General features: G+C 38.9%; 3 protein-coding genes across 4 annotated transcripts in view; 2 read left to right on the top strand and 1 right to left on the bottom strand.

Moving 5' to 3' along the window:
- Positions 1–15494, bottom strand: part of LOC141520992 (beta-hexosaminidase subunit alpha-like) — an 18316-nt gene extending 2822 nt beyond the window's left edge. The window contains exons 1-10 of the mRNA XM_074233026.1: positions 15414–15494; positions 8758–8847; positions 7781–7846; positions 6134–6180; positions 5311–5421; positions 4467–4568; positions 3880–4012; positions 3107–3287; positions 1747–1830; positions 1185–1257 (exon numbers count right to left, since the gene is read on the bottom strand). Coding sequence (XP_074089127.1) covers positions 1185–1257; positions 1747–1830; positions 3107–3287; positions 3880–4012; positions 4467–4568; positions 5311–5421; positions 6134–6180; positions 7781–7846; positions 8758–8833 — 873 coding nt within the window. The 5' untranslated portion in view covers positions 8834–8847; positions 15414–15494. The remainder of the gene's footprint in view (positions 1–1184; positions 1258–1746; positions 1831–3106; positions 3288–3879; positions 4013–4466; positions 4569–5310; positions 5422–6133; positions 6181–7780; positions 7847–8757; positions 8848–15413) is intronic.
- Positions 15495–27525: 12031 nt separating this feature from the next.
- Positions 27526–58743, top strand: LRIT1 (leucine rich repeat, Ig-like and transmembrane domains 1). 2 transcript variants are annotated; one of them, XM_074233024.1, is made up of 6 exons: positions 27526–27670; positions 28168–28423; positions 34769–34915; positions 35991–36122; positions 56427–56732; positions 57530–58743. In XM_074233024.1, exons 1-6 carry the CDS (start codon positions 27566–27568, stop codon positions 58540–58542), a joined length of 1959 nt encoding a protein of 652 aa, XP_074089125.1. In that variant the 5' UTR covers positions 27526–27565; the 3' UTR covers positions 58543–58743. The 2 variants fall into 2 exon arrangements, with proteins under 2 accessions (XP_074089125.1, XP_074089126.1); XM_074233025.1 differs by lacking the exons at positions 27526–27670; positions 28168–28423; positions 34769–34915; positions 35991–36122 and adding an exon at positions 53319–53779.
- A 12769-nt stretch (positions 58744–71512) lies between these two features.
- LRIT2 (leucine rich repeat, Ig-like and transmembrane domains 2) overlaps positions 71513–71882 on the top strand; it is a 6035-nt gene continuing 5665 nt past the window's right edge. The window contains exon 1 of the mRNA XM_074236185.1: positions 71513–71622. Coding sequence (XP_074092286.1) covers positions 71513–71622 — 110 coding nt within the window. The remainder of the gene's footprint in view (positions 71623–71882) is intronic.

Genomic DNA, 71882 nt, shown 5'->3' with positions numbered 1-71882 from the left:
TTTTCAAAGCTCAGACCTTGGATCACTGGATACCCCTTCCTCCTCCCAGGGCTGAGGGTGGGGTTAGAGCATGAAGGTAAGAGAACACAAGACATTGGACTTGGAACCACATTTTTTCATTCCCTCCTCCTGTCTATAGAGGGGCTGATTTTTCTAACCCCACATCAAACATGGGCAGGGAGTGGGGGGGGTGTCACAGACCTGGGTCAAATGCACCTAGAGTTTGTGTTGTGGGGAGACCCCTCATGGGGCAGCTCAGATTTCAGGAGACTCCAAATGTGCTGAAGACAGGTGATAAAGGGAGTAAAGGAAGCAGCCCTCTCTGCTGAAGTGATAATGATAATGATGATCATGACAGCTCATATTTATATTGTGGTTTAAGTAAGTTATCTCATTGGATGCTCACAGCAACTCTGTGATGTAGGTACTATTATTTTCACTGATGAGAAAACTGAAGTTGAAGGGCTAAATGACTTGCCCAAAGTCACACAGTTCTAAGTGTGTGAGGTTGAGTTCAAGTCTGGGGCTCTATTCACCGTCTCACTCAGTTGTCTCTGAGGTCATCATGGGAACCTTAGTTCCAGTTATCGCAGACAAAGCCCAGCAACTCTGAGAGGCTCTATAAGAACAGAAAGTCCTTGGGGCGGCTAGAAAGTGCAGTGGATAAAACACCGGCCCTGGAGTCAGCAGTACCTGAGTTCAAATCCGACCTCAGACACTTAATACACCTAACTGTGTGGTCTTGGGCAAGCCACTTAACCCCATTTACCTTGCAAAAACCTAAAAAACAAAAACAAAACAAAAAAAAAAAACCCAGTCCTTCAAGATGGGAGGGAGTAGGTGGAAAGGGAGACAAAGACATTGTTCCCATCTCTGTGAAGTTCAAGGTTTAGGTCAAATGAGATCTCATCTCTTGAAATATGGAAGAAGAAAGCTGGGAGGATTCCTTTATGGGAAGGGCCTCCAGGTCTTCTCTTTAACTCATTAAAAATGAAACCCAGGATAGCCAGGGGAAATGATCACTGGGGAGCACAGTCCTCTCCTGAGACCCTGGGGTCTTGAGTGATATAGGGAACAATAAGGGCATGAAGCACTGGAAAGATAGGTCCATAAGCAGTGGCCCAAGGTCCTACAGGATCAAGACAGCAAACCCTTCTCTTCCTTCTTTCTCCTCAACCTCTCACCTTCACATTATTGTCAAACACCTCCTGCCACACTATGTAGCCCTTTCCATAGGAAGACACAATGTTCAGTAGCCTGAGGAAGACAGAAATAAAACAAAGTCAGCTTGATGCTGCAGGCTTCTTTTGGGGAATGGCTGGAGTGCCCTGTTACCCAACAAAGAATGTCTGTGACTTTGTTTTTGGACATGGAGGAAGAGGATGCCCTACGAAATTCCTACAATGCAATTTTCTCTCCCAGTTCCAGGTTAGGTCATAACAAATTCAGTCAATAACAAGCTGGGAAGTGGAACAAAGAGGAGAACTTTTGGGAAGATGGTGAGAGACAGAGCTTTTTGTGGATGGGGTATATGGTTAGGGTGGTGGTTAGGGTGGTAAGGCTTTTCACTTTCAATAGGCTAAAGATCAGAGGTAGAGGGAGCCTGGAAGACACAATTTATAGTGGAAAATAGGAGATTTGAAATAAAGAATGGTACTTCACTGGGGTATAGAAGGGCCTTTGGTTATTCACTCCTGCACCCATATTCCACCTTCAGAGAAGAGGTAAATACATCCCAATTCTTACTTTTGAATGTAGAAAGATTCCAATTTCTCATAATTGTCAAAACCCTTTTCCTTCATGAAGGCCTGGATATCTGGATTGGATTGCCTGCAAGAAAGAAGACTAATTTCTCCCATGTCTAGCATCTTTAGGATCCTAGAACCCTGGAGAAATGGGGAATAGTCACCTACTTTCCTTCTACTTCTCTCCCCAACTTGAAAGAGAACCAAAAAGCAGTCCCTGATTTTGGAATGAAGAGTGTATAGGAGAGCTATGCCACGGTCTTGCCCAATGGCTTTTAGTCAACTTTTTCCAGTATGGCATTCTGCAATTGTCTTCTACCATTTGGCTTCAGTCAAGCTTCCCAGCTTTCCTTGGCTTCCCCCAAGGAAGGATCAGATTATGTTAGAGCCTAAAGGGATTTCAGAGCTTGTCTAATCCCACTCCTTCTTTTAAATATGAAGCAATACTTTTAAGCTCAGAGAGATGGCAACTTGCCCAAAGCGACATGAGTATTATGTAGCTGAGCTGAGATTCAAACCCAGGGTTTCAGACTCCAAATCCAATGGTGCTTCTCCATAAACCATATGTTGTTTTTAGCATACCCTATGTTCATACTTTCCTGTACTCTTTTTTCAGGATTCCTAGTTCCTGGAATACCTACCTCCCCCCAGTATACAAATTCTACTTCCCTGGCAAGACCCATATGAACCCTCTTCCACAGAAATCTTTCCTGTTTCTCTCCTTTCTTTGCTCTCTTAAAGCCAACAATTTATATCCTCCAACAGTGTTCTTAAATATACAATAATACAATGACTTGTATTATTTGGTGGTGCTGTTAGATCTTTTATCTCAACTAGACTAATATCAGATCTTTCCTCCCCCTTTTTGGTCAGCAGAGTTAGGAACAGAGGAAAAGCTCAATTAATATGTTTGATTTCTCTGACCTCTAAGATTTGTAATGGGGAAAGGAGGCCTGAGACAAAGGAAAACTAGAACAAAATAAGACTACTGAGTTGCAGAGGGGTATAAGGCTAAGTGGATAGTCAGGGAGGGAGAATCAGGTGCCCAAAGGGGTGGGAAGAAAAGCAAAGCTGTGAAGTTATTAATCTTCTTTCCTTTTGTATAGTCTTCGTCAGGACTGGAAACCTTGGTTCTTAGTGGTCAAGGAATTCCAACATCTCAACTCTCTTATTTCTTCCTTTTCTACCCCCAATCTCCAAGTAGCATATGAGAGGAACCCCAAACCCTCTCTAAACACAAACATACACACACACACACACACACACACACTTACAAATGCTCATAAGCTCAAGATACGGTTCCTTGACTGACTTTTTAAATCAAGAGGGGATAGGGTTGGGGATGACCTGAGGGCTCCTACCAACAGGTGAAATCAACCTCATCTCCTCCAAGGTGAAGGTAAAAGTCTGGGAAAACTGAGCTGATCTCCTGGAAGAATGAAGCCATGAACTCATAGGTCTTGTTGAGGATGGGATTTATTGGGCCGTAAGTGCCAGAAGGAGTGGCCCCTGCATAGCAGGGAGTCAGCAATCCAGGAACACCTAGGCCAGGAGAGATGCAGACACAGTCATAGAGAACCCAGAGACCCCAGCTCTACTGACCAACTATTTGAGGCTGAACTGCAATAGCTTCTTTCTACCTGAAGTAGGAAATCAAATGTTCCATATGTATAGGACTTACACTGCCAGGGTCCTGAGCTCACTGGCTGCTGCCTTCCAAGTAAGATGTTGGTAAAGCACCTTAAAGGAGCTTCATCAAGGCTTATTCCTTTCCCCTCTTCCTTCCCAAGAGGTTCAAATCTACTGGCCTCTTAGAAAAGTTTCAGGATAGTCTCCTCTCCTCTTCTGAGAACAAATAGAACTTGGCTTCTTTAATTCTGCAGGGCACCAAAGCTTGAGCTAAGTGAGGAAACTCAAGTAGGCCTTACTGGCAAGGTCAGGAGACTATTGACCCAAAATTCGAAATTTTCAAATTTCTTCCTTATCCCACATCCTTTTACACTTCCAATTTCCCAAAAATCTAATATTCTTAAGAAGAAAAACTGGAGTATGGCATGTTTTTGCCTATGGCAAGACCTGAAAAAAAAAAAAAGACTATCCTTGACTTCCCCTTGATATTCTGCCCTACTCTTACCTTTTCCCCAAGACAAAGTGTGCCCAGGTGTGTCAAACTCTGCTATGACTCTGATGCCCCGCAATCGAGCATATTCAATGACCGTCTTTACATCTCCAATTGTATAGATGTGGGAGATGGGGTTGTAGGAACCCTGAAAGACATAAGTGGCCTCTTATCATGCACTCACTAGAGGAGATGAACTGCTGGCACTCAGCTGGCACTGTAACTGCCTGAATATCAGTAGTTGGATGTGCTGAGTAAATCTTCCCCAGACTTTGAAGTCAGACAAGAGAGCCAGAAGGAACATGAAGGGAGAGGGACTGGTCAGTGACAAAAATAAATTAAAATCCTATCAAACACATCCCTTTTTCCCTTGGTGTTTTTCACATCAATATTTCAACTGGTCCTCACATTTCTGTGAGTATTATTATTACCATTTAATAAACAAGGTGAAATGTCACCCAAAGACAAAGTGAGGACTTGAAGGTTCAGTCCAGGCCTCTTCCCACTATCCAACACTACATTTGGCTAAGATGTAGTCCCTGTTCCCACTAGCAGGGTCTTGCAAAAGAGCCCCAAATCTGGAAGACCAGGATGAAACTTACCTTTCTGTTAAGCTCAGGAAAAGTCATACTCTCATATGGAAAAGAAGGGTCATCAACTATGTGCCAGTGGAAGACATTGAATTTGTTATATGCCATGACATCCTGGGGGGTAGAACATATATAAAACTTACCCTCCCCATCCATGGTGAGACTCAGATGCACAAATACCCCGTAATAACTTCCCTCTATTCACTGAGGATGTGGGGCAGTATTAGAAAACAGCTTCCTGTTGCTCTGTCCCAGTGCTTTCAATGCCCCTCCTGAGGCCTTTTTACTTTTTCACAACTCCTCCCTGCCCCTCTTGCTAGGGTTCTCTCTCATGACCAAAACATGTGACTTTGTGGTTTTATAAAACTGAAGCATAACCACACAAAGGAGATGTGTAAAGAGCCAGCTTGGCCCAATTGGGGCAAAGAGAACAATTTCCTCCAGAATCATGGAAACCCAACCAAAGTCCAACTTTTATCTTGCCAGGTGAGGTGTGACAGGACCTCAGATAGCTCAGTAGGCAAAGAATACAGGAAGAACTCCCAGAATCCCATCTAAGCCCAGATCTGAAGGGGGCAGAAGTATTGGCCTGGAGGGATCAAGTAGGGCTTCCAGTTAGGCCAAAGTCACTCAAGCAAATGCTTCTAATTACTAGGACCAGAGATTGATTCTGACTGATCCAGGGAATATCAACATCTCAACCTTGACTCCTCCTCACTGATGTGGATATACAGCCTAATGGAGTTTTCTAAGTAGGTTACCTCTAGTGAAGAATCATAAGATCATATGTTTCAGGAAAGGGTTTTAAAACCTGTCACATCAATTCCTTGGGGAGATGGGGAGCCATAATTCATACCAATGTCTCCAGGATGACTTCCAGTGGCAGGTAATGACGAGATGTGTCCAGCAGTAAGCCTCGGTGAGGAAATCGAGGAAAGTCTACTATTTCTGTCCAGTTGACAGAGAACTGAGCAGAAGAAACATGGAAGGTTTCAATGACATTCATTTGCACAGTTGCAAACCCAGGGGACTAAGGACTTCACTGGAGATTGCCAAATACAAATCCCATTTTGGACAGGAGCACATCTCAGATCTTCCTGGCCTTCCTATGGCCCTTCTAATAGACTAGTTTTCTGTGGTGCTATCTATCCCCAGTTCCTGGATGACTATCTCACAATCACTAATCTGTGCAATTATACTTGAATGTATCCTAGAGGTCCCACTGTCTCCAGAATCACTATAAAGCCATACTTTACACCTCAAGGCCAACAAAAACAAGTTGACAACTAAGTTTTAGCTTTTTCCTATAGTTTTTTAAAAATTTACTTTTTCAAATATCTGTAAACAAAATTTAACTTTTTTTTAAATTTTGAGTTCCAAGTTCTTTCCTTCCTTCTCCCCCCTCCCTCCTTGATAAGGGAATCAATTTGATATAGGTTATACATATACATATACTAGTTTGTTATTTCTATTTGAATGATTCCATTTCTATTTTCTTTTTAGTTGGTAAACTATAGTTATCTCAGGTAATCTCATTCTATCAACTTTCAGTTACCATCCAACCATGCCCCCAAGCTTTGTACTTCCTCCCAAATCTTATCTATCTGGGAATGCCTTATATCACCTTTGGCCTCCATTACATAGTAAACTTCCTTCAGGCACTCAGGATACACACTCACCATGCCCTCATCGGATCTCCAAATGAGCTGGCTAAAAGTCTCTAGGCCTGTGGAGAACCAGAGGGGCAGGGTGAGGTTTGGGAGAAATGAGGAAGAATCTGCCCCATTCTAGAATGGGGCCCAGTGTGGCAGGATGTGATGCTTGAATCAAGAAAGAGAGATAGGTACGATCAAAGCTCAAGTTTTCTTGAAAATTCAGAGAGATAGATAATTCAACAAGCATTTCTAATTAATTTTAGAGCTATTTGGTTGATCCACAGTGAAATAATTGAGAGAAGTTAACTGAAAAGAGATAACCATCCATTCATTTGATCCACTTTTTCTTTGTTAAGACTGAATGTTAGGGGTAGCTAGGTGGCACAGTGGATAAAGCACCGGCCCTGGAGTCAGGAGTACCTGGATTCAAATTTGGTCTCAGACATTTAATAACTACCTAGCTGTGTGGCCTTGGGCAAGCCACTTAACCCCATTTGCCTTACAAAAACCTTAAAAAAAAAAAAAAGACTGAATGTTGGTGAGGTCTCTTTCAAATATTTGGCAGCTGGCTAAGGAGATGAGGCCTGGTAGGTCATTTCCTTAGCCCGCAAGGCTGGCCACCTTTGAAAGCTTTGCATAACAATACAAATTTCTTAAATTTTGTAAATTTGAAATCTTAGTAAAGAAAGAAGGCAGTTAAAGGGAAGAAGACAGACAGAAAATGCCTCTTCAGGGAACTAAAAATAGAATTTTTAGAGCTAAAAGGAACCTTGTGAGATTCTACAGCAACTTAAGAACCTTCTAGTGCCTAGGGACCTTAGAGTTTAATTTCTAACTACACTGTAATGACTAGGGATGTGTTATAAGTTCTTCACTTCTCTATTTCCCCTAGTGTTTAGTGTAGGACCTTGGATCTAAATAGGGACGTGATAAGTATATGGTGAATGCATCTGAATTCAGAGCAATGATTTTCTCTGGAATACCACTGATTCAGAAGTTTTCTTTTTCATTGCATTTATTTTTCTTTTCAAAATAATTTTTAAAAAGTTTCTAAATCAGATGTCAGGGGCAGGGAATCTAGCACCTCTTTCCACATTATTCTCCCTCTGCATCTATTCTGATGTTGAACAAGATTCAACTTCTCCAGACCCATGTGTGGCAAGGCCTCAGGAGATTTCCGGACTCTGTCACCAGACTTGCTCTGTGCTTCTGGACAAGTGTGGTCACAGCTGAGTCACTTCACTCTCCTAGCTTAAAAAGAGGTAACATGACTGGCACTTCTGGACAGTAAGTGCTATGGAAGCTTTGTAGCATACCAGCCCATATAAATGGGAACTGCTAGATTTTATTATTTCACCATTACTAAGGCTCCCTCCATCCAAAAAATCTTTAATTGTTTCCACAAGAAACTTTTCTAGAAGAGAAACAGCTTCTGTGGCATCTGAATTTTGTATACAGAGGACACATCTTAAAGAGAAAAACCTGTGAATCTCATTTGGTTCCCTTGGGAAAGCTGGCTCATTTGTTTTACTCCTAGGAGGCCTTAATTTCAAATCTTCCCAACCACCAGACTTAAGTCAGGTCTAGAGAATTCCCATTAGAACAAATCAATGAAAAATCAAGATCACCCAAGTCCTCATCCTCCCACTCTTAGGAGCTCTGTAATATTACCTCTGAGAGCTCCCCAGACAGTATGAGCTTTCAAGATGAAGTCGTGATCATTTAGAATCAGGGTGTCTGAAATGACAACAAAAGGAGCCTATGGGTTAGGGCTAAGAAAACCTGAACTTTACACCCCAGTCCCAAATGAAAATAAACCCAAACCACTTTTGTTTTTCACAGGTGAAACTTCTAGCTCTGGTGGTTATGGACTTGTAGTTTGGCTCCTGAAGGCTTACTGGGAAAGGCAAGATTGGGAAACTGAATCAATTTGGTCTCATTTGAATGAACCAGCTAAATATTTAGCCACAGCTTGTTAAGTATCTGCCACAACAGTTGCAGAGAATCTCAGTTGAGCAGGTGGCAGAGAGAATGTCTGTGTGTGTGTGTGTGTGTGTGTGTGTATGTGTTTGTGTGTGAAATCGTGGCTTCTACTAGAATCTTCACCATTGTCTTTGACAAGTTCTGATAATTAATAATACCTTAGTTTCCTTTTTGGAGACAGGAATTCCTGCTAAACCTCATTGTGGAATATAAAAAGGCTTGGTTATCATGTCACCTTTCCACCCAAACCTCTCCAATTTATTACTCCCCCATTCACTGGGTGTTATCTATCAGGGCTTTTTGTTTAATTTAGGGACTGAAAACACTCCTAAGGCTCAGAGGCATTCTGTGGATTTTGCTATTATTTACAAGAAGACATTCCATCTGGTGACTCTGAAACTCTCTGCTAAATTTCTTCTAAATGGGAAGATTCCAAGACTAAACCTCATGTAGCATCTAAGTCCACCTACCCTTTGGTTCCTTGGTATTTAAGGCAATAAGAATGTGGCATGAGACGTTAAAGATTGTAAGGACATATTCTGATCACTGGATGCCTCTTGCTAGGGCAACTTGAGTACTTCAACAGTCTCCTGAGGACTGGTTTATTAGTTGGGAACTCTTTTCACTTTCATGAAAAAGATAAACAATCCAAGAACTGTGCTTACAGTTCTCCACAGAGTTCATTTCAGGAAATGGGCCACACTCAGGGACAGCCACCAAGACTTGCAATGAATTCTTCATGGTTTGCTTCAGTCCTGTAAAGAGAGAAAAAATTCAGGAAACTCATCCATACCACCTTAGTATATGAAACTGGAAGGATCCTCAGAGGTCATCTAATTCAATCCCTTCATATTTTATAGAAGAATAAAGTGAGACTCAGTAAGAGACTTGCCTAGAGACGCATGGGTTCCTCCAGTAAAAGGGCAGTGTCTGTTTTTGAACCAGGCATATTTTTATACATATACTTTCCTCTACATATACTCAGATTATTCATTAAGTGTTTTGTGGACTTTATACTCTTTAGACAAATGCCAGTTATTAGGATAATGTCAATCCCTGGATGGAAACTTCTTTATAGAAAGTGTCATACCTATATGGTTTTGCCATGTCTAGTGACCATTTCAGGACACCAGGCTTCCAAATAACCTATTGGTCAGCATCTGAGAAGATCAAACCTTGTGGACCTAGAATAGGAAGGGACCTCAAAGCCCATCTAGTCCAATCTCATTCATTAGATGAGGAAAACTCCCACCTGGGGAAGATATAAGATGGGATTCTAATCTAGGTCCTCTAATGCAAGAGGCTAGGATTCTTCCTACTGTGTGACACTGCCTCAAAAAAGTGCTTTTCATGGCTCCATCTTAGGCCACAGCTGAGGAAGTCCTTTACTGCCCCTGGGGTTGGCTAATGAGAAAGTCTGCAATGGTACTTCTTCATTGTCCAGTCAACAATTCTCTCTCTCTCTCCCACTTCATTTCCCCCTTCTCTCTTTCTTCTCCCTTGGATCATAGATGATGGTTTGGCAATCCCAGCTCCCAGCTCTTTCCCAGAATCCAATATTGCAGACCATCTGAATAAGTGACTTTAAATCAAAGTGTCTAAGTATTCTTTATTATTTCCCTATTTATCTAATGTTTCAATTCCCTTTTGATTCTTTTTGTTCTGTCCTAAACTCAGTTTCTCCTCTATCTTCCTATTTCATTTTCTTATTCACTCACCTCTCCCAAGAGGGATTCCTTCTTGGGACTTTCTTTTTTTTCCTCAAGATAGATTTTTAAAAGTATTTTTTGTTGTCTTTAGCTTTCCTTATAAATTTTTGTTGGGTTCTAAGCTTCTGAACTATTGTTTCAGGAATAAGCCATGATTTTGTATTCATTCTTTTGCTTTTGCATGTCTTTGGAAAAATCTAGATCCTTCAATGAGTTCCTTGTGTAGTCAGATGGTTTGATTTTGACAATTTCTTTTCCTACAAATTGGAGTAGTTCCTCTTTGAATTTTTGGAATTTCATTTGAGACAGCACACACATAGCTCAGTACATATCACCTGGGATTAATTCCTCTGCCAAATTTAAATTAATGGGAATCCTACTTATCTTTCCTTTGAAAACTGCTTCTTCCAAATGTAAGATGTCTGTTAAGATTCTGCCCAGATTCTTTCTTATTTATCACAAGTGCTAAAATTGAATGATCATTTCCCCACAATGTTTCCATCATTCCTATTCCAACAACCAGTTTTGCCTTGGTTAGGTCAGATCTCCAGTAGAAGTGCTATGTGGAACTTTCATTACCTTTTTTTTTAATTCTTAATTTTTTTTTATTTTTAGGCTTTTTTGCAAGGCAAATGGGGTTAAGTGGCTTGCCCAAGGCCACACAGCTAGGTAAGTGTCTGAGGCCGTATTTGAACTCAGGTACTCCTGACTCCAGGGCCACTCCTCTATCCACTGCATCACCTAGCTGCCCCCTTTCACTACCTTTTGAAGGATGAAATTATTAAGGAAAGTTGTGAAATATTAGTTTTTCTGCTTTTTTTTTGTCAGAGGGGACTCCAGAGGATGTTAGGATAACAGAAAGTTTCTTATCACACATCACCACATCACACTTTGATTACAGGCTTATGATTTGCTTTTCTAAACCTTTCTTGAAGGAATGTTAGGGTGGTAGATACTATCACTTCTTTTTCTCTTTTTGCTGAGCTTACATTGCTCTAAGAAGCTTCCTTTTTCCAGTTCTTGTATTTCTCCATATAAGGCTCAAAGATTTTGAGCAGCATGGGAGACTTATAAGAAAAATAATTGTACCTGTCCTCAGGAAGTTTACAATGGCAGGGGTGGGATTGAAGAGATGTGAAAAAAAATAGCATATCTGATGCAAAGGATTTTATTCAGAAGATGGTAGGAAAAGGATTTTGTCTGTATTTGTATTTTCATAAAGTATAAACAGACCTGCTTAATATTACTAATTTGAAGGAAAAATGGATCTGAAGCAGACGGTCTATGTTTCAATTCTATCTCTAAGGTTAACAGTGGACAAGTCTCAAGTTTCTTTTGGGTTTTAGTTTCCTTAGCTGTAAAATGGAGTTATTTGTATTATCCATTATAGAAGTTGTTGTGAGGATCAAAAAGGGAATAAAATAAAGTGTTCTGCAAATGATAAAGTGCAAAATGAATGTTAGCTATTATTATTGTTATTAAAATATTATTTATGCTTTTGGGGAACCAATTAAATAAAATAATGTTGTAGAAGATAATTAGACCCATATCAATTATTATAATGGGAGATTAGACAAATACAGAGAAACACACTCCACTATGCAGGGCAAGACTGCTTGGGTTTGCTAAGTGTTACAGAGAGTAAAGACCTGACACATGAAGTCATACATGGTCCCTTGAGGTCTTCAGCTGATAGATGGCTAGTGAAGAAGGATGTAATGGAGTTTCATTTGGATGGTGGAGCACCAGAATATAGAATGGAATAAATTAAGCACAGGTAAGCATATATGAGGTCAGGCAGTACAAAGACAAGAGGAATGGGAAGGTGAGTCATTCTTCCTCACGAAATACTTAATTTTTAATTTAAGATCTAGCTAGAGATAATAGCTCAGAGGAATTTGGACATTGTTTTTCCAATAAAATAAAATAATTTACCCCACTTCTCCCAATTACTATCTATTCTAATTGAACAATTCACCTCCCCAGGGGAACAGACCAATGGAAACATGCTAAACTCAAGCATAGCATATGGAAAATAGAAGATAAATGAAAGGAGAAGAAGCCTGGAGGTTCAGTTTCTAAATCACTCTACTATACCTCTACTCTATATTGGAGAATATAGATAATAAGAGCACAGTACCTTCCAGAATCTGGATGAAATCTAAAAGCAGAATAGTCACTGGCCTATGGAACCTCTTTTTCCCTTGTGATCTACTAACAGCTGGGTGGAACATTAACATGATTGTTCCACTGATAAGGGAATATGATTGAATACTAGACTCTTAGTGAACTATTTATATAACTGTTAAATATTACTTTCTATTTTTAACATTCCTACCACAGTAGCTTTCTTTGGTTATATAGAAAACTTTACAATGTCTTTCTGGGGAAAGTGTGTTTGTATTTGTTTGCAAGAAACTGCATTTCATGAAAGAAACTTTCATCTAGTATAGACAAGAGAGGAAAACTTGTAAGGCTAAAGAATAGGGTGGGCTGGCTGGTTTATACCTGGTTAAAATGTGCTATTTTTATTATAACTTAATGATTTGACAGTACAAATCAAGATAATTGTACAATTACTTTAACTACCTGCATTTTTACTTGGAAATTGCTGATAATGTTTTTTCCCTGGCTGATCCAGTTGAATTTTTGCAGAAATAGTTGCACCCTGAGACCAAAAGAAAACAACATATGAATTATATTTAAAAGGAAAATTGGTGGAAACAATTATAGCAATATAGTATCCTGGGAAAAGTTATGACTCAGGAATCCAAACAGCTGCATGTGAATATCTGATCCTGTTACTTACTATCTTGTGATCTTGGAAAGATTTTAATCTCTTTGGGCTATAGTATCCACATATGTAAAATTAGAGGTTTAGATGAAACAATTTTCAAGGTCCCTTTGAATTTTAAAATATTCTGATTTTATGATTTTTTTCAAGATGCAACTTGCTTCAATGTCTTAGTCACTAAAATTGTTTTCACGATTTCCTGATGAACAAATAACTCAATTTAACAAAAGAGATGGATAGCACTAGAAGTTAAGGGAAGCTGGATTCTAACTTCACATGTGACTAAGAAGCATTCAATGTAGCACTTTTTTTTTAAAGAAAATGCTTATAGACTAAGCTGTTCCATAAAAGACCCTAATTTCTTTAAAGTTGATCCAGTTGGCTCTTAATGTTTGAATTTTTCTTATCTCAAAAAGTGACTTTTTTAAATCCCTAATTCCTTTTATTTGTATCAGACAAATTAAGTGTGTTTAATTTCAGTGATGCCACCTTTAATCTTTGTTTCATATTTAACCTATAGTTAATTAATAGGAGTTGTAAAATAGCAATTTTTTCTCTGCCTTCATAAATATCACCTCTTAACTAAGTTCCTGGATAGGGTCCTAACATTAGAAATTTACAAAAAAAAAAAAGAAATTTACCTATTCAGCATAATCACTGTTAAGGTACAGGAACTTAATTAGCAGGAATTAATTAAGAAAGTTCTGGAATTTAATTAAAAGATCAGTCTTCCATTCCCCTTATACTGCTAACTTCTCCATCAAACTGACATCTTAAAGTAATGCTGTGTATGGTTGCTGGACTAAACTTTCATAAACAATAGTGGAATCTGAAATGAGTTCAAATCCTACCCCAGACACAAACTACAAGATAAACTCTCCAACCTTCACTTTCCACATCTGCAAAATAGGGACAGAACCTACCAAAAGGGATGTTATGAGCATCAAAAGAAAAAAAAGTATATGTAAAGCTCTTTGCAAACCTTAATGCAATATGTAAATACTGGCTATTATCATTATTACTAATTTCTCCATAGCACTTATGGCCAACTTTCATGTCACCTCTCTCACACAGTTCCCTCATCCTTTCCCTCTTTATTTCTCCATTATCCTACACCAGTAGCCCATACTACCTGAACTAATTTGATGTCATTGCTCAAGCTCCTTTCTACCTTTTCAGTTCCATTAGTTCCTCAAGAAGCAGATCAAAATTCTCTTTCTCCAAGCAGTCTTTACTTAATAATTCATCCAGATTTTGAAACCTCATTTGTTTTTTTTGAGTAATAGAATTCAATTCACATCAGTCTGCATTTTCATTGAAAATGCTTTGTATTCATTTGGATCTATTGTTTTGTAATCATTTTAATACCATTTCCTGTTTTTTCTTCCCAATAAGACTGTAAGTTTCTAAAAACAGAGGGGCATATATTCAATTCCAAAATCCCTAGCATGAGGCTGGAACAACAGTGAACGTTCAGCAAGTACACTGATGTCCTGGCCACAACACTGTTCTCAGGTTTCATGCTGTGGGGTCACATACTGTGGGTAATACCATGCCAGAGGAGAATTTCGGTTTGGAAAGTACTTCAGCACTCCAGTACTACAGCTCTGTCTTATGGGTCAATTCTTTTCTACAGCAAGTTCTCCCATAGTGGTTCCATTACTATAGGAACTTGAAGTAACAGAAGTAACAGTGTGGAAATGATCTGTGTTTAATGTCAGCTGAATACAAATTAGCAATAGACTCAGCAGTGTAAAGTTCTCCACCAAGGTATGTCTCATATATTAAGATCATGAGAGGAGATTATGTTTGTTCTTTATTTTCTTTTTTTTAGTTTTTCTTTTGAAAGGCAAATGGGGTTAAGTGGCTTGCCCAAGGCCACACAGCTAGGTGATTATTAAGCGTCTGAGGTCAAATTTGAACTCAGGTCCTCCTGACTCCAGGGCCGGTGCTCTGTCCACTGTGTCACCTAGCCACCCCTCTACTAGTTATTTTAATTGGCGTTTCTCCTTCCCTCTCCTCCTGCTAGTTTTTGTTGGTAATATACAGAAGTGCTTACATTTTATGCCAATCTATTTCTTTCTTGTTTTTTGTTTTTTAGCTTTTTGCAAGGCAAAGAGGTTAAGTGGCTTGCCCAAGGCCACACAGCTAGGTCATTATTAAGTGTCTGCGACCGGATTTGAACTCAGGTACTCCATCCACCGCACCACCTAGCCGTCCTGTTCTTTATTTTCAAAGGAGACCATGACATCAGGAAAGGGATGCCGTTGACAAGCACATGAATTGCATCAGAGTGAGGGAGGGCTGTGCCAAGTCACCAGCCTGGCTTTCTGCTCCTGAGCCATCTGGGTCCAATGGCCAGATAGGAATCAGGATGCCTGGAGATGTGATGTGAGACAATCAGGGTGAAGTGCAATTACAGAGATAACTTTTTTCTCATTCTCTTATGACTGACATTAAGCTATGCGGCACCTGACCAATAACGAAAGGGCTTCCTCAACGTCACTGCTCCCCAAGAACTGTTTTCGTTGAAGGACTCGGCTCCTAGTTGGGACAAAATAGCCTGAAAAGTGTGCTTCCGGAGCTTTGCCTTTCGGGTCCATTTTGCCAGGCAGGGGGCAGAGGGCAGGAGAGGATGATAGGATCGGAAGGGGGCAAAGTGAGCCGGCGACGGGCTGGACAACTCCCAGGGGCGGCGTGTTTGGGGAAGGGGGGGGCAGGGCTGTCTCCCGCCTCGTTTCGGATGCCCGGCGCCTCGCCCCCGGCCTGCACCGGGCATCTGAAGTTGGCACGAGCCGGGGGCGGGGCCGCGGCTCACCTGGTCGGTCGGGGGAGAGCCAGGGCCCCGGCCCGAAGATGATGCCCGGGTAGCGGACGAAGGCCTGGTCCAGCACGGCGCAGCCCGGCTGCACGGCCGAGGCGGCGGAGTACTCGAAGTGGAAGAGGCCGGGGTGCAGCGCGCAGCTCCGGTTGGGCGACACGGAGATCTTCTGCGGCCACGGCCACACGTAGGCCCCCGGCGCCCCGCTCGCCGCGGCCGCCGGCGGGAGAAGCAGCAGCAGCAGCGGCAGCGGCAGGGCCATGGCCGATTTCGAAGCCGGAGAGTCACGTGAGCCCGAGGTCAGCTGACAGCCCGTCGAGCCTCGTCTCGGGATTGGACGACGCCTGGCCCCCCGCGCCTGCGCGCCTCGCAGGCCACGCCCCGAAGTGGGTGGGTTCGCTCGTGATCAGGTGACTTTGCTGATGGCCCCCAGGGGGAGACGCTTGATTTCTACACCTCCTTCCGGCGCTGAAAAGCCGCTGCCATCGTGCTGCTTTCGGAGCTCCTAATCGCGTGTTGCCCATTATGTCGGGGAAGTTCGGCCTTAAACTGGCTAAAGTTTGTTTTTTAAAAGGATTCTAAAAACAATGATTTGTATTTTGCAAAAAATGTTACACTCTAACAGATTTTGATTGGGCAGAGAGGTGGTGCTTAGGGACTGTCCCCCCACCCCACCCCCACTTCATGGGTGACCCCGGACAGGTCACTTTACCCCTGCTTGCCTCAGTTTCTTCATCTGTAAAATGAGCTGGAGAAAGAAATGGCAAACCACCCCTGTATCTTTGCCAACAAAACTTCAATGGATACACTGATTGCTTAATTTAATTAGTAATATATGGCCCCACAGGACAATTACTTTAACGTTAACTGGGTCATTTTTATCAGTTTCCTATCTCAAGAAGAGAGTTGCGTTATAGGTCTGGTTCAGATTAAAAATCGCTCCGACTGAACAACAAATATTTTGATGTTTAACTTCATTGGTAATATATGGTCTCACAGGGCAGTCACTTTAGCTTTAACTGGACTACTTTATCTGCTTCCTATCACAGGAAGAAAGTTGCATTATAGGTCTGGTTCAGAGTAAAAATTGCTCCATGCCAGTACTTAGGTTTTTGAATCCTAGACATGAGGCCATGCCTGAGGGTACAATAATCATAATACTTCAGAAGATCCATGTTACTCTTTCTACTACTTATCTTCTCTTGTTGCTATAATTAAAAAAAAATTCATTATCTGGTTGTAAAAATTCTGGTAGTAAATGTAAGCTCCTTGAGGACTTGCTTTATCTCACATTTGTTTTTGTGCCCCTAGCTCCCACACAGAATCTGACCCATGGTAAAGAAATACATTAAAAAAATTATTAAATGCATTTTGTTGTTGTTGCTCAGTCATTTTAATTTTGTCCTACTCTTTGGTTTTCTTAGCAAAGATACTGCCTTTTCCTTTTCCAGATCAGGAAATTAAGGCAAGCAGAGGTATGTAATTTATCCTGGATCACACAGCTAATAAGAATATGAGGCTGGACTTGAACTCCTCTTCCTGACTCCAAGCCTAGTATATTATTCACTGTTTCTTCTAGTTGCATTAAATGTATGCTATGGTTAGGTATCAATTTAGTTGGCAAAGATACTGGAGTGATTTGCCATTCTTTCTCTAGTTCATTTTAAGATGAGCAAATTGAGGCAAGATGGGGTAAGTGATTTGTCCAGGTAAGCACCTTTACAACACAGATAAATACAATTAAATACAATACAATTAAAAGCAAAAAAGACAGTCTCTACCTTCAAGAATTTTAAATCCTTGTGGAAGGCAACACATAAAAAGGTAATTGGAAGAGGGGAGGAGGTGAAAAGTCCACGGAGAGATGGATGGCTGGGACACCTCATGAGATCCTGCCACAGATTTAGCAATCAGGAAAAATCCTCAGGGGCAGAGGCATGCCCAGGCTGCTAGAGAGAGGAGAAAATTCTGCAAAGTAGGAATGGAGCGAAGAAATGACACATAATTCACAAATGACACATAATTCATGCTTTTTGATTGATTGATGATGCTGAATCTCCCTAAATTGGTGGAATGAGCTTCACCCTATGGGTATATGATTCATCACTGGGTTTGTACCCATAACCTTTCCAACTTGGTTGTATCTGCCAGAGGGCATAACCTCCAAGAGCCCAGGGTCATTCTTCTGCCATAGTAGTAGTATTAAGGAGTCCCCTGAACTTGTCTTTTTGAATTCACATTTTCCAGAAACACTGGACCCAGAGTATGCAAGAGACCCTGTATAAAACAAGAATGAAGTTCCCATTGAACTGACTCTTGTAGATTAACAGATGATTATATCTTCATAGTTAAGTAATTCCCAAGGAAAAAGAATTTTGCTTCTGCCATTTTACTTATTCATAATTTCTCCTCCCCTTTTCCCATCTCTACTGCTCTTTTCCTCCGGCCATGCCACTCCCATTAATTAGGAAATTGCTGCTTCTCCTCTTTTTTTTTTTAGGTTTTTGCAAGTTAAATGATGTTAAGTGGCTTGCCCAAGGCCACCCAGCTAAGTAATTAAGCGTCTGAGGTCGAATTTGAACTCAAGTCCTCCTGACTCCAAGGTCAGTGCTCTATCCACTGCACTACCTAGCTACCCCCATTTCTTTCTTTTTATAAAAAAAATATTTTAAATATCTTTCCAACAACATACAAAGGTTGTTCTTACCCACTACCCTTCTTTGTTGCAATCTCATAAATATGCAGGCTTCTGTTTGGTTTGTAAACTCCACACTTGAATAGAGTTATGCACGTTTCTCTTTTAATAAACCCAGGTTTTCACTTTTGTTTCATAAAGTTGTGATTTTCTGTTCATGATGAGACACTAGTATAAGACTTTAGAAGAATATGACTGCTACTGCTAATATTTTACACTTTATATCAATGAATGATTTTGCCTCTATCTTGTGAGGAAGTCTGGGTCACTATTATCCTCAATTACAGAGGATGAAACAGGCTAAGTTAGATGATTTGTCCAAGGTTACAAAATTAATGAGCCACAGAAGTGGCATTTGAAACAGCTCTTAATGATAAAGTCAGTATAAATATTCAAAGTTAGCCTGTCTCAGACAAACCCAGAATGATGCTGAGAATCTTTGCCAATGTTCCACATTTGCATCATTGTTTAAATCTATTTTAGTCACTGGCTAGCAAATGTAAAATTTAACACTAAAGGAATGCATTTCCCAATTATTGATTTTGAGGATGGCTGATAAATCACAAGAAAAGATTTTAAATGGAGTTTATGTAGGAGGGAACAGTCATGACTGGAATCAACTGAGTAGGCAAACAAGGCCAAATGGGGGATATCCAGAACCTAGAGAAAAGACACACAGGAGTAGAACAAATAATTGGCAGTGATATGCTCAAGTAGTCAGGCATTGGTCTCATGTCCTCTGACTATGGATGTTCATCAGGTCTCTCTCCTGAACATTTTTTCTTTTTTAAAGTTTTCATCCATTTGTATACGCATATTTCCCAGTCACAAAATTTCCCTCCACCCTTCTTTCTCACCCCACCTCCCCTCAGTAGGAAATAGGTTAGCATTTTACAAACATATTTTGTTAAACATATTTACAAGTGAGTAATTTTTTGGCATGAGGAATTAGGATTAAGGGAAATACATATGAGATAATTTTTATAAAGTGTTCATCAGATTCAGTAGGGGTGTTTTTTTTTCCTTTTGTTTTGTTTTGTTTTGTTTTTCTTCCTCTGGTTGGGGATAATATAGATCATTACCAGTCTAATACAGTTGTCTAAGCTCTCTGGACTATTGAGGGGAGTTGTTTCCATTAAGGTTGTTCATCTCATAATGTAGTTGATATGTACATTGTTCTCTTGGCTCTACTCCCTTTATTCAGCATCAGATCCCATAAGTCATTTCATGCTTCTCTAGAGTCTGACCATTTTTGGTTTCTTTTTTTCTTTTTTTTAGGTTTTTGCGAGGCAAATGGGGTTAAGTGGCTTGCCCCCAAGGCCACACAGCTAGGTAATTATTAAATGTCTAAGGTCAGATTTGAACTCAGGTACTCCTGATTCCAGGGCTGGTACTCTATCTTTTGTGCATTTTTGGTTTTTCTTATAAACAATAATATTCCATAGCATTCATGTGCCATAACTTGTTTAGCCAGTCTCCAATTGATGGGTATCCCCTCAATTTCCAATTTTTTTTGCCACTACAAAAGAGCTGCTATGAATATTTTGGAACATGTAGGACTTTTCCCACTTTTTACAATTTCTTCTGGATATAGTCCTAGAATTGGAATTGCTGGGTCAAATGGTATGAACAGTTTTATTGCTCTTTGGGCATAGTTCCATATTGCTCTCCAGAAAGGTTGGATCCTTTTACAACTCCACCAGCAATGCATCAATGTCCCAATTCTCCCACTTCCTCTCCAACATTGATTATCTTCCCTTTTTCTCATCTGGGCTAATCTAATAGGTGTGAGGTGACACCTCATTGCTGTTTTAATTTGTATTTTTCAAATCAACAGTGATTTGAAGAATTTTTTCCATATGATTTTATATAGCTTTAATTTCTTCATTTGAAAACTGTCTGTACATATCCTCTGACCGTTTATCAATTGGGGAATGACTTGTGACCTTATAAATTTGATGCAATTCTCTATATATTTTTAGAAATGAGACCTTTATCAGAACTCCTGGTTTTGAAGATTGTTTCCCACCTTTCTGCTTTCCTTCTAATTCTGTTTTTTTGATTTAATATAGTCAAAATCATTCATTTTGCAGTCTGTAATGTGCTCTAATTATTGTTTGGTCATAAATATATCTCTTTTCCATAGATCATATAGATAGAGTATTTTTTTGGTCTATTAATTTATCTATGGTATCACTCTTTATGTCTAAATCCTTACCTATTTTGACTTTATTTTGGTATAGGATGTGAGATGTAGATCTATGCCTAATTTTTGCCATACTATTTTCCAGTTTTCCCAACAATTTTTGTCAAATAGTGAGTTCTTATCCCAGAGGCTGATGTCTTTGGGCTTGTCAAATAGTAGATTGCTGTAGTCATTTATTGCAGTTTCTTTTTCTTTTTAGGTTTTTGCAAGGCAATGGGGTTAAGTGGCTTGCCCAAGGCCACAAAGCTAGGTAATTATTAAATGTCTAAGGTCACATTTGAACTCAGGTCCTCCTGATTCCAGGGCTGGTGCTCTATCCACTGCGCCACCTAGCCGCCCCTATTGCAGTTTCTTTTGAACCTATCTTAATCCACTGATACATTACTCTACTCCTTAACTAGTACCAGACAGTTTTGACGACTGCTGCTTTATAGTATAGTTTTAGATCTGGTAGAGCTAGGCCACCTTCCTTTGCATTTTTTGTTTCCATCAGTTCCCTTGCTATTCTTGCCTTTTTGATGCTCCAGATGAATTTTGTTGCTATTTTTTCTAGCTTGGTAAAGTAGTTATTTGGTAGTTTGATTGCTATGGCAATGAATAAGTAATTTAATTTGGGTAGAAGTGTCATTTTTATTAAAAAAGCTTGATCTAACCATGAACATTTGACATTTTTACAATTATTTAGATCTGACTTTATAATTCTGTTCATACAGTTTCTGGGTTCTTAGAGATAGATTCCCAAGTATTTAATGTTGTCTATAGTTATTTTAAATGGATTTTCTCTTTCTATCTCTTGTTCTTGAGCTTTATTACTCATATATATATATATACATATATATATATATATATATATATATATATAAATGCTGATGATTTATGTGGGTTTATTTTATATCCTGCTAATTTACTGAATTTGTTAATTGTTTCAAAGAGTTTTTTAGATGATTTTCTCAGGTTCTCTAGGTATACCATCATATCATCTGCAAGGAGTGAATGTTTTGCTTCCTCAATACCAATTCTGATTCCTTCAATTTCTTTTTCTGCTCTTATTGCTACAGCTAACATTTCCAATACTATATTGAATAGTAGTGGTGATAATGGGCATCCTTGTTTCACCCCTGAATTTATTGGAAATGCTCTGAGTTTATTCCCATTAAATATATTTGTTGATGTTTTAGATAGATATTATTTATTATTTTAAGGAAAACTCCATTTATCCCTAAACTTTCTAGTGTTTTTAATAGGAATGGATGTTGTATTTTATCAAAGGCTTTTTCAGCATCTATTGAGATGATCATATGATTTCTGTTGGTTTCACTATTGATATGTTTAATTATGTTGAATGTTTTCCTAATGTTGAACCCTCCCTGCCTGCTTGGTATAAATTCAACTTGATCATGGTGTATTTTCCTGGCAATAATTTCCTGTAGTCTTATTGCTAAAATTTTATTTAAGATTTTTACATCAATATTCATTAGGGAGATTGGTCTATAATTTTCTTTATTTTGGTTCTTTATGGTTTAGGTATCAGCACCATGTTGGTTTCATAAAAGGAGTTTGGCAGGACTCCATCCTCTCCTATTTTTAAAAAATAGTTTATGTAGAATAGGAATTAATTGTTCCTTAAATGTTTGGTAGAATTCACTTGTAAATCCATCTGGACCTGCAGCTGTTTTCTTAGGGAGTTTATTGATGGTTTCTTCAATTTCTTTTTCTGAAATGAGGTTGTTTAAGTAATTTATTTCCTCTTCTGTTAATCTGTACAGTTTGTATTTTTGAATATTCATCCATTTCACACAAGTTGTCTAATTTATTGGCATATAGTTTGGCAAAGTAGCTCCAAATTATCTCTTTAATTTCCTCCTCATTGGTGATTAGTTCAACCTTTTCATTTTTGATACTGGTAATTTGATTATCTTCTTACTTTTTTTAAATCAGATTAACCAAAGGTTTGTCTATTTTATTGGCTTTTTCATAAAACCAACTCTGAGTTTTATTTATAAGATCAATGGTTTTTTTGCTTTCCATTTTACTAATCTCTCCCTTGATTTGCAGAATTTCTAATTTGGTATTTAATTGGGGTTGTTTAATTTGTTTTTTTTCTAGCTTTTTTAGTTGCATACCAATTCATTGATTTCCTCTTTCTTTATTTTATTCACATTTAGAGATATAAAGTTACCCCTCAAAACTCCTTTGCTGCATCCCATAAATTTTGGTATGATATCTAATTATTATCATTTTCTTGTATATAATTATTGATTATTTCTATTATTAGCTGTTTAATTCACCCATTATTTAAGATAAAGTTATTTGATTTCAAATTAGGTCTTGGTTTATCTTTCCCTGACCCTTTATTATATGTAATTTTTATTGCATCATGGTCCGAGAATCATGTATTTATTATTTCTGCCTTTCTGCATTTGATTTTTAAGGATTTTTTTTTTTTGCCCTAGTACATGGTCAATTTTGGTGAAGGTGCCATTTATTGCTGAGAAAAAGGTATTTTTTTTTAGGTTTTTGTGAGGCAAACGGGGTTAAGTGGCTTGCCCAAGGCCACACAGCTAGGTAATTATTAAGTGTCTGAGACCAGATTTGAACCCAGGTACTCCTGACTCCAGGGCTTTATCCACTATGCCACCTAGCTGCCCTGGTATATTCTTTTCTATCCCCATTAAGTTTTCTCCAGGGGTCTATCAAAGCTAAGTTTCCTAAGATTTCATTCACCTTCTTAACTTCCTTCTTGTTTATTTTGTTGTTAGATTTATCTAGTTCTGAGAGAGGGATATTGAGGTCTTCCTTTAGTAAAGTTTTGCTGTCTATTCTCCTTGTAATTCACTCAGCTTTTCCTGTAGGAATATGGATGCTATACCACTAGGTGCATACATGGTTAGTAACAATATACCTTCATTACCAATGGTGCCTTTTTAGAAGATGTCGTTTCTTTCCTTATCCCTTTTAATGAGATTGATTTTTGCTTTTACTTTATCTGAGATTAGAATAGCTACCCCAGATTTTTTTACTTCTCCTGAGGCATAATATATTTTGCTCCAACCTTTTACTTTTACCTTCTGTGTGTCTCTCTGCTTCAAATGTGTTTCTTGTAAATAACATATTGAAGGATTCTGGTTTTTAATCCATTTTGCTATCTGCTTCTGTTTTATGGGAAAGTTCATCCCATTCACATTTACAGTTAAGATTACTAATTCTGTATTTCCCTCCATGCTATCTTTTTCCATTTATATTTGTCTCAAAATTTTATTACCTTTCCCCTTTGACTTTTCTTTTAGAAATTTAACTTTCAGTTTATTTTCACTTACACCTTCCCTTCTCTTTTATTAGTCCCTTTTTCCCTTATTTTTCCCATTCCCTGTCCCCCTTTGCCCTGTAGATTAAGTTAGATTTTTCAACCCAAGTGGGAATGTATCTTATTCCTTCACTGGGCTAAAGCTATTGAACAGAATTTACTTAGCATTCACGTTTTTCCCTCTTTCCCTCTAAAATTATTAATGTTTGTGCCTTTTCCCTTGTTGCTCTAATATTATTAATCAGGTATCATTAATCACAGTTTATTATTTGATTGCTTGATAAGCTCCTATTGTTATCAAGATATCACAGATTATTTACTTGATTGCTTGAAGCAGCATTGACTCAAATTGCATCAAATTATAATTATAATCATTTTTTTACCTTGCCCCTTTTCAAGTATCTTTCAAATACAATCCTCCTCACAAGCCAAAGTATCATCCAAAGCCATATCATTTCTTGAACTATTTGTGCCCCTCTCCCCAGGCCTATTTCCTTTTACTCTTTACCCTCCTCCCCCCTACCCCCAGGGTACTTAACCCCTAGTTAAGTAAACCAAGGCCTATTGTCTCTCCTTCTTACACCCCCCTCCCCAGGATACTTAACCCCTTGTTAAGTGAAGCATTAATCTAATTAACTGTAAGAATCTTGAAGATCTCTAAGTACTAAGAGGCTCTGGGGGTGGGGGGGGTCTCACTGAGAACTTTAGAAAAGATTGTAAGTAACAGAGACATTGTCTCAGATCCTGCAGTTTATGATGCCCTCATTAGACAAGGTGCTTAGCACCTTGTGTTTAAAGTGAATGAAAGTATAATAAGACACTTAAAGTTAACACGCCTACTTTTTTTTTCAGGGCTTTTTGTCTCAAACAAATGTGATCTTGGACCTCTTCAATTGAGAGACAAGACCTAATTATACCCATATCCTTTAGTTTCATTCTTTCAGTTTTATTCTACCCTCTAATTTTCCTTAGAGAAGTACAGTTCTAAAGAATTAGAATTGTTATATCTTCCCTTTTAGGGACCAACATTTGTTTAATACAATTTTGTTTTTTCAGTCCCCTTTTTCGTTTACCTTTTTTTATTAATATAACTCTTCAGTCGTGTATTTGGCAATTGAATTCTCTGTTCAGTTCTGGTCTTTGTGTCAGAAAATTCTGGAAGTACTGTATTTCATTGAATAGCCATCTTTTTCCTTGACACTATATGCTGAATTTTGCAGGATAGTATATTCTGGGTTGTAATCCCAGGCCCTTAAGCAATCCGAACTATGTTATTGCAGTTCTCCTGATCCTTCAGTGTTGAAGCTGCTAGGTCCTGTGTTAGTCTGATTGTGTTCTCTTTGTATTTGAATTGTTTTCTTCTTGCTCCTTGCAATATTCTCTCTTTTATTTGAGGACTCTGGAATTTGGCTATTACGGCCCTTGGAGTTTTTATCCTGGGGTCTCTCTTTCTAGAGGGGTTCTGTGGATTCTTCCAATTGTTATACTGTTATCTATTCTAGTAGAGTGGGGCAGTTTTCCCTTATAATTTCCTGCATAATGTTTTCCAGGTTCTTTTGTTGGTCCAGGCTTCCTAGTAGTCCAGTGATTCATAGATTGTCTCTTCAGGATTTGTTTTCCAGGTCATTCATTTTCCCTAGAACGGACTTCACAGTTTTTCATTTCTTTTCAGCCTTTTAATTTTGTTTGATGGAATCTTGTAGTCTTGTAGATTCATTAGTTTCTAACTGTTCAATTCTAATTTTTAGGATTTTATTTTCTTTATTTAGTTAATGTGTTTCCTTTTCCAGTTGGTTATTTTTACATTTGATAGAGTTGATTTCTTTGGTTAACTTGTCACAATTTTCCTGCTTGACTTTTATGTCTTTTTTTTCAGTTTTCTTCTTCCTCTCTTCTTTGGTTTTCAAATTCTTTAAGTTCTTCAATGAACTTTTGTATTTGAGTCCAACTTATAGACTTTTGGTATTTCTCCTGGGAGTGATTTTTTTGCTGCTTTCTTCTTCAGACATTGCATTGCTATCATCTTTATCTGTGAAGTAGTTTTCTATAGTGAGTGCTCTTTTAGCTTTTTTGTTCCTTTTTGTTGTTGTAATTCTGTTCCTGGGAGTATGGAGTATAGATCCAAGATTTTATTTTGCTCAGGCTGGGATCTGATCCCTAGCTTGTTGTTGGCCAAGATGTTGCCTAGGCAGTCCAGGCCTTGCCTTTGCAGAGGTTTGTTTCCTCCTTTATATCCAGGTTTTGACTTAACAGAGGATTGTTCCCAACCCAGCCCTGTCTTTTACCTTAGTGTTCGTGGTTCAGACTTTGTTTAGGGATGGGATGCTCCCTACTGTCTTGCTATCTAACTGAGGGGACGGCATTTATTATTAAGCTGTCGGCACCTGGATTGCCTGTGACTAAAAGCCTTGTGCTGGCTTTCTCTGTTCTCCCATCTCTTGGACTTTTCTTTCCCTTTTCCCCCAAAGAGAGAGACCTTCATCAAATATCCTCCACGATGTCTGCAGTTGAAAACTTTGAATCTTCTCTTTTTCTTGATGAGATCTGTAGTGTGAGTGTCAGAGTAGAGGTTTCATTTATCTTTGGTAGGGAAAGGCTCTGGGAGCAAGTTAGCTTTGCACCACCATCTTGGCTCCACCTCTGAAGGTCCTGTCCTGAACTTTCTACTTTTCTTTCTCAGCATGAGTTTAATTATCATCTCTCTGCTGATGATACACCCATCTACCTATACAACCCTGTTATCTCATCTGAGCTTCAACCCTTCATTACCAACTGCCTACTTGATATTTCAAACTGGATCTTAACCTCAAAGTGTGGTAATTAATTTTTCCCCTCTAAACTCTATTCCTTTCCCAAACCTCCTTATTTCTTTCCTCCTGCCTCCCTCCCACCCCAAAATTTAGAAGTGGCATTGGTTGTCTTGAGGTAGTGGGTGCCCTTCTCTGAAGGTCTGCATGCAAAGCTTTTTTAGGTATATTGCAGGAGAGATTCTTGTTAAGTTATAAGGTGTACTCTGTGATCTCTGAAATCCTGTCCAAGATAAGAGTCTGTGTTTATGGAATTCTGGTGGTCTGAAAGAATAAGATTCAAAGGAACCACAGGAAGAAGTCAGACTGAACAAGAGATCAGAGTGGGCCACCAGCAAGTCTGTTTTGAAATTAAATGGGGTGGATAGAGCACCAGCCCTGGAGTCAGGAGTACCTGAGTTCAAATCTGGCCTCAGACACTTAATAATTACCTAGCTGTGAGGCCTTGGGCAAGCCACTTAACCCCATTTGCCTTGCAAAAAAAAAAAGAAATTAAATGGGGGAGGGGCAACTAGGTGGCACAGTAGATAGAGCACTAGCCTGGAGTCAGGAGGATCTGAGTTCAAATCTGACCTCAGACACTTAATACTAGTTGTGTGACGTTGGGCAAGTCACTTAACCCCATTGCCTTGCAAAAACCAAAAAAAAAATTGAAATGAAAATTGAAATTCAATAGGGGAGTGGGAGGGAACAATTACATTCCCTTTTAACCAGATACAACTTGCTTTACAAACATTATTTCATTTGGAAGGTTTCAGCAAGCAGGTTTAATGCTTTTTATGATTTTTTTTTTATTAACAATCTTTTTAACATGGGCTTTTAAAAAGAATTCTTTGTCCTCTGAGGCAAGAGATGAAAATAATTCTTAAAATTAAGGATGATATTGTAAAATGACTTGGCAGTTCAGGACAATAGAGCTTTATGGACTATCACTGATAGTAGGTAGTAACTTTTGGGGGGTAGATCTGTGAGCATGGATGAGGACTAAGGAGAGAGGACTGGACATTTGAATTCTACAAGCTTAGTGAAAGGTGTCAGTGTACTTAAGGTATAGGGTCCTAAAGTGGAAATAGAGAATCTCCACCTGTGTTCTCTTGCTCTGCCACTCAGCAAGTTCCATGTCAGTTAGAAGATGTGATGGAAGGCCCTCAGCTAGTCACCAAAGAGCCAACACCACCCAAGATCTTGATCTTTCACTCCCCTCCCCTTCAGAAAATTAGGGGAGATCATACCTACCAGCCGGTGAGAAGGGCCCTTGAGAAAGATGCTTTCTTTGAGGGGAAGTTGAAATTGGACAGGGACAGTTAGAAGTTGGGTCATTCTAAAGATTTTTTTTCTTTCAAAGATTCATTTTCTCCCTACTTAGGAGAGATAGGAATGGGTAGAGGTCTGTAAGAGTCAATCCTTCATGGGAGGCCTTGGGACCCTGGAGTCTAAGAGGTTTCTGAGAGGGGCCCTAGTCCTATGGGATTTAGGAGTTTTATTTTTTTTAGATTTTTTTCAAGGCAATGGGGTTAAGTGGCTTGCCCAAGGCCACACAGCTAGGTAATTATTAAGTGTCTGAGGTCGGATTTGAACCCAGGTGCTCCTGACTCCAAGGCCGGTGGTCTATTCACTGCACCACCTAGCTGCCCTAGAGTTGGGTTTTGTTTTGTTTTTTTTTTTTTTTGGATACATGGGTTGAATGATTTTATTTGAATGGAGAGCTGAATCATTCTCAATGATGTTCACTTCCACAGCCAGTTCTACCCACCCATAAACAGCTGTATGCCTCATTGACACCAAGGCAGCAGGAACATTTCCTGAAGCAGACCCAACTTTATATCCGAATGTTCTGTACTGGATTGTGTGGGTTCACTTTCATCCTGCTCCTCTGCATCTCCCCAATGCCTTGGGTGCAGTTCCTGATGGCAGAGAATGGTCTTGAGCTCTATGCGGGACTCTGGACCCCATGTGAACATGAACTTTGCTGGAGCAATGTACCCAGTCGACCCTGTAAGTTTTCTCAGGGTTTCTGGACCCTCACCCAACACCCCTGATCAACTCCCTATGACATTAGGGCTCCTACTATACTCGTTACTCTTTCTAAGATCTCCAAACCTCTTCTCCCCAATGTTCAGCATTTTTCTTTTTCAGATTGTGAAACTGGTCAAATTTATCTTGGAAGGTGGCAGGGTACAATGAGTAGAGTGATTAATGCTGTGTCAGGAAGACATGAGTTCTAATCCCACATTGGACACTGACTGTGTCCATCTTTCCTTAGCCATTCTGAGCCTCAGCTTCCTTATTTCTAAAATGAGGGGAGGGTGGACTTGATGAATTTTGATGATCCTTCAAAGTTCTAAAACTATGATCTCTTTTCCTGTATGCCCCTTCTGCCCTTCTAGAATATGCCCTGCTGCCTTTCAGGTAATTAGGGTCCAATTTTCTCTGCCTAGATCTCTTATCACCTGCTCTTAGGAAAAATATCTGAAATGAACTATTTATGAGTTGTAAAGTAATGAGACTGGTTTGTTGAAGTTGGGGAGGTGTGATCATGCTAGGGGACATGTTTTTCAAGAATATACTTTTTTGGGGGGCAGCTAGGTGGCACAATGGATAGAGCACCGGCCCCAGAGTCAGGAGTACCTGAGTTCAAATCCGGCCTCAGACACTTAATAATAACCTAGCTGTGTGGCCTTGGGCAAGCCACTTAACTCCATTGCCTTGCAAAAAAAAAAAAGAATATACTTTTTTTTGATACTTTTTGTTTTTACAATACAGTCAGTTTTGGGCACATCTACCCTCTTAATAAGTTCTCTCAGTGACCACATTTGACAGTGTATGAGCGTTTCACACACATAGGTCCTTACCTGTCTAGCAAAAGGAAGCAGTTAGTTGCTCATCTTTTTTTCTAGGGTCGATTGATCCTTATGGTTATTAAGCTTTCCATTTTATTTAGTATTATTATCATGTACATTATCATGTGATTTGATATGTCTATTGTAATTATTATATTAGCTTTACTCTGTATCCATCTACATAATTCTTTCACAGTTTCAATTTTTCATATTTGTTATTTCTTATAAGGCACTAATATTCTATTATGTTCACAGATCACGGTTTATTCAACCATTCCCCACACAATAGATACTTTATTTGTTTTCAATTTTTTTACAGCAAAATTGTGTTGTATTATATTTCTACTTGCATAAGGAATACTTTCAAAGTTGAAAATCTTGTGGCTATATATGGCATTGACATATATGCTGCTAAACTCTGCCCTTTGTTCCTACTCGATATATCTTTCTGTCCTGCCTAGACTTTGCATATGAACCTCAAATTAATTAGTGTAGTGAGTAATGTGTTGGGTCTGGTATCAGGAAGACACAAATTCAAATCCAGCTTTAGACATTTGCTAACTTGAGATGTAGGATAAGTCACTTAATACCAATATACCCCAGTTACTCATCTATAAAATGAGTTGGAGAAGGAATTGGAAAACTACTCTAATATCTTTGCCAAGAAAATCTCAAATGGGGTCATAAAGAATGAGCCATGACTGAAATGACTGAATAGCACAACAAAGAGTCAAAGGGAGGCAGTTAGATCCACTATCCACTCAGTGGATAGAGTGCTAGGCCTGGAGCAAGGGAGATTTGTATTCAAAGTCTCAGCCACTTACTGGATGAGTAACTTAACCTCTGTCTGCCTCAGTTTCCTCAGTTATAAATTGGGTACAATAAAAGCACCGATCTTGGAGGATTGTTGAGATGATCAGATGAGATAATATCTGTAAGAATGAAGTGATCAGCACAATGACACAAAATGGGCATTCTAGAATTGTCTTTTGGTTTCCTTTCCTTGCCTTTCTCCTTCTCCCTTGAAACCCTTCTCATATTGAGAAAGGTCATCTATGATTAGCCTTGCTACAATAGATTCTCTGATGGCTAAATGGAAAATCATTTTTTGAAGCTCCTAAGAGCACTAGGCCTCTTGTTGGAAAATATCAAGCTTCTGTCCTGTGTGCTATTGGAAAACCTGTCACTTCCTCTCATGGACCCTGCCATTGACTCAGACGTGAAGGTGAGATAGGTTCAGAAAGGGGGGAGGTGCTTTGATGTTACATAGAGCAACTGTTATGAAGCCAGCAGTTGTGTCCAATTGACATAAAGGCGAGAATGGGCGTAATCTGGAATTAATCATCAAAGGTGGAATTTCTCATGGACTTCTAGTCTTAGGAATCCCAGAGGAGGGGTGTGCACTGGAAAGGATTGTAAGGGATTTCATGGGTTATATGTGCAGAGCTGGAAGGGACCATCGAGATCTTCTATTTCAACCCTCTCTGACTTTATAGAGGAGGAAACCAAGGATTAGAGAGTTTGAACCCAAGGTCACATTGTTAATAAGTGATATAGTTGGAATTTGAACTCAGGTCCTTTGACTCCAGGATGGTAGTGAAAGGTCTAGGTGTTGTGTTGGTATATGTTCAATAATCTATTCTCTGAAAAAAAACAACAAACAAACATGTAGTCATACTTTCAAGTTTAATCTGAATTATCAATATTTTCTGTTTAGAAGAGGAACAAAATAAATCAAACCCTGATTTTGTAGTGTTTGCTTATTTCTGAGATGCAAATGCTCTTGGGATCAGTTTGAGCTGGCTCAGGCATATCCCTGAATCTTGTCTTTTAGCTGTGTCTTCCAGGTTTTTGATCCAGGAGTTCTGCCTATTTCCCATCAGCCCTTTGATTATCCCATTCATACCTTTGTATGATCTTCTCAGTGATCCTGCGATAACTCGTTTGCTTCTTCCTAAAGCCAGATGGATCCTAAGAAATACTTCCAGAAAAGTGGAACTTGTGAATTTAAGTGGTGATGAGGAAGAAGCCACTACCTTATGCAAGACACCGATTGATTTTTTTTAAAATAAGCAATTTCAGTGACTTAGGAATGAATTTAAATAAAGACACTCACTGTGAAGGAAAACTTGAAAATGAGGAAAGCTTCTGGGAATTTTGTGTTGAGTCTGGAGGAATGAATGGAGATAATGAATCTTGTCATTCATTCATTCTGATTTTTCAGGGGACTTTCACAGTTTTGAGGAAATAGTTAAGGATTATACTATTTCCAGTTGGATCCTCAAATCAAATGCCAAAGTCTTCAGTGGAAAAATTCTCAAATCCCTAAAACCTAAGAAAGCATGAGTGTCAACATCCCAAGGGGAAACTGTTATTGTTTCTTTGCCTTTACCAGCATTGTTCTGGAAGCAGAATTCATCAGGTTTATAACTTCACTGCTCTTTTTGGAGGGGGTAGGGAGCAGGGGAAGGGCTACTTCTGATCTACGTCTAGCATCATTCATGACTGTTCTATAGAAGTTGCTGTCTTGAAGATGTCAAATCCAAAGGTTATTTCTCCTTTTTCTTCTCTGTTTCATCCTTCTTGACCTCTTGATACCATTTAATATGCTGCTGAACACTTCTTTCTTGATTCTTCTCCTCTTGTGTCTTCCATTGCATCATTCTTCTTTAGATATATAGTCCTAACCACCCCATAGTCTCCTTCACTGGCAGAGGAAACTCCTTCACTTTTTTCCAGCTATCTTTTAAAGTATCTTTTAAAATAAGGCTCTATGAAATCGTAGAAAGAATGTTGAGTTTGGAGTTGGAGGACCTGTTATGTCATCCTGACTTTGCTACTTAATACTTATGTAACCCAAGACAAATCATTTCCTCTCTGGGCCTCAATTTCCTCATCTGTAAAAGGAGAGTTGAATCTCTGAAGTTCCTTTTAGCTCTAAATCTAAAATCTGATGATTTTATTGCCTCCTGTGTTTTCCTGAGTATAAACTTGAAATTGAAGGTGGAACATTTCTTATTTCCTATATAGGCATTGTAGATCAGGTCTCACCTTTCCTTCTTCTGTAATCTCTTAGTACTCCTCAGTCATGGCTCTCAGCTCTACCTTTTCAGAGAGCTTTCTCTGTGTATATGTGGGGAAGGATAGTGAATGAGTGAAGGAGGATCATCCTTCCAGCCTTGGTACTAGATAGCAAATGATACTTAGGGTCATTGTAGCATAAGGGCAGACCACCTCCCTAGTCCAGTTTTATTCTGCCCTTTGGGAAGCTTATACAAATTATTAATGACCAAACCCCTAAGATACTCTCTAATTTTTAGCTCACAGACCTTGATTTGCTATTAAGGATACACACAAATATCAAAATAGTTAAGAATAATCTTATTTTTATCTGGAGAAAGTTGCCTTAAAACAGAAGATGTAAACATAGCTTTGAAGGACAGAAAAACTTTAGGGTAAATTTCATCTTCTCTGTTCCAGCTGAGTTCTTCATTCCCAAGCTTCTTCTACTTCCATGTATTTCTGCACAGTGGAGAGAGCACTGGCCTTGGAGTCAGGAGGAAGGGAGTTCGAATCCAGTCTCAGACACTTGACACTTACTAGCTGTGTGATCACGAACAAGTCACTTAACCCTGATTGCTTCACATCCAGGGCCTCTAGTCATCCTGATTCATTTCTGGCCACTTGATCCAGATGGTTCCAGAAGAAAAAGTGAAGTTGGTGACATTGCACAGCAACCCCTCATTCAAATCCAATTCATGTGCTTGTCTTGGCATCACCTCCCTGATGTCACAGTCTTTTTTGAGAATGAAGGACAATTATCATTATCATCTCTGCATATCATCCTTATCTGTTTTATCTGTCAAGGTCCTATTCAGGTGCCACTTTTCAAAATTTGATTTTAATTTTCAGTGATCAGACATGTACTTTTTTCTCCCTCCTACCATCTCTCCCTCATGGGGGAATTTCCTCTTTAGGGTCTGTGTCTGGGGCATTCTTGCCATCACAGTGATCTTTATCTTTTCTTGTTTGTTTTTTATTACAATAGTTTGCTCCAGACAACCCTGTTGTTATAACTGGGGATTTTGTAGTCTGAGCCTACAATCCTGGCCCCTCTGGGTGATTCTTTCTCCACATTCCTTGGTAAGGGATCAAGTCTAAAATAAGTTTTCTTTGCTCATCTCATGCTGGGGAAGCTTTGGGTGCTGAGTCCTTTCTAAATGCCCCTCTGAGAGACAAGCTAATCTCCCCTGCCCCGCTATGGGTCTGAGCTCTTGACTGAGGCCCTGCTATTTGCCCACTGCTGTCCTAGCTCAGAGCTCTGGGCTCTGAATCTGGGCTCTGCATCTGTTACCCAAACTCTGTTCCTAGTTTCTTCCTTGGTTACTTAACTGTAGTTTATAATTTTAGACTATGGCATTTAAATTCTTAGACTATTAAGATGATCCATTGTAATCTTTTGGTTTGACATTCTTCTTTGGTAGTTATTGGAGCATCTGTAGGGGAAGGGGAAGCTAGGATACAATGCTTCTTTTTATTCTCATGTCTGGACATGGTCAAACTCAGATATCATTTCCTCCATGAAATCTTCTCTGATCCCACAGCTAGCGGTAATCCCTTCCTCAGGTTCAACAAATCCTTAAGTGATAAGAGATGCCACATTCCTTAATTCCTCTTAGGCATTTGTGTCATTCTGACACAAGTATTGTTTGTATGTCCCCCCCCCCCCACTAGAATGTATGATACGACAGGAGAGGGAAAAGATAGAATTGTTTTTCAATTTTCTATCCCTAAGATGTACATGTGTCAAATTGAATTCTCTGACTCACCAAAAGGTCTAGAGGTGGACTTAGAATGCTTTCAGCTCACAATGAAATTTCTCCAAAACAAATTTAGACAAAAATGAAATTTCTCAACTTGATAACCTTCATCACCAAAGTTGACACTTGCTTAGGGCCATTTCCAAAAATTAAATCCATGATCAGAATATTTGTGACACTGGAAGATATCAAAAAGTGTCATAGACTCTATCATTTGGGGAGCTTAGTTCCCCAAATATTTCTACCATGGCAGTCTAATTGTACCATGTTGTGTCCAGCTGGTACCAGTCAAGATCAATTCATGTTATTCTGAAATGCTGGTATACTTACTTTATAGCCATACTCACATACTATAATATGAGTCTACATCAATTGGCTTCTCATTCACGCTTTTGATCTTTTCTCTCACTGTGAATGAAAGGAAGGCACTGTCTTCATTACTGGAATTTTAGGCATTAACAAGCATTTGAGAGAAATCTGGAGAACTCTAATGTTCCTGAAAATACATTTTGTGGGTGGTCACCTATTCTGGCTATGACTATAGCTAGTCCTGTCTCTATCCTTCTTTTCTCTAGTCCCTGAATGTCTTTGGGATGGAAGTAGGAGGGGGCTGTCTCCTGTCCTCTGTCCCCTGTCCTCACTCCCGAACCTGGCTTCTTGTCTTCTGTTTTACTCTTTAGATTACCTCCAGATCTCTCGGATCTTCTTTCTCTTCTCTAACCTCACGGCCTTCACTATTCTCCTCTGTGTCATCAGTTCCTGCCGGCACAAGAAAAATTTCATTTCTGGTTTGGATAGAGTGATAGCCATTCTCTGCTTGATTTCAGGTACAGACCCATGCTAGCAGATTAAAACTCTGGTTCACCTCCGATGCTCTCCCCTGAACCTTTTCCCTTCTTTCTGCCCTACTTATGTTCACATCTGACTTTTTTAGGCCCCAGGTCTCTTTTTTAAAAATTTTTGTCTTTTTGGTTTTTGCAAGGCAATGGGATTAAGTAATTTGCCCAAGGTCACACTGCTAGGCAATTATTAAGTGTCTGAGATCAGATTTGAACTCAGATCCTCCTGACTCCAGGACCAGTGCTCTGTTCCCTGAGCTACCTAGCTGCCCAGGCTCCAGGTCCTTCTAATAAAGTCATTCATATTACTGGGTTATCCAGCCCTGATTTGGATTGGGAAAAGCATTGGAATGGCAAAATAAGGAGCCTTAAGAGGGAAATGTTCATTCTAGTTCTAAAGGTGGAATTTGAAACTCCTGTGAGCCATTGCTGGTGATAGTATGGGAAGGAAATACACCTATTTCCTGCATAGAAGAAAAAGCAATGGGCTGAGAGTTAGCAAGTCTATGCTGTAGATTCAACTGCAGTTTGAATTACCTGAGCAAATCACTTGATTCCTTTGAACCCCAGTTTCCTCAACTGCAAAATGATGAAGTTGGACTAGATAATCTCTATGGTCCCTCCCAATTCTGATATTCCTTAATTCTATGATGCCAAAGGCCTTATTATTGAGCTTTCTTATACCAGAGATTGCAATAAGAATTCTTTCCATTTGGAAAGGGTTTTTACAAGAAACAAATCGTAAGGTAAGTAGAGCAGATATTGCTTTCTCACATTAGAACTGGATAAATGAGGTCCCCAAATGATAGGTGACTTACCCAAGGTCATACAGCTAGTAAATTGCAGAGAGCTGGCCCTGGAACCCAGACCTGATCCATCTCCAGGTCCAGTGTCACTGCTTTCTGCTATATCTCTATGTCTTCTAGTCTTGCTGGCTTTTTCTATGCAGCTGGCCCCTAGCATGGGACATAGACAATCTAGGTGGGTGGGAGGATGGAAGGAAGGTGTGAGAGATGGCAGGACAGCAGCTCCGAAGGGTAATCCTTTCTGCTCTTACTCCCAGGAGCCAACCTGTTCTTCTGCCTTGTGCTCTTTCTGATGCAAGTCAAAAAGTACACTAGCTACACCATGGGGTCATCCTACCTGTGGATCTTCCACTTCAACTGGTGGGGTAGCTTCTTCTACATAGTGGCTGGTGAGTTATACACCTTATGTGGTAAAGGGAGAGGAGAGGGAAATCTTTTTGTGGGGGTCATAGAGCCCAGAGACAAATGGCAGCAAGGGAGATCACTGCATTCAGAGGCAAAGAATCCCAACTCTACCACTGGTACCTGGGAGGATTATCTGGGTCTTAATTTCCTTATCTCTAAAATGAAGGGGTTGGACTAGATATGTATCTTTCAATCCACTGTCCTGAGGGATAGTCCACTTCTGGGTCTTCTTGCTGTGCAGGGAAAAAAATCCCATGATTCACAGTCTTTTGTATTACAAACTCTTTCTATGTTAGTAAATGATCCTATACAAGGAATAGTTCCTGATTCCAAGTGAGAAGATTCTTCAGAGGTAACAGGTAAGAGGAAACAGAAAGTTTTAGTGACTTGTCCAAGGTTTCCATAGGCAGTTGTACCACAGAGATGAGATTGAAGGTGGGTCCTTTTCCTTGTATCTTTGTATCCTTATGCTTCCCTTTTTGCTTTCTATGAATTCTGCCTGTGCAATGATTTCTATAATAAAAATCTCTGCTGGTGTAAATGTCTGCACTCTTCACAACTCTTTTGTCCTATTAAAGATAGTAGTTATTCTCATATATCTTCCCATGTCAAGCATAGCTTTTATCTTTACTATTATAATCTGGGTAGCTAGGTGGCACAGTGAATAGAGTGCTGGGCCTGGAATCAGGAAGATTCATCTTCCTGAGATCAAATTAGGTCTCTGACACTAACTGTGTGATCCTTAACCCTGTTTGCCTCAGTTTCTTCATATGTAAAATGAGTGGTGAAGGAAATGGCAAACCACTTCAGTATTTTGGCAAAGGAAAACCCCTAATATGGTTGGAAATGACTGAAAAATGACTGAACAATAGCTATATCCTACTCAACTTCCCAAATAGACACCCAGCTCTCTCTTTCTTCCCCATTTTCCATCTATCTCTCTGTCTCTCTCTGTGTGTCTCCCCCACATGCATAGCTGATATAAATAATGATATGATGGCTGAATGATAAAGTCACATAAAGAAAAAATTAATAACTATATGTATGACTTTCCAATGTACACCTGCTTGATAACAAACACTGCTTACTTTATCAATAAATATGAGTAAATAGAGCTGCAAGGGAGTCTGAACTGCAGACAAAAGTCCTCATGCTGGCATTGGAAGTAATGTATAGGGACATTGAGGATCAGCTGCCAGTTATTATACATCTATGTATCAATTCCAGACAGGTATCAAAAGCAGCTGGGGCAGCTAGTGGCACAATGGTTAGAGTACCTGACCTGGAGTCAGGAAGACTCAAGCTTCCTGAGTTCAAATCTGACCTTAGACTGTTTAATAAGTCTGGAAAAGTCACTCAACCCTGTTTGTCTCAATTTTCTCATCTATAAAATGAGCTAGAGAAGGAAAGGGCAAACTGCTCCCCTATCTGTGCAAAGAAAATCCCAAATGGGATCATGAAGAGTTGGACTGAAAATGAACAGCAGTTCCAAAATTCTGCTAAAGCTGATGATTTTCAAAACTAACCATACTGCTTCTGGAGAGCCCAGATAATTGCGATATCACTGGAGTACATTAGGTTAAAATGATGCTGAGGGAGCAGAGGTGCTTTCATGCCTTTGCTTGGATTTCGGTTTTGCTCAGTCCCTTCTCTTGAGGGTGAGTTTTGTGGTTGTTCCTGGATTTTGGGGTAGAAGTTCAATGCTAGTGAGTTCTTTTATCTGGGGATGCTTCACCTTTTCCTGGGGGTCTGTGACATCACAGAAGTGAGCTAGGTACTCATCCTCAATGGGAGAGATTACTACAGAAGTTCTGGTTTTGAAGATTAGTAGGTAGCTATGAGCATTTTCTGAGATATTCTCATTCCTTCAAAGAAAAGCATAGTAGTGGTCATACTTATTAATTCACTAACATAAAGGCAGAGAGTATTATCAATATTTCATCTTTTAGTCTTGTAGGTTGGGCACACAATTCCCAACAATGAACAAAATTTCATGACAACAAAGAAGTACAGATGTCTTATGTACCTTCTTGTACTTCACCAAAACTATTGCTGAGTACAACCCACTACCTGAACTTTACACAGACTTTTTCCTCTTTTTAGGGCTTATCTCCTTCATCAACTACAAAACTTTTGGGACTTTGCCCCCCGGATCTGGATGTTACTGAAATTCCCCTAACAAGGAGATTAGGGATTCATCCAAAGATGTGGTCAACATCAGCAACAAAGGAAGACCCACAATCAGAGATGGTTGTGGATCCAGTAGAGGAACTAGAGTTCATTGGAGTCTCTTTGGAGAAGAAGAATGACAACAAGGTCAACAGTAATAAATAGGAATGGAAAACTCTATTCTAGTTTACTTTATGGGTAGAGGAAAGGGGCCAAGAAGTGAGAGATGCTCTATTACCTTCAGAGCTGGGGCTGTTTGAAGAGCTGTCTGTATTGGGGTAACTCTGAGGTCATAAAAAGAGTCCTGCTCCAGATTACACTGTAACCCCCTACTGAATAAGATAGCATTAATGCCTATAAAATAGCATTTGTATTGTTAAGGTATCTATAATTTGTTGGTAACAAAGCCAATTATTAATATAAAAATTATCTCAAAGAAAAGTGTTCAGGGCGGCTAGGTGGTGCAGTGGATAGAGCACCGGCCCTGGAGTCAGGAGTACCTGAGTTCAAATCCGGCCCTCAGACACTTAATAATTACCTAGCTGTGTGGCCTTAGGCAAGCCACTTAACCCCATTGCCTTGCAAAAACCTAAAAAAAAAAAAAAGAAAAAAAATGAAAAGAAAAGTGTTCAGCCAATGAGTGGTGGAGCTGGTAGCAGATATGGGGCGAGGACCAAGAAATATCTAGTGAAGCTAGTTATCATCCCATAGCTTAGTTGGAAAGGAAGAAATTGTTTGACTAACTAGAAATACTAATTTTTTTCCTAGTGGTACTCAGAGATAGTGCTATTTTAGAGAGACAGAAAAATGTAATTCTTGAGCCCTACTTAAGTAAGATTAGTTCTGATATTTATGATTTTAAAAAATATTTAATATTTAAAATTTTTAAATATCAAAAAATTAAACATAAATCAATGTACATTTCTCCATTTCTAGTATATATAAAAATAAGATTTCATGAGAAACATTGAATCTTCCTGTGTGACTGTGGACAAAACACTTAGCCTCTCTGTTGTTTAGATTCCTACTGAAAATTGGGAATGATCCCTACCCTTCAGTCAATTCAAAAATTTTTTATTAAATGGGGAAAAACATTACCTCTAAAATACTTTGCTTTCCTGCTAATTATATTACAGGAAATCCTTTTTTTCATTATGGATTTGTAGTTTATGATTTGCTTGTGATCACCAGTACCTCTCTAACCACTGGTTCTTCATTATTAATGTTGCATGCAGCCTCCAATCTGTACCTAGAATCAAAGATAAGATCCTGCTGTGGGGAACAGTCCAGTTCCTTATACTGCAGGTGCCATGCTCTGGGCACCTGCTTACTCGCCTTTGACCATATCTCTGCCTGCTGAGCAGATCTACTTCCATAAAACGTACGCCTGCAGAGACATGCCACTCAGCCACCTAACTATGCTCATGTAAATATATAAACCTGCATGCCACAGATTTGAATCTACATTTGAGCAGTGCATTCATATGTTTTCTCACCTCTATCCACACATCCCTACACATAGTTTTCTCAGAATCTTTCTTCTTTGGAATCACCCTTTCCCCCTTTTCCTCTGTATGGGTGTGCATTTGTATAGGTGGGTGACCTATACCATCCCCTGTGGGTTTTAGTTTGCCTCTGATCTGGGACCTTGCTCTAAGACTGGTAGGTTCCCTGGGAACCATGGGGACTCATGGCATTTATGCCACAGATATAGTGATCATGCCCCCAGACAATAGGGGCATCAGGGAGTTACTAATTGAGGATTTGTTCATTGAACCTGGGAAGTCTGAGAATTCATTTCAATTCAGCAAATTCCTATGGCAAGTAGGGCTTGTGAGTGTTGTTGGGCATGCAAAGACAAAATGGAACTAATACTTCAAAGAGCTCTACTGCCAGTTATTTAAATTATGACAGTCATAATCTGTTTCAGAGTGTTTGATCTGCGGTTACTATGATTCTTGGTACAAAACTTAGAATATATTTTTGTCTTAGAATGTTCTTTTTTCTTGCTCTAGGGATGTAAATCAGTTTTTAAGTTCTTACTTTGTTCTAGGGTCTGTGTTACCAGGGATACAAAGAAAGTCAAAGACCCCCACAGTCCCTGCTCAAATTTCAGATTGGGGGAGTCAATGTGCAAAGAAGTAGGTTCATATGGGGTATATTCAGAAAGATGGAAAGTAAGCTAAAAGAGAAGGTACTAATAGTTGAAGGGGCCTGTATATGATTTCTGCAGAAGGTGGGATTTGATCTCAGTCCTGAAAGAGTCATTTCCTCAAACTTCATAGAGCTGTGTGGGTCCAAAAGTCTCTCTAACTCTTAAAATAATAGAATCGTAGAATCCTTCCTATTACCTTTATTATCCTATTGTGGGTAATTAGGAAACAGTTCAGTCCATCCCATCCACTTCTCATCCTTCCATCAACTTTTGTACTCAGAAATCCTTCAACCTAGAACTGGAGATGGGGGTAGTACAGAATACCTTCCTCCCAATGAGCCACAATACCAGAGTCTCTGAAGGGGAGGCCCATCTCTAATATGCCAGAGATGAGATTTTTCCAATACAAAAAAAGGAAAGCTGCAAAGGCATCTTTGGACCTGCTCTCCTATCATCCCAATCTGGTCAGAGATTTGGATAACTGCTGCATCTTCCTCCCTTCTCTAGTTATCCTGAGGACTTGATTGATCGACTGAAGAACATATCTTTTTTTTTTTGCAAGGCAATTGGTTTAAGTGACTTGCCCATGGTCATATAGCTAGGTAATTATTAAGTGTCTGAGGTTGGATTTGAACTCAGGTCCTCTTGATTCCAGGAGCAGTGCACCTATTCTATTCACTGTACCACTTAGCTACCCCTGAACATATTTTTTAAATACAACTTAAACACTCATTCTAAGAGGCTTTGGAAGCCAAATGAAGGAACTCACCCAGACAGTCCTCAGCCATGGCAAATGAATCTAATCTAGAGGATACAACATACTCACAGAGAAGTAAATATAAATTACATAAATTTAAAGAGGGAGGGAGCAAAGAGTGGAGTTTGGTACAGGCTGTCAGCATATAAGGAAGGCAGGATTCTAAGAGAGGACAGTATGGAGGGAGTACATTCTAAACACAGACATTGATTTGTACCGAGTCACAGAGGTTCAAGGTAAAACGTCATAAACAGGAACATAGCGAGTCAGATGAAAACTGAGATTGTGTGAAAGAGACTAATGTGACATAAAAGGGGAAAGATATATAGGAACTATATCAGAGAGGGATTTAAATGCCAAATGAAGGGTTTTGAAATAATCTACAGGTAACAGTGAGTCATTGAAGACTTTAGGGAAGTAACATAGTTGAACCAGTGACACCTATCCTACCCTGTCTGGGCTTAGTTTCAGACAGGCAAGTGAGATCATCCTTGATATTCAGATGTCTCCATATCCAAAACACCTATTCATGTGTGTCTGGGATTATAAAGGGTTTTTTTTTTAAATCTAGGGAAGTATATGACTCCTACTGATTGTTTCTCTCTTCTGGATATCTGGGAAAGTAGCCTGGAGTAATTTAAATAACTATTCCCACAAATTGTGAGAAACTGGCATGTTTTGTCATGATTCTGGGTCAATGGAAAATGATTATGTAGGCAGGAAATATTCAGGATCTGGGCTAAAGAGGAGTTGAAAATATTAAGGAGAGGATTTTAATTCAAGAATGGCTTGAATTAGATAATCTTTGAGATCCTTCTCTGTTCTGAACTGAGACTGAGTCTGATAATTTATGTTTAATATTAGCACAAAACTGGATTCCCCAAGTCATTCAACACTTAACAAAAAGAGATTTAGCAGTGGGCTATTCAACAATGACAGACTTTGAAGACAACTCTACTTAAGCTATCTTGACTGCATTATGATCATAATCTGCCAAATCTAACAGACGACCAAATCCTCTTGACTGATTTGTAGTAAGGTGAGGAGTAAGTGGAATCAACTCTTACTGTTGACTCTTAGTCCTAATAGTCAATAAAGTCTTGAGGAATATCCCAAAATCTTTTAAGGAAAAACTAGCCCGACTTGAATGGGGGAAGAGGTCAAGGTGGTATTATTTTCACTATAGTCCTTGGTGGTAAGATCATTAATATTTTCTAGAAGGCCTTCTAACACCAAAAAGATGGTAGGTCTGTTTCTAGGCAACTTTGAAGTTCGATATTAAAGAAATACTTTATGGGTGGCACTAAAGGAAGAAGAGATAAAACAAAACAAATGAACAATAATAGCTCTCTGAAGGCATGACTAAATCTGGTAGATTTCTAGGAAGAACTTAGTCTCAGGTCTGTGTGGAGGATGATGCTAGGACTTTTCAATTCATAATAGGTCTCAATGAAAAAAAAAGGTGACCACAAGCAGAAGCAGTATTAGGTGTATCAGGTTTGCAGCAGAGACAATGATATCTTTGGCATCATCGCCCCTACTCATCACAGGTCAGGACAATTGCCTTGTGCTACTACTCACTTGGTATTCTCTGGCCCACCATCCAGAATCTCCCAGAGATTTCCAGAAAACTCTATGGGTAAGGTGCCTTAAAAAATATATATGTTCCTTGAAAAGCCCCTAAGGAACTGCTCATAAAGTAAGGTCCCTTCCCCAAAATGCTACTCCTTGGTTCTTTAAGCCCTCCATAGTGAATCTCACAACAATTTCCTTTTTTTTATGCTTTTAATATTTCCTTCCCAAGAAAATCTCAAATTGGATCACAAAGAGTCTGAAATGACTAAACAACAATACACTTTTCTTCTTTTTTGGGGGGGTTTGAAAGGCAGTGGGGTTAAGTGGCTTGCCCAAGGTCACACAGCTAGGTAATTGTTAAGTGTCTGAGGCCGAATTTGAATTCAGGTCCTCCTGACTCCAGGGTTGGTGCTCTATCCACTACACCACCTAGTTGCCCCCATTTCTTTTTTTTTTTAATATTTTAAATATAATTTCCAACTACATACAAAGGTAGTTCTTACCAGTCATTTTTTTTGCAAAGTTTTGAGTTTTATAATTTTTCTCCCTCTCTCCCTTCCCTTCCTCTGACCCTGATAGAAAGCAATCTGATATAGGTTTTACATTTGTAACCATGCTAAACATAGAGTGAAATTGAATGTGAACAAGAAACATTTCTGAAGGACACAAAACACAGTCATGTAGGGTTTTTTTTTGTTTGGTTGGTTTTTTTCCCCCCTTGTTAAATGGTCATCAGCAGTTTGTTCTCATATCCCAGATGTGGTGGGCAGAGTGGCTCACAGCAAGGACCTTCACTAGCTGAGTCATGGAAAAACTCCATCAGAAGCATAAAGATCAATCTGGGTTTATCTTCCTGTGGATTGCCTACTTCATGAGCTCATAGATTTCAGTCTTGCAAGCCTAGATCAGTTGTTATGTACACCAACTAACTCTGATTTCAGTAGTTCAGACTGAACATTCAAACAAAATGAAGCACTTGAAAAGTCATCTGACAATTAACCAATGGAAAGACAGTTAGCCTTAGCTGGAGGTTATTCATTAAGGATAGACATTGAGGATACCTGGAGTTCAGTGAGTGAAACTTCCTTGCTAAGTATTATCCATCCTGATCCAGTCATGAGACCTCAAACCACTCATGGAAGTGATACCCACAATCTCCTGACCTCACCAAGTCTCCAGGAATGCTTCTCCTGTCACAACCTCCCAATTTGAGGTTCTGCAATTCTTCTCTTAAAAAGAAATATAAAATTCTAGAACTGGAAGAGACTTTGGAAATCATCTAATTCAGGAGTTCTTAATGAGGAATCCATGAACCCCCAAGGGATCTGTGGATAGATTTTAAGGGATCCATGAATTTAAATGAGAAAAAAGTGGCATCTTTTTTTTTTATTCACCTCTAACTGAAATTGAACATTTTCTTCAATTATTTAAAAATGCTATTTTGAGAAAAAGTCTGTAAGTTTCATCAGATGGCCAGAGGGAAGGGTTAAAAGCCCTTGATATAATCCATACCTTTCATTTTACAGGTAACAAAACTAATACTCAAGAAAGGTGAAGAGATTCTCAGTTTAAGTATTTTATTTTTTACCTGTGTAGATTGGAGATCAGAGCAGAACCTCTCATTTTTTCCTACTGCTCCCGATTTTGTTCCACTATCACATCCTCCTATCCTTATGCTCTACATGAGGGGAATACTGAAGGCAAATGTGTTAAGTTCTCCAAAATCACTGGTGAGAGTATGGGATGCTGTCTTACAGTCTACCTCATCAATTCACTAACTTTCATTGCCCCTCAGATTTCTTTCTCTTTTTCTAGGACAGTAGATGAACTTCCTTGTCAAAGAACTGGTTCATATGCAGACTCACAAAGGCTATTGCAGAAAATGCTAGATTTTGTGATATATCTTCCATGCTTTGCAGATGTTGACATTCCCTTAAAACAAACTGGGGAATACCCACGTGTCCACTGCATAAATCACACCTCTTTAGTAGAAGGAGCAGAAGGAAAATATTCTTTGAATGGATAATACATCATTTGTGGGAATGGACAGAAGAACATTGTTCATTTTATTGGGTAGAGGATTAAGGACAGGAGTCCAAGGACTGGATTGATAATCAGGACTGAGTTGTGCTACCAGAGTAGAGTGACTCTATTCCTCATTGGAAAGGGAGATAAAAAAACTATAAACCAGAGTTAATCTCTTTGGGCCTGGGGACTTGCCCAAAGTCACACATCTTTTATAGAGATAACATTAATAGAAAGTCAGGGTCATGCCTGCTGCCTAGAGAAGGATCCTGCCAAGAATCAAATGAGAGGGCTGTCAATAGGAGCTATTCAGGTGGTCTGGATCCAGAGGAAACTGAAACACACCCGATTGTTCCTAAATCATACATATACCTGTATGACATTGACTGAAGAAAATTGTGAGAACTCTTGGCTCCTATTGCCTTCTACTTATCTACTAAATTCTTGCAGTCTGAATCTGTATCCTGTTTTTTTTCACCAGTCCTCTCTACTTGGCGAATATAGGTTTTGACTTTCCTTTCACTCTCTCTAGCTTTCTGTTTCTGAACCTTCAGCTCCATAACCCATATCCCATTTATGGATGTTATTCTAATTATTATATGATGATTTAAACTCTTACCATAATGGGAACTTTCTAGTTGTGTCACTCCAGAATCACAGGATTGAAGAATTGGAAGGGACCTCAGTGGTCACCCTAATCTAACATATACAAAAGGAATGTCACTATAACATAATTGGTCAACTCTTCTATATAACTCTTCTTAAAGACTTCTGAGTAGGGAGTACCTACCATCTTTCAAGGTCTCCAGGTCCACTTGGGTATCTCTGGTTGTTAGAAAGCTTTCCTGATCAAGCCTAAATTTCTTTCTTTTAATTCACTAATTTTGCTTTCTGAGATCAAACAGAACACACCCAATCCTTCTTACACTTTCTGGTTGTTTTTTTTTTTTTTTTAGTTTCTTTCAAGGCAATGGGGTTAAATGGTTTACCCAAGGCTACACAGCTAGGTAATTATTAAGTTTCTGAGGTCAGATTTGAACTCAGGTACTCCTGACTCCAGAGCTGGTGCTCTATCAACCACGCCACCTAGCTGCCCCCTTTTTACACTTTCTAAATTCTTTCAAACCAAGGTTTCCATCATGAACCTACTCAACTATAGGTCTTGGTCACTGACTTTTATACATTAGCAGAGCAGGAATCCCAGTAATCCCACTCCATCCTCCTTTGCATATTGTAACCTATAAGAGTAGATAGATTTTACAGTGATGCTAGACACACATGGAAATTAAATGCACTTATCTGGAATTGCCCACTTACTAAGGATAGGGGATGGAATTTGGCCCCTGGTCTTCTTGACTTCGTGACCAGGAAGATGTTCCTATTCTGGTTTCCACTGGCCCTGGGCTAATGAAAAGGAAAATAATCTGGCCTGGGAGGGGAAGATTCAACCTTACTTCCATTAATATTTCTGCTCTGTAGGCATTTGAGGTCCCTTAGTTTCTATGGCCAGGTCCTTATTGCATAATCCCTCATTGAATCTATTTCATTTCATTCTTTTTTTCTTACTTTCTAAAGCAAAAAATCTGGTTTTGGAAGCCAAAGGTCACAGAGTAGATCCCTCTAACTTTTATTCTTATCATATGAAAAGCATTTCCATTATCTTCTATCAGGAGGAAAAGTCCCAAGGCCCTAAATGTACATGCCTGTTTCTGGGTCTGCTTTGTGCTGAGGTTTGTCCAGGTGTAGATCTCACTGATTATGCCAGGCGGGCTTACCATCTAGATGAAGCCAAGTTTATCAATTGCCACTTTTGTTGTGCTTGTGGTCCATGGGTTGTATTGTGTTCGTGAATGGATACTGAATTCTGTGTGTAACCCTTGAGGGATTATTGTTGGGTGATTCAGTCCAGAAGAGCTAAAAAGGTTCTAGATGTTCTAGGTATTATGGAAATCAGTGAGGAGAGGGACCCTGTGGAGGGTTGACACTATTATTACCAAGAAGGTCAAGCCAAGAAGTCAAGTCAGCAAGCATTTATTAAGTCACTCTACTAAACCCTGGGGATACAAAGACCCCCCCCCCCAAAAAAAAAACCTAGTTTCTGCTCTCAAGGAGCTCACAGTCAAATATGAAAGGCAATTCATAACAAATATATAACAAGTATGTGCCATCAGGAACTGGCCACTCTTTTAATGGTTTTCCTCCTCCAAAGTAGGGGGTACCTTGAGTTGTGTTGAATGAAGAGCCTGGGTTCTGGAAAGTACTGGGTTGTGAGTTCCTTGTCTTGCCTTTCCCTGCAAGAGTGAGCTACTGGAGGACTAAGATTGTTTGGATGTGGCATCTATACCCCCTGCCACTAGCATAGTCCTTATTCACTCTTCCTTCAATGAAAAGTTCTTGAGGTCAGAGAATTTATCTGTAACTTGGATTTCCAGTCAAGCCTGGAGCATTTTTCATGAAGTTCTCCTTATTGATGGAGATAATATTGAAGTCTCCCTGTATGACTGTTTTAGGGGCAGAGTTGGTGTAAGAGTTTTGGAGAGGAGAGACTTTATTTTTCAACTATAAGGCAGAGCCCCTGACTTCATCCAATGGGAAATTTTTCCAAATTTTTAGGGGGACAACATGGAAATCAGGGAAATATTGAAGAGCTTTGAAAGACTCCCTAAAGTCAATTCCAAAGAGCATCTGGAACCATATATCTGATTGTATGACTGACTGTTTTTTCCTGTCTATCTCTCAGAATGTCTTTTCTCTTTAAAACTCATAAGCCAATTCTTACCTCCCTCCTTCCCCCCTTCTCTCAACCATTTAGGAGAATTTTCTTTAAAATGTTCCAGGTTTGGCAGGAAATCCAGGTTATATCTCATTTAAATTTTTTTATATCCCTAGTACATTGTACAAGACTCTACAACTACTCGATGCTTTATAAATGTTTTTTGGTTCATCTAATGATGGAATGTCACTGCCCTATTTAAAAACTTAGTGATCGCCTATTGCTTCCAGGATAAAATGTAAGCTTCTTGGTCTGGCCTACCATGTGGTTCCAATCTGATTCCCACCTTATCTAAGAGCATTCCTTTCCATCTATGTTCTAATCAAACTGGACTAATAGCTGCTGTCTGAACTTGGTCTGCCATCTCTATCCACTCTTATTCCTGGACAAGTGCATAGAGATGGCAGATCAAGTTCAGGAAAACATTTCTACATTTTTTTGTAGGCAACCATATGCCAATCATATCTTTTTCAAGCCTCAGAATGAAGTTTTTCCATTTTTTGTTTGTGTATTTTGCAGGGCAATGGGGTTAAGTGACTTGCCCAAAGTCACACAGCTAGGTAATTATCAAGTGTCTGATGCTGAATTTGAACTCAGGTCCTCCTGACTCCAGGGGGTGCTCTATCCACTGCACCACCTAGCTGCCCCCAGAATGATTATTTTGCAAAGTGAAAGAGTTGGCCTAGAATGATCTCAATAGTTCTTTCCAGTTCTAAATCCTATGATACCAAGAGGGTTACCTACTTGGAGAACCCCGAAACCAACAGTCACTATCGCCTCCTACTTGCCTTTTTTCAAGACTGAGCTTAATCAAATCTTTTAGGGATCTTTGTTTGAAATTGTTTGCTGAGTGGAGACCCTCCCCCCACCTCCATAGATGGGATATTCCAGGAAGCAGTAAGCACCCACATGAAAATAGCTCCAGTTCCTTTCCTTAATCCGCAGCCTATCCTTTTATCCGATGGCATCAGACAGAGAGGAAGGAGGGGGAAGGGAGGCTGCAGCAGCTGGAGTTCAAGGGATGGGACGGGTGCTGGAGAAGCTACACTAGGGGAAAAGGGCCCCTCTGTCCAGGCCCTGAATCGGGGAGACTGGAGCCATGTGGGTGGTCATGGGGGTACTCTGGTACCTGGCCTTCAGGGGTCTTCCCCAAGCACTTGGCTCCTGTCCCTCCCAATGTAGCTGTAGTCTACATAGCCTCAGCGATGGCACCAAAAACAGGTAAGTGGAACATTCAGGCACTGCTCAAATACCTAATTTCCTTCTCTTCTCAGAATGGGGGCCTTGTGTCTGGGAAGGAACAGAATAGAAGGGACCCTACTTTTTTGGTTTGGCTTTTACCAATTGGTTTTGCATAGGGCTAAGTTCAAGTTTTAGCTCCAATTCATACCTGTTTGACTTTGGCCAAATTGCTTAACCTCTTTGGGTCTCAGTCTCTTCATTCATAAAATAAAGGTGTTAGACTGATAAGTCTCTAATGTCCATTTCAGCTCGAAATTCCATTTCGAAAACCCATTCTGATTTCATACTACTGGAGACCCTAAGACCTAGGAGGTATTTCTTGATAAGCAAATTTCATGATAATCAAATGAGACACTATTTGTAAAGCACTTGGTAGATCCTTGATAATTGCTTGTTCCTTCCCTCTGCCATCGGGTTGGTAAGGCATAGCAAATTTTCTGAATTTTTTCTCCCCCACCCCTTTTCCTAGGGAAACAGTCCTTCCTTCCCCTCCCTCTTTTCCCACCCTGGTCATCCTTGGGTCCCATGGAAAATTCTCCACATTCCACACAATCACCTCACAAATATAGACTTTGGAGAGAACAGGTGAAGCAATCAGGTAGAAGTCTCCTAGTGGGAACATTTCACACGGTCTAGAGATCTGAGATAGTATTTTAGCATAAGCCCTTTAAACTCAGGAAGCAAAGGAAATATCATGAAATTCTAAATGCTGAGATTCAGGAGGTATATTTGAAGTGATCTGTTCCAACTATCTCTCAGTCAGTCCATGGACTAATCTCTTGAACAATGGATTTCTGAACAGATGGCCAGCTAACCTCTACTTAAATACTCCCAGTGACTGGAAGCCCACTCTTTCAGGAGGCAGTCTCTTCCATTTTTGGACAATTCTATTTCTCTGCCTCAATTTTGCTTATACTCTCATTTCACAATGACACTAAACTGAGATCATTTCTTTTTAACTAAATGTTTGTTAGAATATCACAATTAAGGAATGCTTTGGAATTCTTATTGATTGCAGCAGAGAATCAGATTAGTTTCCTCCCCTCTTACCTCCCCTCCCAAGTGCCCAAGGGGAGAGAAGTTTCTTTATTGAGATAGAGCAACTTTATGAAAAAAGTTTATGAAATCTAGAGATATAGCTCCTTCAGGGCACCTGATACCAGAAATTTATAAGTGTAAAAATATAACCTTACAATTTAAATAAAAAAGATTGTATAATTTAAAAATATAAATCATTTACACTTTGATGGCACTTTTGTTTGTTCCCTTATCAGCCTAGAAATTAGTAAATTAACAAGGTAATTAGCTAAACTAGGACTTATCACTGATTTAATTCTCTCCCATTCTTTCCCAGACAGTGGCTTCTCCAGAAGCAACTTTTTGTTGTCCTAGGATTTACCCCATAGGAGCCAATATCTTGGGTTCTCTGTCTTCCTCACAAAGGTCTGTGTTCCAGGGATGATTCTGGGTCCTATGGATCCAAAATTGCCAGTTACTGTTCTGATGATAGCAATTCCTATTGCTTAGACCTAATGTATCCCTTTGATACTATTTTTTTTATAAGGAAAATTATTGAAAAGACTAGGAAACCCTATTATCTTCTCTATTCAAAATCCTAGAAATAACCAGGGAAGGGAACTAAAAGGAAAGGAGGGAAAATGGAGCCGTGATGTTGATAGGCTTCCCAGCATGCCCTGGAGAAGGCCAGGGGAAAACACTCAACCAGATGTTTACAGGAAATCTTTGATTTGTTTGCTGCAGAGGGTTAGTCAGAATGAGCAAGTATGACTCCAAAGAGGATCCAAGAAACTGCTGCTCTTAATCATTCATTTTTACAAAGAACACTTCAAATGTCCTAAGACATGTCAAATATTTTTAATTCTTATTTTACAGATAAATGAAATGAGGCCAAAAGCTACTAAGTAATTTGCTCAGTCACCTAGGGAGCTGAAGGACCTGTTACCTAGTCCATTATTTTTTTTTTCCACTATACTTTGATGTTTAGAAGAGTTTGCGACTGGGAGAAATTTCCTTCATGGAATTTTAGGATTACAGAATTTTATATGCATAAAATATCTTAGATTCAATTGATGCCATTAAATCCAACTAACATGAGTTTGGTGCCTGCTGTATCCAAAGCTAGGTTGAAAACTAGGTTGAAAAAATGAAACAGAAAAAAATGAAACAGCCCTCCCCTCATAGAGCTCATAATTTACGGGTTGCATGGGGGTTGCAATCTGGACATAGATAAGTAAACATAAAGTATGTATAAAACAGTTTCAGGGAGAGAGACAACAGCTAATGATGTCAGAAGAGGCTCTGAAGGAAACCTAGGATTCTGAGAGTGGGAAGTGAGGAGAAACAACATTATAGACATAAGGAAACTACTTTTTCAAAGGTGTTCAGGGAAAGGATGAAATGTTGCACATGGAGAATAGTTGATAGACCAATTTGATTGGAACTTTGACTATAAAAGGGAGTGGCATGCTGGAGCCAGCTCAAACTGATTCCAAGAAATGATCATTAAAATTTCAATGTGAGCATCTACACCTTAGAAATGAGTAAATACTATACATCATGGTTTGGTTTATTTTTTTCTTGATTTCTAAACTTAAGAAGATGATAGAGGAAGTTTTAATTCAGATTAAATTTAAAATTGTGCCAAGCAAATAGTAATCCCTTTCCTCAGAATGTTGATTATTAAACACTTAGAAGCATATTTTTGAGAGTGCTTAAAATAAAACTGGAAAGGAAGGTGAGTGACAGATTACAGGGGGTTTTAAATGTCCTGGAAATGGCAACATGACCAGACTCTTGATTTAGAAATTTTAGTTTAGATATGTTGAGTTTAAGGGGCAACTAGATGGAGATGTTCAGCAGGCAACTGGTAATGAGAGAATGGAGTTAAGGAAAGACCAGAATATATTGATGTGGAAGTCATTTGCATAAAGATGATGATTAAAGCCATCATAGATGAGGAGATAACCAAGGGAGAGAAGGGAAAGAGAGAAGAGAACAGGACAGAACTTTGGACACCCCCACTTAGTGACTGAGAAAAGGATGATGATCCAGCCAAGGAGGCTAAGAAAGAAGAGTGCCAAGGTGGGAAGACAGCCAAGAGAGAGCAGGGTCATGGATACCAAAGTACAGAGTCTATCTAGGAGAAGAGAATATGATTGACAGAAATCACTAAGTTCAACCCTTTTTTTTATAAAGGAGTAAATTAAGACCTAGAAAAAGGGAAATGACTTATCTAGGGTCACACAGCTGATTCATGCCAGAGTCAAAACTAAAATATGGGTCTGCTAACTCTTAGTCAAATTTTATATTTCTATATTATGGGGTTTACCTAGACATGAAAATTTATGAGGTCCTTATGGGCAAAATGACTCGAGCTATACAGCTGATGGATTGAAAACTGACATGGTTGTAAGTGAGAAAAGGACTCCAGGGAGGGAATAAAGAGAATAGCTTTAAGATCCTTAACCCACTGTGGCTTCTTTTTCTTTGAAGTTCCTGTATTGCATCGTGTTAGTTCTATTCATTTGACATGTGGCACGGTGGCTGCTTTTTGAATATTACCATACTGTTATTCAATTTTTCATGTAGATATCTTAAATATATAATTTCTATTTTAATCAATAGAATTTATTAAGCATCTACTATGTATACCATTTATACAACCCAGATCTTACTTTTAAGGATTGAGGTAAAAATCTTATTATAATTTGCCCAGGTCAGACATGAACTGCTTTGTGCCAACATATTTTAGGAAGGCCATTGTTAATCTGGATGATATCTAGAAAAGAGTGACCAGGATACCATGAAAGGATTGGCCAAAGGAAATGAAAATATTTATGTGGAAGAAGAGAAGACAGGAATTATATTAATACCTGTCTTCAAGTATTTGGAGGCTCCCCTGTGGAAGAGGGATTTTATTTTGTTTGGCCTCATAGGGCTAAACTGGGAACAATGCTGTGATATGGCAGAGAGACAGATTGGGGATTCATGATTTGGAGCTATCCCAAAATGGAATGGTCTCCCTTGGGAGATGGTGACTTCTCCTCTGGAGATCATCAAGTTCTAACTTATTGAAGGTTGTTGAAGAAGGGATTCTTAACAGGTAAGATTTGGACTAGAAAGATGGCTTTGGCTGTCTTTTTTAAATCTGAGATTCTATGATTTTGTTAGCTCTTGAGGAACTATTTGCTCTTTAAGGGAAGGGCCTTTGTGCTATTTCTTTGAATTCTACATGGTGCTTTCTTAGTGCTTTTTAAATATTTGTGGAATTTATTGAATGGTTAGGACTACAATACTTATTGTATTTTTATTTATTAGACTATTTATGAGAAAAATAAAGAGTTTTGGTACAATGTACTGACTCCATCATTAGAAGCTATTGGCATATGAAACTAGAATGGCATGGGATTATCACTAAATCTTGATATTTTGACTCCCCCCCCTTCTATCTGATCCAGAGTGGTTTTGTGTAATGACCCTGAGATGACCCTCCCTCCCATGATGATACCATCAGACACCTCCAAGCTTCGCATAGAGAAGACATCCATCCGGAGAATGCCAGGGGATGCCCTCCAGCAGCTCACTCAACTTGAATACCTGTGGCTGCCCTATAATTCCATTACCAGTGTCAGTTCTGTCATGCTGCGGGGCCTGCGGAGGCTTCGAGAGCTGCGCCTCCCTGGGAATAATTTGGTATCCTTCCCCTGGGGAGCTCTTGGGGATACCCCACAGCTCAGACTGCTTGATCTGCATGGGAACCGCCTCTCAACCGTATCCGCAGAGGCTGCCCGCTATGTAAGGAACCTCACTTTCCTGGACCTCTCCAGCAATCAGCTGATGCGTCTCCCCCAGCAGCTCCTTACCATCTGGTCTCACCTGCAGGCTGGTCCTTTTTTCCCCAATGATAACTCCAAGATCATCCTGGGTAAGAGCAGTCAAGCAGTCTAGACTGAGCATAATAGCAACTTTCAAACACACAGAAAGACAGGACTAGGAGAAGTGCTCAGTAGGCCCTTGATAAAAGCTTGTCAAATGAATGAACTCAGCCAGTCAATTGACACATCTGTCTTAGGACCTACTACTGGACATCTCTCTTTGTACAAAGTGCTTTGGGGAATTCAGGCAAAGCATAAAAGAGAATCCTTGCAAAGATCATCTGGTCTCAGGCTTCTTAAACTTATTTTAGATTGGTGAAGCCTTTAAATGCATTAAATGAAATGCATTGTATTACCAAGCAAACTAGATATACTGAAATATAGCTATATTAAAAGAAATAATTTTAGGGGCAGCTAGGTGGCACAGTGGATAGAGCACCAGCCCTGGAGTCAGAAGTACCTGAGTTCAAATCTGATCTCAGACACTTAATAATGACCTAGCTGTGTGGCCTTGGGCAAGCCACTTAAGCCCATTGCCTTACAAAAATAAAAATAAAAAAACATAAAATAAATAATTTTAAAGGTTCACAGGCACCTTGATTTAGACCAAATCCTTTACTTTTCTGAGGAAGAACTTTATATTCAGAGTATTTAAATGACTAGTTCAAAGTCATATAGCTATTTAGCATAGTCAGGACTAGAACCCAGATCCTTTGACTTAAGATTCTTTTCCTTATTTCATCATTCTCTCTCTCTCTCTCTCTCTCTCTCTCCACTACCTAGCCACTACCATCGTAATCTCTCTTAAGAAGTATCCCTCTCATTCATAGGCTCCTGGGACTTAGAATTGGAAGATATTCAGAGAAGATATTCAGATTCTTTTATTTTGACAGAAGTGAGGCCCAGAAGTAACTGACTTGATCAAAGTCACACCAGTGGTATATTTACTGTCTGTACATACCTAGTTTTTGAACTCTTTTTTTTTAAGTTTTTTTATTTTTGTAAGCAAATGAGGTTAAGTGGATTGCCCAAAGCCACACAGCTAGGTCATTATTAAGTGTCTGAAACTAGATTTAAACTCAGGTACTTCTGACTCCAGGAGCGGTGCTCTATCCACTGTGCCACCTAGCCGCCCCTAGTTTTTGAACTCTTACTCCAAAACTAGTAGCTTTTCTATAATAATATAATCAATGGCTCTTACATAGCTTCATTCTAGATAAAGCTCAGAGAGCTGAACTTTAGGAAGGATCAAATTTGCTAGTTAGGGAAATATAACCTTGTGCTAGAGGTATGGCCATGTACCTGGGAAAGATTTGAGGGCACTCTTGCCAGGAGTCCTGTAGGATCTATGAATTCCACAAAAATCTGGCTATGACAGTAATGGCCCAGATGTTGGATTCAAGATGGTGACATCTGGTTAAAAAGCTCTGGGGCAAACTATAATTGATGAAGTGCTAAATTAATTTAGGGAGCTTGAATTACCTCTGCAGGAGGAACCTGGAAGAAGATCATAGTTTATGTTGGAGTAACCAGCTAAGTGTCAAGAACAGGTTGAAAAGGGTCAGGTTTTTCAGCTAGTATCTTAGAGAGCAGACCTATGGATGTTGACTGTAAGAGTTAGAAAAATGTTAGGCTGTGCTTTTGAAGAAGTTGCTTAATTCAGTGGCCTTTCACAATAGAAGACTCAGACCAGCCTGGAGTATTTTAGGGTCAGGATTCGCAGAATAGACTTTGTGAAAGAAAATGTCAAATAGAAAGAAACATTGAGCTTCCCTATCTAGACCCATGATTCTATAGTCATATGACATTTCTTCTCAGTAGTTCTTACTTTGCAATGTTAATTTGCATTCTCTCATAGCTTTGAAGACCAACTCTGCTATTTATTACCTGTGTGACCCTGGGAAAATCAACTTTCCCTCTGAATAAGGCATTTTGTCTTAGTTTTCTCCCCTTGATTGGGTAATTTTTAATTCAAAGATTTTGAGAAGGAATATTGCTTTTTTTCTATGGTGTTTGGGCTAGTTAGGTCAGTGAGTTGGACCATGGTGACAATAAAACTATGGCCCCTGGTTCTGTCCTAGCATGAAGACTTATCCACTGAGATCCCTGGCTGGTAGAGGAATCAACCCTAATTTTAGACAGTCATTTGACAAATATATTATCTTAGGAAGAAGAATGTGGAGGGTTCATTCAGTACCACCTCAGGGATAGAGAAATACTAAAAAGAGCAAATTCTCTAAGTTTGCATGTTGAGTCAAGGGTGCCACAAAATAATGGACATATAGATATAGTGAATAAAGTCTCAAATTTGGAGTCTGTAAGACTTTGAGTCCCATTTCTGCTATTTACTAGTTATGTGGCTACAAAAAAGTCATTTAATTTCTGTGAGCCTTAGTTTCCTCATCTAGGCCTACCAGTTGTACTTATTACTTACAGAAAGTTTTGTGAAATTTAAATGGAATAATATATATATAAAGTATTTTTCAAATTCCAGAAAGTTCTATATAAGTATCAATTTCTACAACAACAGCAACTACTATTACTATTAAAATGCTTGGAGCTCAGTCAGAGGCTTGAAAAAGTGACTATTCCTTGAGGCTCTCACCTTTCAAGAGTATATTGAATGAAGAGGATAGGAGGCAATGTATCAGGAGTATGGAAAGAGGATGAGATGCTTGTTTTATTTTCCCTTTCCAGGTCTACAGGACAACCCCTGGGTGTGTGACTGTAGTCTGTATGAAATGGTCCAGATCCTACACCTCCCAATTCCACATATGGCCTTCATTGATCCAAAGCTGAAGTGTTCTACTCCTTGGAGTTTGGCTGGAGTTGCCTTCAGCCAGCTGGAACTCAGGAAGTGTCAACGTCCTGAAGTTTATACTTCAGTGGCCAAGGTCAAGACCCTTCTGGGTAGCACTGTGTTCTTGCGTTGTGGGGCCACTGGGGTGCCCAGTCCAGAGCTCATCTGGAGAAGAGCTGATGGACATCAGCTCAATGGGACAGGTGAGTTACAATAACCGGGTAACTCTATGTTCATAGACTTCTAGTTTTGGAAAGTAATCAGTTCCAGTTTAGGGAGCTGAGCTTTAGTAAGGATTTAGTTAGGGAAATGTAATTCAATGTACTTCCACATACCTGGGAAAAGTTTGGGGGCAATCTTGCCAAGAGTCATATTGGTTCTATGAAATCCATGAAATCTAGTTATGACAATTATGGTCCAGATGTTGGGTTCAAGATGGTGACATCTGGTTAAATAGCTCTGAAACAATGTAAATAGTGAGAATGACAAAAAATGGTTGACTTTATAATAACTATAATTAAAAACCCTTCTTTATATTAGTATAGCTTGATAGTTTGTAACATATTGTACCTCTTTTACTCAGTGTATATGCCAACCTTATTTTATATGATCCTCATAGCTCTTCAAGGTAGATGGAAAAGGTATTATTATTCTGAGTTTATTGATGAAGAAACTGGAGCTCAGAGAGGTTAAATAACTTGCCCATAGTCACTTGGACAGAGAATGGCATAGCTAGGGCTATAACAAAGCCTTCTGACTCCTATTGCTCTTTCCATTATACCACCTAGCTCTATAATACCTTGGGTTTATTCATGTTCACCATCTCATGATACCTGGCTTCATTGAGGGATATCAGGCTGATGTCAGCCAGAGATGGGTCCCACCTAGAAGTAATCCAGATAACTCTTGAATTAATTCCCCTGTAGAGGGGTAAAGATCAAATTGCCTTCACTTTCTTTGGGTCTCCTATGCATGACTTTCTCTCACTCTTTTTTTTCAGTGCATCAAGAAACCTCCAGTGATGGCATGAGCTGGTCTCTTCTGGGCTTGCCTGAAGTATCCCACCATGACTCTGGAGAATATATCTGCAAAGCCAAAAATTCTTTGGGGGCCACTGAAGCATCTGTCTCCCTCATTATCACTGAGGCTCAAACCACTGCTGAGCCCCAAGGGTCCACAGTTAGGTCGTGGCCAGGGGAGGCTCAGGGAGTAGAAGCTGCAGCTTACAATGAGCTAGTGGCAAGGTATGCCTCCACTACCTCTGGTCTGTCTTCTCTGGTGGCCAGGCCCACACGCCCCGACTATGAAAAGAATCCTGCTCTTCAACATTTCCACATGAATGCCCTGGGAGAACTTTCAATTGGGAGTTTTGGGGCAGAACAGGTTGATAGAGCCAAGGACCTACCATTGAATCAGTTGGAACCAGCTCAAACAGTAAAATCAGTTAAGGTGGTAGGGGACACTTACCACAGTGTGACCTTGGTGTGGAAAGCCCCCCAGGTTGGAAACAACACCATGTTCAGCATACTCTATGCCATCTTTGGGGAGAAGGATATGAAGAGGGTCAGTGTAGACCCTGGGAAAACCAAGGTCACCATTGAGGGTCTTATGCCAAAAACCAAGTATGTAGCTTGTGTCTGTGTGCGTGGCCTGGTCCCCAAGAAGGAACAGTGTATCATCTTCTCCACGGATGAGGTGGTTGATGCTGAAGGTACCCAAAGACTCATAAACATTGTGGTGATTAGCATAGCGAGCGTAATTGCTGTGCCTCTGACCTTGCTTGTCTGCTGTGGGTCCCTAAAGAGACGTTACCAGAAATTCCGATTGAGGAAGAAGGATGAGAACCAGGGTTCATATGTCACATTTGAGAGACTAGGCCCTGGTGAAGACGGAGTGGAGGATTTGGCCAGGGACAGCCCTGAGGAGGGAGACAGGTTACTCTCATTGCGTTCTAGTGTGGATTCATATGCACCATCCAAGATAGAAAGTTTAGTCAATGAATACTTCTGCTAAGAGAAGTTCCAGGGATGCCTGGTGACTTCCATGAACATTCTTGTTCACACACTTGTGTTTACAGACTCTCATCCAACTATTCATTCCTATATACTCTTATATCCTCAAGTCCATACAAGCATTCTCATGAACTCATAAGTAAGCATATGTACACACTGTGGCATTTCTTTTTTTTTTCACTTGCTTTCTCACCCTTTTGTACATGCACACACACACGCGCGCGCACACACACACACACACACACACGCACACACACACAAACACACACGGAGTCCACTTGCCATACTCAGAGTGTTTTTTTCCTTGCAAATCATCTTTGAAGTTTCAACAGATCCCATGAACTTTTGGCAAATATCATGAGAAACCAATTATTGGCTTAGAGAATAGAGGGGACCTTGGGAGGATGTTAAGTCTGGCCTTACAGCTGACTCAGATTTTGTTTTAGATCAGAATTTTTTTTCTTTTTTTTAAAAAGAAGATTCCACAGCCTCCCTTGGTGACCCTCTCCATTGTTTGAAGGGCATTTTCCAATGTAAACAAATTCTCTCTGATATCTAACCTGAATCCAATCCATTTCTTGAACCTGCTTTAGAGATGGAGAATAACTATTACATTTTTCAGTCTAAAAACTCTTACATCTGTTGGCGTTGGTAAGTCTGATATCACTGAGGTTAGCTACACTCCAAGCTCAGTTGCATGGCTCCTTGTTTCCATGTGTCTTGGAGCAGCGGCCTCCTGATGATAGCTTCATAATTGATAGGGGCACCCATATAGAAATGACCTTGTACTAGTTATACAAGCCTGCTGTGTGGGATCTAAGCCACGATATTTAGGGCAAAGCCTTTGAGTGACATCCAGGAAAATGGTCAGACAATTGGGGAACCCAACTTTAATTTTTATGTGTTATGTGTCAAATAAAGCCACTTTATTCAGGACATTGAACCTTCTGCTGAGGTTAATGATTCTTTATTTGAATAATACTTTTCAATGAACAAGGCTTCTTCATAAATACTAAATCCTTTGATCTTCATAACCACCATGAATAATGAGCCAGAATACATATTCTTTTTTTTTTTTTTTTTGGTCTGTTTTTTTGCAAGGCAAAGGTCACACAGCTAGGTAATTATTGAGTATCTGAGGTCAGATTTGACCTCAGTTGTCCTGGCTCCAGGGCTGGTGCTCTATTGACTGCGCCACCTAGCTGCCCCCAGATTAGATACACTTATCTCTCAGGGAGGTTCATTGATTTTTGTCAACATGGCTAGATTAAGTTGAGCTAAGACTGGAACTCAGATATCCCCATTCTCGTTTCTGTTCTCTTTCCTTAATACTGACCTTTTTTTCCATCAAAGGATGACAAAGAAACAGTCAAATAGTTTGGGTTAGACCATAAATTTCATGTGATATAGTAAACTAATGTGTTCTGCACAGTCAGTCTCATGATATGCTTCTGGAAGGAAGGTTTATTTTACTGCTTGAACATAGTGGCTGCTCAACTTAGGGTGATGACATTGATTGACTATTGGGGACACTGTACTGGGACAGGAGATTCTATGCTTATCTGAGGATGAGTTGGTGGTGGGAGAGAGAGAGAGAGAGAGAGAGAGAGAGAGAGAGAGAGAGAGAGAGATCTATTTTTGATGAAACCTAGGAAAGGACCCGAAGGAAAGGATTTTCTCAAGTGGTTTAAGAATGGTTGAGTTTTAGATAGGAGTAAAATATTTATCTGATCTAATCCAATCCAACAAATATTTATGGGCAAGGAAATGCGCTAAACATGGGGGGGTACAAAGACACAATGAAAACTAGATCTTACCATTGAGAAGGTAAATTAGTGAGCTTAGTTCTAAGAAGCCCTGCTTGGAAGACCCTAAAGGGCAAAATGCTATCTCCCTTTTAGAATTAAACACAGCACCTCTATTTGAGCTTGAGAGACTTGAAGATGGAGTCAATGTAGTCAGGGGAACTGAAGCTGAGAATATTATCTGGTAATGACATTACCAATTGTTCTTTATCGGTCTATCTGAACTCACAAGCCCTAACTTAAGAATCTAAAATTAAAATTACCAAATACAGTGATATGCGTGCAGAGGGAAGTACCACTAATGGAGGCAACAAAATCTTTTCCTGGCATTCTTAAAAAGTCAGAGCATTTCATATGTAATTGTGGAGATAGCATTGACTTGGGCATCTGTTCCTGACTTTGCCACTAGTTCTGTTACCTCCAGTTAAGCTATTCAACCCCTCCTTTATCCAGGAATTCCTTTTTTAATTAAAGATTTTATTTGTTTTACAATCCCCTCCCCCCAATTTTACCTCCCCCCATCCAGGAATTCTTAACCTGAGGTCCTATGAAGTTGTTTAAATTTTTTTTGATGTGAATTTCAATATAATTGTTTTTTTTGTAGTTTTATGTATTTTGTTTTATATACAGTATTTTAAAATGTTATTCTCAAGAGTCCATACACATTGCACCAAATTGCCAAAGGAGTACATAATTCTTCAAAATTAAGATCCATTAGCATTAGATCAATTCTTAATGTTCCTTCTACCTCTATTATTCTATAATTTTTCTTAAGGAGTAACTTAGATTCTGTCTTACCTGAAGAACCAACGAATCCTGAAATTCATTGATGATCTTAGAACTTTCAAGATTTTCCTCAGGACTATCCTACACTAAAGCCCCTTAGCTATTCTAGTGGCAAAGCTCTTTGACAAATTATGGAGAATAAAAAAAGTTGCTGCATGATCGGAGAAAGAAAAACTGTTTGAATATCAAAAAAGGAAAGAGAATGGAGTTGACGTACTAGAGGTCAGGGAGCTTGACTTTGCTTCCTGGCAAAATTCTAAACTGTATCAAAGAGATGTTTAGAAACTATGAAGACAAAGAACCATTGTACTTCAATGAGAAAGATCATGTCAAATTATTCTGACTTCCTTTGGGATGGGCTATTAGACTGCTAGATGAGGAGAATGCTATAGAGAGAGAGCTTATCTAGACTTTTTTTAAACTTTTACTTTCTTTTTTCCCAATTAGCAAAGATTTATTTTCTTTTGCACTTTCCCCTCTGCCAAAAAGAACAAAAAGAAAAAGAAAATCCTTGTTTATCTATCCATGAAAATCTCTCATGCTATCCTTATGGGCAAAATTAAGAAAGTTAGGTAAGATAATAATGCAGTTAGGTAGATTTGGGACTGGATAATAAATAAACCTAAAGAGTAGTTATTTATGATTTGATGCCAACTTGGAATGAGTTCTTTAGTGGAGTTTCCTTGGAAACCCTGTGCTAATACATATATATATATATATATATATATATATATATATATGTATATCTATATGTCTATGCACACACATATATTTATATATCTTTTTGTAAATCTAGATCTATTCTATGATTCTGTCTTAATAAACATATTATATAAATACAATAGATTTGTTTTCATCTATTTCTATTTTTCTCTACAGAAAATCTACATTTTCTCTATAGCTATGAGTTTGAATATTCCAATGACTTGGAAAAAGTTCTGAGTAGCATGCTTGTTAGATTTATTGAGGTCCAAAGATAGGAGGGATAAATAGCATGTCAAATGACAGACCCAGGATTTGAAAAACATTCTTAAAAGTCTAGAATGCTAAGGGGCGGCTAGGTGGCGTAGTGGATAAAGTACCGGCCTTGGAGTCAGGAGTACCTGGGTTCAGATCCAGTCTCAGACACTTAATAATTACCTACTGTGTGGCCTTGGGCAAGCCACTTAACCCCGTTTGCCTTGCAAAAACCTAAAAAAAAAGTCTAGAATGCTGGGATGAATCTAAGAAGATATTTAATAGGGACAAATGCAAAGTCTTACAGTTGCATCTAAAAAAAACAATCTTTTATTTATGAGGGAGGTTTGACTAGATCTGAGGAAAGGGGATAATGATAATGATCTGGGGATTTTAGTGGACTACATGCTTAATATGTATTATTGTAACATCTTAGCCAAGGAATCCAAGGTAATTTTAAGCTGCAATAAGAGAGTTCTAATTTTTAGAACTAGTAAGATAATTTCCTTTTAGCCTGCCCTGACTGGGTTGCAGGTGGAATATTTTGTTCAGTCTAGGGAAAGAACAAAGAATCCATATGGAATTGTAGAGTAGCTGCAAGGCTATAGTCCCAGGTCTTGATCATGGGTTTATAGTGATGATGATGACAATTTTTGTCCTTTGTTCTTGGAGATGACCATGACATCTGGGAGGTGAATTGGATTTGACTGGGGGGTGCTGTGCTAAATCACTAGCCTCACTTTCCCTTCCAGAGCCGTCTAGGTCCAGAGGCCAGGTATGAATCAGGATGACTGGAGATGGTTCTTCATGTGAGACAATCAGGTTTAAATGACTTGCCCAGGATCACATAGCAAGTAAAAGTCTTGAGGCTGGATTTAGTTTTGCTAATTTCAGCTTTTTAAATATTTGACTGACTCTTCTTCTTTATAAAAGTTTTATAAAAATTAAATTTCTTTTTCTTCATTTGACTTTTGGAAGCTATTCTTGCCCCCCCCCCATGTATGAAATATATAGGCAATAGAAGGGTCATAGGACTGAAACCAACCTTAGAAAACATCAACACTAGTTCTTTCATTTTATATGTGAGGAAAACAAGGCTCAAACCTATAAAGTCAGTTGCTGAAGGTCACACAGCAAGAAAGTGATGGAACCAGAATTAGAGCTCAAGTCTTCAGAAAACCAGATCCATGGATTGTCATTTTTTTTGGTTTTGTTTTTGCAAGGCAAATGGGGTTAAGTGGCTTGCCCAAGGCCACACAGCTAAGTAATTATTAAGTGTCTGAGACTGGATTTGAACCCAGGTACTCCTGACTCCAAGGCCGGTGCTTTATCCACTACGCCACCTAGCCGCCCTCATGGATTGTCTTCTATATCACTTACCTTCTACCAACTGCCTACCATCTTTTATACACTTCACACAGAGGGTTCAGAGAGACAAACACCACAGAAACTTGGGACTAGCTACCAGTTGGGTAACTAGTTAGTGAAGTGGATAAAATGCTAACTCTGGAGTCAGAAATAGCTGAGTTCAAATCAGACCTCAGACACTTATTAACTATGTGACCCTGGACAAGTCACTTCATCTTGTTTACCTCACTTTTTTTTTCAACTGTTAAATGAATTGGAAAAGGAAATGTCAAGTTACTCCAGTATCTCTGCCAAGAAAATCTCAGATGGGGTTGGACGTGATTGAACAACAGCAACCTGCACTAATATTAATGCTGAGCAAAGTCCACATTTAATATATTTGTTAAGGGGCATGAAATGACTATGGACAAAAGGAACCTTCATCTAGTTCAGCTCTCTCATTTTATTGGGGAAGAATTTGAGCTGTAGGAAGGTTCAGTGATTTGCCCAGGCTTACACAGTAAGCATGGATGGCATCTGAAGCAAAGTTCTAAGACTTTAAGTCAGTGTTCTTTCCACTGTTTCACATTGCCTGCCTTTGGTTTAACAAAAAACAGAATTCATAGGAAAATGATGTAGGCTTTAATCCTCACCAACATTAGAATCCTAATAATTGCAGAGCTTTTTATATCTTTCTAAGCATATTTATTAGCTCCTTTCTTAATGGCCAGTAATGGCCTTGTCAGAAGTAATCTAGCTCTAGGGAACTTGCTTCTGATCTTAGCTTTTCTTGGGTCCACATTTTTTTATCTAAGATTTTTCTTTAAAGATTATATAAATATTTTGTTTTCCAATTACATACAATGTTCAGTTCTACCAATCATTTTTTTGCAGGGTTTTGAATTTTACAATTTTTTTCTCCCTCCCTCCCTTCCCTCTGCCCTCTCCCCAACAGAAGGCAATCTGATATAGGTTCTGCATTTGCTTTCATGATATGCATTGATCAAAATTGAATGTGTTGAGAGAAGAAATAGATTCAAAAGGAAGAAAGAAAACATTAGTGACAGCAAAATTACATAATGCATAGACAACTTTTAAAAATTGAAGATAAAAATTTTTGATTTTTGTTTAAATTCCATAGTTCCTTCTCTGGATAAAGATGGTATTCACCATCACAGATCCCCTAAAATTGTCCCTGATCTTTGCATTGATGGAGTGAGCAAGTCCATCAAGGTTGATCATACCCCCAAGTTGTTGGTAGGGTATACAATGTTCTTCTGGTTCTGCTCATCTCACTCAGCATCAATTCATGCAAGTCTTTCCAGGTTTTTCTGAAAACCTCATTATTTCTTATAGAACAATGGTGTTCTACCACATCATTTACCATTATTTGTTCAGCTAGTCCCCTCAATTTCCAATTCTTTGCCATTATGGATAGAGTTGCTATGAATATTTTTTTACATGTGGGATTTTTTACCTTTTTTTTTCATGATCTCTTCAGGATACAGGCCCAGTAGTGGTCTTGCTGGATCAGTGGGGATATACATTTTTATTGTCTTTTAGACATAATTCCAAATTGCTCTCCAGAAAGGTTGGATCAGGTCACAGCTCCACCAACAATACTTTATGTCCCAGATTTCCCACTTCTCTTCCAGCATTGATCATTATCCATTCTGGTCATATTGGTCAATCCTCTGAGAGGTGTGAGGTGGTATCTCAGAGATGTTTAATGTGCATTTCTCTAATCAATAATGATTTAGAATAAATTTTCATATGTCTATAGATATTATTGAGAATTCCCTTTGCATATCCTTTGGCCATTTGACAATTGGGGAATGACTTTTTTTTAAAAATAAATTTGACTCAGTTCTCTATATATTCCTTTGTCAGAAACACTAGTTGTAAAAATTGTTTCCCAATTTGCTACATTCCTTTTGATCTTGGTTACAATGGTTTTGTTTATGCAAAAGCTTTTTAATTTAATGTAATGAAAATTACCTGGTTTGTTTTTTCATAATGTTCTCTATCTCTTCTTTGGTTATAAAATTCTTCCCTTTCCACAGATCTGACAGGTTAACTATTTCCTATTCTCCTAATTTGCTTATAATATTGTCTTTTATGTTTAAATCCTGCATCCATTTTGACCTTATCTTGGTATAGGGAGATGTTGGCCTAATACTAGTTTCTGCCATACTATCTTCCATTTTTCCCAGCAGGTTTTATCAGAGTCCCAGAAGCTGGACTCTTTAGGTTTATCAAACAGTAGATTACTATCATTTCCTGTTGTCTCTTTTGTACCTAATGTATTCCACTTATCCACCACTCTATTTCTTAGTCAGTACTAGACAATTCTGATAACTGATGCTTTATAATATTATTTTAGATCTGTTATGACTAGGCTTCCTTCTTTTTCATTAAATCCCTTGATATTCTTGGCATTCCTCCATATGAAATTAGTTACTATTTTTTCCTAGCTTACCAAAATAAAAGCTTGACTGACATGGCACTAAATAAATAGTTTAATTCAGGTAGAATTGTTATTTTTATTATATTAGCTTGGCCTATCCATGAGCCATTGATATTTGACCAGTGTTTTATTTGTGTGAAGTATTTTATAGCTGTTTTCATAGACTTTCTGAATCTGTCTTTGCTGTATTTTATGTTGTCTGAAGTTATTTTAAATGGGATTTCTCCAGTAGTTATTAAAATAGTTATTGAAAAATAGTTATTGGTTATTAAAATTTTTAATTTTTTGTTTTTCCAACTACATGCAACTTTACCAATCAAATTTTTTGTAAGATTTTGAGTTTTACATTTTTCTCCTTTTCCCTTTCCCCTCCCCAACAGAAAGCAATTACATTTATAGCCATCCTAAATAATAGATCCATATTGATTATATTGTGAGAGAAGAATCAAATCCAAATAGAAGAAAGAAAACAGAGATAAAAAGTGACATAATATATAACAACTTTTAAAAATTGAAGACAATAAGCTTCATCTTTATTTAAACTTTACAGTTGCTTCTCTGGATATGGATGGTATTTTCCATCATAAGCCTTAAAATTGTCTTTGATTATTATACTTCTGAAATGAATAAATCCATCATAGTTGATAATCATCCCATGTTGTTGTTGTTGTTGGTATGTATAATGTTCTTCTGCACCTGTTCATTTCACTCCACATCAATTCATACAAGTCTTTTGAGGCTTTTCTGAAATCCTATCCCTTATTATTTCTTATAGAACAATAGTGCATTACACACACGCACACACACACACACACACACATCATAATGTCATTTCCCAAATGACATGTATCCCCTCAACTTCTAATTCTTTGCCACTACAAAAAGAGCTGTTATGAAAATATTTTGTACATGTGGGATTTTTTCCATGATCTCTTTTCATGATCTCATATAGATCCAGTAGTGATATTTCTTTGAACATAATTCCAAATTGCTCTTCAGAAAGGTTATCATCCAATAGTTTTTCAGCAAGACAGGTTCCTCTTTTTAAATACAACCTTATCCTCTTGACAAGGAATCTCAGATAATCACAAGTTTGCTCTAACTCTCCTGCATTAGGGATGATTCTTTAGGGAATCTTCATTCAGAGAGTTTCATTTGACCAGGTGTGTAGTCAAGGAAAACTGTTCTGGTAATGGGTTGAGATTTAGCACCAAGAAGAGCTAGCAATGGATCTGACCTAAATATGATACAGTAAAGAGAATTAGAGATAGAGTCAAAAATCTATACTCTTGCCTCAGACATTAAATGTATCTGTTTGGTAGTTGTCTTGCCACTAGGGATGAGAATAGAGATATTCTTTGGTTGAAGGTAGAAGGAAAGAAATTTCAAAGCAGTGATGACAATTTGGCCCCCTATGAAGGTAAATGCATCCAAGAAGAACAGAATAGGGGAAGCAGGTCTATCAGGACTCTCCTGCAAATAGAAAAATGGGCCTGACATATAAAGTACTGAATAATTGATTTCTCTTCATCTACATCTTCAACCTTGTATAACTAGCTTAAATTATATAATACTGTACATACATTTAATTTCCTGCAAGCACCAGATAAAGCAAATAATATTAGACTTACTGCCCTTATTTTTCAGAGAAAGGATTAAGCTTAGGAAGCCAGTGAGTTGCCCATTGCCACATAACTAGTAAAATTGCCAAGCTCAGACTGGAAGCAGGAATATTCTAACTTAAAAATCGAGACCTCTACCCACTCTAGCACTATTGCCTTATCTCCTACTACTTGCTATTAATCAGCTAGCCTGGTCTTCTTATAGTTCTCTATATTCACCAAGCTCATGTCCAAATCCTTGCTTATGCTGTTTCCTTTTCTGGATTGTCCTCTTCTCTGTAACGGTCCAAAATCCTGGCCATATTTCAAGTCCCATTTTCATGAAATATAAGATCCTTGAGGACAGGGATTATCACTTTTGTCTTTGTATTCTCATCACCTTCAATGGTGTCTGGCACAACTTAATTAACTCTCTTTAGTAAATTGTTCACCATAGTCCACTGTATTCTTGGAACACCTATCGACTACTGTCAAGTGATCTGGGGACTGATTTTTCTCCAGTTACTTCAAGAGTGTAACTTCCCACTTAGAGCACCATAATCCTATAGGGACAGAACAAAGCCCTCTTGTTTTATAATTTCTCTAGTACCTAGCATTGTGCTGGAAGCCATTTTAGGCATACAGGGACAACTATTAACATTACTCTCCACCAGTGTGTATATGAAAATCCCTCATTAAAACACCATGGCTGATAATTTTATGGTGGTTTGAAAGTCTACAAAATTTTCACCACAAATATCTCATTTCATTTTCACACTAACCCTTTGAGGAAGATACTATTACTACATCAAATTTAAAGTTGTGGTTACAATTTGTTGTTGTTCAGTCATACCTGCCACCCCATTTGGAGTTTTCTTGGAGAAGATTACTAGAGTATTTTGTTAGATTTTACAGACAAAGAACCTGAGGCAAATAAGATTTAGTGACCTGCCCAGAGCTAGTAAGTGTCTGAGGTTATAGCTGAACCAAGATCTTCCTGACTCCAAGCCTGGCATTCTATTGACTGTGCCACCTAGCTACCCCTCCTTCCTCATTCCCTCATTCTCTACTTTGTCCAGTCGCTCCAAATTATTATAGGTTGGTGTTGTTCTTATCTTAGTTTTAAAGATGAAGAAACAGGCTTAGAGAAGCTTAAGGGATTTGATCAAGGTCAAATAACAGGTAAATTATGAGACTTCACATCCAGATCTTTCTAGCTTCAGGTTCATATCTGTAACCCTATCCTACCACTTCTCAGATGGCATCTTTTTTTTTGTTTTTGTTTTTAGGTTTTTGCAAGGCAAATGGGGTTAAGTGGCTTGCCCAAGGCCACACAGCTAGGTAATTATTAAGTGTTTGAGACCGGATTTGAACCCAGGTACTCCTGACTCCAGGGCCGGTGCTTTATCCACTGTGCCACCTAGCCACCCCATCAGATGGCATCTTAAAGAAATTTGAAGGGTATTAGTTTGATTCCTAGACATCAGCAGGAAGATATTTTGTCTTAAACAAATGGAATAGTTTTGCCCTGGGAATTTGGATAACTGAATTCTGGTCCTGGCTCATCTACTCAATAGCTGTATGATTTAACCTTTTCATTTCTATGGTTCTATGATGCTGCCATAACAATGACATCATTGGTCAAGCTAGGTTGCATCTATTAACTACATAGATTTTATTGATATAGTCTGACCCTGGAACCCTGGAGTAGCTTATGCCTCTTGGTTTAGAAGATGGGTAGGTAAGTAGCTTAGTTTGCAACCTAGTTAGAATCTCACTGGTCCTGAATTAAGCTGATGTTTATCTCTGTGGTCTAAGCTATGGTGTCAAACGAATTGTGAGCACTAGAGGGACCCAGCAGAATGTACAATAGTTATCTGGTACTCTAAATAGAAAGATGGGTTTAGTTTCTTCTAGCAATAAAGAAAAGTTTCTGTAGTAAAGGGTTAGAAACTAGAATTGAAATAATTCCATTGTCCATGCAGTTTGGTTTTGGGGTATTTTTTTTAGGTTTTTGCAAGGCAAATGGAGTTAAGTGGATTGCCCAAGGCCACACAGCTAGGTAACTATTAAGTGTCTGAGGTGGGATTTGAACTCAGGTACTCCTGACTCCAGGGCCAGTGCTCTATCCACTGTGCCACCTGGCCACCTCGTCCATGCAGTTTGGAAGCTGTGCAAAGCAATGGCAATGTCTAGAATGTGGCAAAAAAAATTGAATTTTCAGTCCAAGTTTGAGACAGGAACATGATGAAAAAAAGAAATGTATTTTTGTAATCACCCTCCATGGACTATTTAAGGAGAATGGGTTTGGTTTGAAGTCCTGATGGTCCCCGATTTAGCCATGAGTAAGGAAAGTCTTAGATGGAGCTAAATGTGTAATCATCTGGCCCACCAAACCAGGACATTTGGAAAATAAGAGCTGACAAGGCTTTAAAGTTTGCAAAAGCACTTTACATATGTTGTCTCAGATGCTCACAACAACTGTGTGAGATCAATATTAAAGATGGAGAAACTAAGACTGGGAGATTAAGTGGTTTATCCACAGTCATATAAAACACATAGAGGTTATAGACACTAAGATTTTTAGGACATCTTGTGTGTATAAAGTGGGATTCAAACTGAAATACAGTGCTCTATCCTCTGAGCTAAGCTGACTTCTCAAAAGAGAAGAATAATATATTTCTGTGTTTTGGGGGAAACTCATAGGAGAGAATGGTGCAAGCAATAGAAGACCAGTTTTGTATTCAATTCATTTCATGTTTATTAAACATTTGACAGATGCAAAGCATTTTGCTTGAGTTTAGAATAGACAATTATTGTCCTCAAGGAGCTTACAGTCCACTTTGAAGGATGTGATTATGAACACAGAAGAGTCATATAAGGTAGGCAGTCATGGAGTCAAAAGAGAAATTAAATGCCCAAGAAATATTTGAAGAGAGAATGGGAGCAATAACAGCAGGAGAGGAAGTATAGTCTTCATTGAGAAATTGAAATCTGAGATAAGTCTCAAAGGAAGGAAGGAACTATGAAATAAGACTAAAAAAATAGGGTAGAGTCACATTGTTGATGAAGGGCCTTAGATGCCAGGCTAAGAAGTTTGGTTTTTCATTAAAAATCAATAAGAAATCATGGAAAATTTAAAGCAGAGAAATAACATAATCAAATATCTACATTACAGATTATTCTGGTAGATGTATGATGAATGAACTGGTGTCAAGGTAAAAAAGTGGCAGGAGAGAGACCAATCAGGAGGTGATTATATAGCTTAGATTTAGGCAGTTATGTAGTTTATGATGTAGTGACCAGTTGTAGTTAAATGACAAAGAGAATAGTCAGAGATGACTGATGTTTTAAATCTGGTAGACTAAGACTAAGAAAAGGAGAGTTTAGAGAGGGAGTGGGTTCAGGAGGGAAGAGAATGAGTTAAGCTGTAGACATGTTGAGTTAGAGGTACTGATGGTATAAAATTCAGGTGGAGATTATAGTTGACAGTTTGAGATGAAGAAATAGAGTTTGTAAGATATATTCAGATTGGATATATGGAATAAAAAATATCAGCAAAGAGGTGATAACTGAATTCCTGGAGCAAATGAGATCATCAAGCATAAATAGAGAAAAAAAACTTTGAAGGAGTTTCCATGTTGCTGGTGAAATGATGATAATGAATGGGGACCAAGGAGCAGTCACATGGGTAGTATTTAGTTTCCAAAAGAAAGCAGTTTTACCAAAGCAAGAAAGAAAACATGTTAATTGTATCTAAAGCTGCCAGGAAAAAGTAAATGAAAGCAAAAAAGAGAACATCTTTAGTTTGAAAAAATGTAAATTATTTTAAAAGTCTGCTCTGGGTTAGTGACCTAGGGCTTCTTCTTGGGATCTACATCTCTGTGAGAATTGTTTGCATGTTGCCCTGACTTCCATATCACAGAGGATTACTGTTAATTGGATTTTCTACTTAGAAGCCAGGAGCATGTCTCATCCCAGACCTACAGTGTCTTCTTACAGAGAAATATGGGCTCAATTTATCACATTTTCTTTTTAGTCTTGGTCTTTCTGGAGGCAAACCCAGCTTATCCTGAGTGCAACCCAGAATGTACATGCTCAGATGACAACTTTGGCAGGTATGGAAATGTTGTCAGGGGCCCCAAGAGATCCTAGAAGACTGATTTACTTTGGAAATTCTATTGTAAGTGAATTTGGGGGTATTTTAAAAGAGATATCTAATATCTTATGGACATTCATTTCAGCTAATGCTACAATTTTTTTTGTGTGTGAATTATGTGTTTTTACCCAAATGGAGTTAACACTGACTGGACTTTTTGTAGTAAACTAAACATTATTTTTCTTCAAGGCATTCATTTCTCCTATGAATATTAAAACA

Source organism: Macrotis lagotis, chromosome 4 (assembly GCF_037893015.1).
Source record: "Macrotis lagotis isolate mMagLag1 chromosome 4, bilby.v1.9.chrom.fasta, whole genome shotgun sequence".
NCBI lineage: Eukaryota > Metazoa > Chordata > Mammalia > Peramelemorphia > Peramelidae > Macrotis > Macrotis lagotis.
Note: the sequence above shows the minus strand (reverse complement) of the source record. Positions and strands in the feature narration are given on the sequence as shown.

Excerpts from the sequence above, each read along its gene's own strand:
- LRIT1 (XM_074233024.1), top strand. The coding sequence starts at position 27,566 with ATGGAAGGCCCTCAGCTAGTCACCAAAGAGCCAACACCACCCAAGATC. Across the intron at positions 36,123-56,426 it reads CTTCTTCTACATAGTGGCTG|GTCTACAGGACAACCCCTGG; the intron begins GTGAGTTATACA and ends TTCCCTTTCCAG. Across the intron at positions 56,733-57,529 it reads ACATCAGCTCAATGGGACAG|TGCATCAAGAAACCTCCAGT; the intron begins GTGAGTTACAAT and ends CTTTTTTTTCAG.